Source organism: Zingiber officinale, chromosome 2B (assembly GCF_018446385.1).
Source record: "Zingiber officinale cultivar Zhangliang chromosome 2B, Zo_v1.1, whole genome shotgun sequence".
Classification (NCBI taxonomy): Eukaryota; Viridiplantae; Streptophyta; class Magnoliopsida; order Zingiberales; family Zingiberaceae; genus Zingiber; species Zingiber officinale.
In genome coordinates, this window is record NC_055989.1 from 127,697,263 (window position 1) to 127,769,351 (window position 72,089).

The following is a 72,089-nucleotide window of genomic DNA, read 5'->3' on the forward strand; positions in this document are numbered from 1 at the left end:
GGAGAGAAAGCTAGCATCTCTTGGAGCTTGGTTAGTATTTTGATTTTCTTCTTTGGTAAAGTTCTTCCTTTGTGGCCGAACCTGCTTGGAGAAGAAGAAGGTGGTTGGTGGTTTCTCATCTTGGTAGATCGTTGCCCACACAACGTCCGAGGTTAGAAGAGGAATACGGTAGAAGATCAAGAGGTTTTCTACAAGGTATAACTAGTAATTTCTATTTCCGCATCATGCTAGTTATTTATGGAAATAATACCAAATACAAGAGGCTTACGTTCTAGTATTTCAATATATTTTTCGAAGTTGTGTTCTTTTGTTTCTTTCTTTTCCTTGTGATTTGATTGTTCTCTTTGGTTAACCTAAAGTTATTTTAGGAAATTAAATATTAGCTTTCTATTAAAGGTTTTGTCTAGTCGGTGGTGGTTGCTCCTATATCCAAGAAGGCCATGTGCCTCGCCACGTCAGTACTGGGAACCTTTTATGGAAATTAATATTTAATGGAATTAATAACTTAAGGAGACTTGGGTCGAACGTGTTAAGTTCCGCAGGAGATCCAAGTCAAAACCTAAAAGAACAAATAGATTAAGTTTTGGATCAAACGTGTTAAGTTCCACAGGAGATCCAAAATTTAATTTAAAAGAACACATGGTAGCTAGGAAAAGGTTCAGATCTTTGTACAAAATTTTTGTACAGTGGAACCTATAGGCTTTCCGAGTAGCAACCAACATTCACTCAACGTCTCTTGCATTGTCGAAGGGGCTCGCCGGAGGTGGCTGACTCTGAGGCGACCGCGATAGGGACCATCGACGGCCGAGCAGGCGGAAGGTCCATTATTGCAGCCACTGTGTCACTCGTAGCTGTCTGACTTCTTCCAACTCCACTCCCTAGCACTTGTGTTCCTTCGTCGCCAAGCGGATCCTCGTTGGAGTCGACTAGTTACAAACCGCAGCTCTCCAGCTTGGCTATGGGCGCAACATTGATCTCCTCATCCACAAGCTTGCACTTGTTGGTCAAGCGCACACACAACATGATTTGAGCTGCATAAAAGGAGGAAAAATCAGTTAGATTCAAAAGTTGGGAAAGAAAGAGCATACTTAGGCTGGGCGGGAGCTTTGTACGGATCGGGCTCAGACCGAACATGTAGAGGACACCCTCCAATAGCAACTTGTGGATATGGTACTTCTAGCCGCCCAAGTTCGAAGCTGCATGGAGGTAGTCCGATCAGCCTTTGTACTTCTTGAGCTCCAGAGGGTTTGACACTTCTAGCTGGCAGCTGGTTGGGAAATCTAGCTGCTTGGAAAGGTAAACGAAGAATAAGTAGTCTCTCCAATGCTTGTTGGAGGACGATATCTTATCAAATAAAATTAAGCTCACTCGGGCTTGGAAGAGAAAAATCCTTAGCTCGGACAATTTTGGATAATAGAAATAATGAAAAAGTTGAGGGGTCAGAGAAATGCTGTGTAGGCGGAACAAGATGATGACCCCGCACAACAGTTGAAAGGAGTTCGACATTAATTGATGGAAAAAATGAGAAAATATTTACAAACGGACGAAAAAAGGGGTGGATCGGGAACCGCAAATCGGCGGTGAATTGGTCTCTAAAGAAACATAAAAAAGCCTGGCGGCGGTTCATGCGACCGGTCGAAAGCAGAAGGAAGAACGATTTGGTAACAGGGTAAAACTCATAGGTGGATTGCAGCCTCTCAACATCACCCCCGTTGAACCAAGACTCGACTACCAGAGCCTAGGGATGGAGGCAGGGGTTTGTGAGGAGCTTGCCATCGAAAACGAGGGGGACGACGAAGAACAACGAAAATATTTGTGCGAAAGAATGAAGAGGCTTACAGAAAGGATCGCCGGAGAAGAAGCAGCAGCGAAGTGTCGTCAGGAAGCTAGAAGACGAAGGAATGAAGTGAAGAAGACAGCAATGCACGCGGGTTTATAAACCTCACGGTCAATCGACCTGAGACATCCGATCTAGGCTTGCGAAAAACTAGGAGGAGATATGGCCATTGAATTCAAAAAGGTACCTGTCACATCACCAGCGGATATTCGTCTGTCATGTCAAACATGCAACGATAGAAAGTGGAACACGTGGTGCTCAGCCATCGGACGATTTAATGAGGATTTGCACGATCTTCGAGAAATCTGGATGATGTCAGGGTGTTCGGCCGAGGAACACAAGAAAAACTTTCGCCAAATGTTATCGTTCATTGTTCGAGTGGCACGGATATGTGGGTGTCCTATAGCCAAACGGTCGAGGCACATTTGGCTTTGAGAGGTCTGGGCCGAACGACATTTACATGACCAGTCGGGTTATATGAAGCCGAACGGTGAAGGCATGGGAGCCACCGAAGACTACTGGTCAAGTTAGTCGGACTTGTAGTCTCCTTCAACTAGACTTGAGGGGGAGGCTTGTAATGCGGTGATGGAGGGAGGCCTACCTGTCACGGGGGTCAACTGCCAGGATGGAAGTCAAAGTCAAGGTGGTCAGCACCCGGGTGTCAAAGGGCCAAATGGAGAATAATGGAAATTGGTCGGTCGGGCAGTCAGGCCCGACTGGCAAGAGATGGGTCCGAGCCTGCCCCTATTCGACTCGGGGTGATGCGTAAGACAATCGACGCTCAACACGGATTGGCAGGACGTCGAGGGAGACTGAGTAGCATGTTCGAACGAGAGGAGGGCAGGTCTACAAAACCATCGCATAAGCTACTAAGATCGACGAAGTGGAGGGGTCTTGGCCGAGCGGCTACCCCGCTCGACCAAGCAGCGGGATCTGTCCACGGACGGAACGGAGTCCCGGCCAAGCAACTACCCCACTCGGGCCAACAATGAGACCACTATAGTATCTCTCGACATCCTTTTGGGAGATGATGTTGGAGTAATCTGGGTACCCTAGGTTTTGATGTTTGGGCAAATGTTTAAATTATGTTTATTGTTGTATTTGATATGCATTGTGAGTGTGTAGGATACAAGTACAACAAGGAAAGTCTAAGTGTGATCTTGGCAAAGGAGGAAAGTCCAAGGATGAGTCTTGGCAGTGTAAGTCCAAACATGTAGTCTTGGCAACGTAAGTCCAAGTGTGACTTGGCAATGGAAGAAGTTTCGGAGGTGTGACCTCTTGGCGTAGGAAGACTCGACAACAATGACAAGGTCAATGGAAGCTCCAGAAGGCAAGACGTGAAGGATGGGGAGGCATCCAAGGGACGCAAGTCTGATGGAAGAGGCTAGAAGGCTAGGTCTAGGTTGGTTGGGCGAGGACGAGTGCTGAGTGAATGTACTCGAGAGTAAAATTCTAGAATTAGGGTTTTACTGTAGCGTTACTGCAGCAGTAATGCAGTGTTATAATAGTAGTACTGTAGCAGTCGACTAGTGGTTTCATCAGTTGACTGGTGTAGTCGACTGGGCAGTCGACTGGGAGCGAACAGAATGCTTCTGTTCGCTCGGCCAGTGTGGAGCAGTCGACTGGTACTTTTACTAGTTGACTGGTATTGAGCCGTTTGGATGTAACGATCGAATTTCTACAAGAGGACAGTCGACTAATGGTTTTGGCAGTCGACTGGTAGGTAGAATTTTTCAACCCGTGGTCTATATAACCAAGCCTTGGGAGCTTGGTTGAGGTTAACGAAATAGAGGTGGTTAACCCCTATTAGTAGTCTACCTATGCCCTAGCATTTCAAGTGTTCTTGTGAGAGTTGTGGTGAGGTTTCTCCACCCACAAAGAGCTATGTGAACTAACCGGAGTTTGCTGGGGAGTCGTCCACCGATGGATCGGGATCGTCCACCTTACGGATAGCCGTGGAGTAGGAGCCCTGATCTCCGAACCACGTTAAATGATCGTGTAGTTTGGTTTGCATTTCTTGTCTTGTATTTAGATTAGCTTTCTACTTATTTGTTAGTATCTCCGCTGCACACTAACCATTGTAGGAAGCGACATTTTGGGTGAGACGCTATTCACCCCCCCCTCTAGCGGATGTCAAAGTCCCAACAGATGGTGCCGCTGACATGAGGCATGAGCGATAGGCAGATCTTACGGTTGAAGCTTCTATTGTCGCGTTAGGGATATGTTGCCCTATTAAGGTATAGTGATAGGGGTACTTTCCTGACAAGGCTATTTCATGGGACACATGGGAGAACGTGTCTATGCCTCGAGAGGCGCACATGCTGCCCACCATGCTCTATATAAAGGGGGGGTCTATCACCTGTGGAGGTAGGCGTTATTCTTGAGTTCTATTGTTGATATTGTTGCTCCACTTTTCTCCACATTCCGATGACTGACTTGAGCGTCGGAGAACCAATACTAGGGACCTCTTCCCTGGCCCGATACTGACGCCATTTATTTTACAGAGCGGAACGAAGTCCACGTCCACTCAGCGAAGCCGCCACCTCCCAACTAATTAACTATTTCCTTTTCCATATTGATCTCTTAAAAGTGTGCTCCCTTATAGTCATCGATAATCTCATATCCTTTATCTTTCTTGTCGATGTTCTATGCTCTGTTTTCTTCTTAGTCAGTAATTACATATATTTCCCTTCCCTCAGCGATAATTCTCTCAAAGGACGTTATTCTTTTCTTTTATTGATGATTTTTTTTTTCACTCTTTCCTCTTCTTCCTCCATAAGAATAATAAATAGAACTTCCTAATACATTAAACAACTAAAATATAATACTAATATTTTTAATGATTATAAAGAATAAGATTGTGTGGTGGAACTTTAACATAATTTTTAAAAAAATAATTATCTTACTATTTTATTAAAAATCTCCCCTCTTTGCTAACTAACTTTGGTGAAGCTTAAAATGAATTTACGTTAATATCATTTTTTTTATTCACACTAAAAATAATTCCAAGGTTTATTAGTAATTCCACAAGCGAAACAATCAATGATCTAGAGTTCGAGACTTGACTGCGGCATATTATTATGAATTTTTTTCATCATTAATTTTTTCTGGTTGTTTTATATAAAAAAAATATAGTTCTCTTTAGTCCAATATCTTAGAATTGACAACACTATGATCAAAGAAGTTTCTATAAATATTTTAGACAAACAATGTTAAAAAATATACTTAAAATATACTTTTCTTAGTTTTTTTTACTAAGATAAGTATAATATTAAATAAAATTAATTTTTTTCATAGGGAATTTATAAGGGTGATACTTGAAAATTCAAACAATTCGAATTTTCAAAGATCCAAATAATTCAAAATTTCAAAAGTCAGGTACTTTACCCTAACGACTTTACTTTAGTATTTTAATACTTTAGTATTTTAATGTTAAAATATTTTAATTAATATAGTATTATATCACGTGTGCATGATCACTAGTTTTAATTATATGATATGTTATATGAATAATATGATATTGATGGTTTGGATTTATTTTAAATTAAAAATTTAAAAATAATAGTAAATTCAAATTTAAAATAACACTTAAATGTTGAACTTTATAAAATATAGGAAGATAATTTTAAATTTTTTATATAATATAGAAAAGTTAAAATTTGGTCAATAATGATTTTTGAAAAGAAAATATTTGAATCTTTAAAGTTTTTTTTAGCACTTATATAATATTAATGGTTTAAATTTATCTTTAGAATTAATTTTTTAAAAAGAATTACTAATATTTGAAATATTAAATTTTATAAACAAAATTAAATTCTTTTCCCGATGAAGAGCTTATAAATACTATTTACAATATCTGTTATATTCAATAATATCTCAATAAATATTAAATAATTTAATAATAATTTTATTAATTGAAAAAAATTATTATTAAAACTTAAATATACAAATTTAATTAGTAATTTTGCATCAAGCAAACTAAATGTTATTTAAAAATATTTTTTAAAAATTAATATTAATATTTTATTTTTTATTTAAAAAACTGTAAATATGTGATATTTTTTAAAAATATTCGTCCATGATGAAAAAAAAAAAGATAAAGGTGAATATTTTTTTTTTTAAAAAAAATATAAAACTCTTTCCCCATAGGGACTGATAGATCATTAAGACTGCTTGCGATGTATATATAGTATTCATGTGATAGTTATTATGTGTAATAGTTATTTGTTATAACAATAACATCACCATATATTAATTTCGAGCAATTTAAGTATAACTATTTGAATAAAACAAGTAGTCAAATGTTAAAATAAATTAAATAAATTTCATAGAACTCACTGGAGGTAACATTAATACTATTTGAATATGATCTATAGTAGCTACCTGCTACAATAATATTATAAATTTTAATAAAAAAATTTAATGCTAAAATAAATAAATTAGATTCCATAGGATCCAACGGATGTAAATTAACATCATCTAGATAGTGTGACAAAAAATGAATATGTTCGTTCTCAGTGTTCCTGTCAATTCATCTCAGTACTAATACGGAAGAGGTAAATCACGGATGACTACTAACCTTTGGAATAATGACTAGTACATAAAGGAGATATTTATTTCGATTTTACCGAGATTCGAACCCCAAAATTCATTATGGTAATATCATCACCTAAATATTATGGCAAAAGACGAATACGTTTTCCCCCAGTACGCCCGTCAATCCGTCCCAGGGCCAATACGGAGGAGGTAAATCATGGACGACTACTAGCCTTTGGAATAGTGACTAACACGTAAAGAAGATATTTACTCAGTTTTATCAAAATTTAAACCCTAAATTTCATTATGATAATCTTAGATATAATCACCTAAATTTGAATGACTATGTAATAACTAACAAATAGTTACTGCAACATATGATAATTGACTGTGATCTAAATCTTCAATTTTAAAATGGTGTGTATAAAAAGAATATCAGGATTCTTTAAAATTAAATTCAGGTTTTTTTATTTTTATCCATAACTCGTCAATCTAATGCACGCATCCAGATCACGCATTGCCCTTTGCCAGTGTTGACCAATCGATCCTGGAATCCTGATCACGGGGTTTCATTCAGTTCGATCAGGAGTTTTGCTGAATCCTGTCCGCATCGCCACACAGAACCAAAGCTCTAAAAAGTGAAAAACAGTATATGTCGATTGTATGAGATCAAGTCATTCCTACCATAATCTTCCAAAAACAGAGTCCATCATTTTCCTCATTCCTAAAAAAAAATAAAAAATAAAAATGCAAAATTATTCATATTCGAAACGATAATCACGCCCACGCGTGGAATAATATGCTCGTCGACCTAATGCATGCATCCAGGTCATGCATTGTCCTCGGCGAGTGTTGACAAATCGAACCTGATCCCAGTTTCCATCAGGAGCTCTTACTGAATCCTGTCCGAATCACCTCAGCGGATCCTAGGACAAAGGCGTGAAGGCCAAGGCGTTACGAAACAATGCGACGTCGTCGGTGGGGCCAGCCCATGCGTGATCTATTTTTTTTTATATATTTATATTAAATAAATATATTCCACCTATTAATTCGTGCGCCAAGTTAATGCGATTATTTACGTTCGCCTGAGAAAGATTGAAAGAGAGAACTAGGACGTGTTCCATCACCATTACTGCTACTATTGCACTAGATTTGGATGGCATCTCACGTAGAATCACGTCCACGTTCTTTCTCTTAAAAGTAGGGGGGCGAGATCCGCCGCCCAGTTGTAGATTTTGCAGATCTCAGCCGTCGGCACGCTCCGGTCGCACCGCAGATCAGTATGCGGACGCACGGACAGAGCGAGCGCCGCTCCCCCCGATAGGCTCGGCGAAAGCGACGAGGACAGCGAGCAGCGTGTCTGATGCAGATTAATATTACATCTATCCACGCTGAGAGGCGCAGAAAACCAACCACCCTCTTCCGCGTCTCTTCACCCACCGGTAAGCGTTACTAAACAAATTCTTTAATTTTTTATTTGTATATTTTATAAAATGCAAAAATCGAAAGAACGCCTGAAATTAAGTAAATCATAAAAAAACACATTAAAAAAAATCAATTGTATGTTCCATCAAATATTTTATTCCGAGAATACATTCCAATGATATAATACTATGATAGTATTGTAACATATATTTAGTACGGGATAGCTACTATAATTATTTTTTAATGATTTTAATTAATTTAAAATAATTTTAATAAAATAATTTATTTTTCATATTATAATAATTATTGAATATTTTCTATACGTATGTTGTAGCAACAACTAAATAACCTTTACATATTATAGCTAAATCCTATATTTTAAAATTTTGACTAAGATAATTGATTTTTTTTATTATATTAATTATCAAGTAATTTTTATATATTGTAATAACTATTAAGTATTTTTTTACATGTCATGACTATTATTATATTAAAATACTTTATTAAAATTATTTTAAATTAATTAAAATTATTTTAAAATAATTGTAATAACAATTCAAGTTAACTTTTATATCTGGTAACAGGTTTAATTGGTATAATAACTTCAGAAGTAAACCACGTGTACCAATTTTTTTTTCCTTTTATTTTACTTTTAGGCCGTAGCCGAGCTGATAATTATACGACTGAAGCAATGATAGAATGCTAATAAAAACATGAAAAATACCCTCCCTTTCCATCAAAATGGGGACACATTCGGTAGTCGATTTACTATCTCGTGGGCCAGTCGTGAGTCCTTTTTATTTTTGTTTTTGTTTTTTAAAAACGTCAATTTATATAATTTAAGACATCCATTTGATTTTTTTGTTTTTTTTTTTATAAATAAAAAATTTAGATAATAAATTCATCGAATTGGCACTTCGGGCGGTGAACGTATCTCAAACGGGAAGGCAGGCAAGGTCGGAGGAAACCAAGCAAAGCCGCAGTGTAGTGTTGACGTGCGAGGGAGGCGGTCGTGATTCGAGACGGCGAGGCGACGACGCCACCGAGACTCGCTCGATTCGTCGTCATCTCCCCTCCCACGACGCAAGACACCCACCCACCATTTCTCTTTTATGCGTATACATATAAATATTCATCACACGCATCTCTTCAGGAAACGTACGCCGACCTTTTTGTTCCTGCTCCTCCCTCGATCCCTTCTGCAAACCCTCGTCCCTGTCCATGGTTCCGAATTCGATCTCATCGCCTACTCCCGCTGCTTCGATCTGATCTCTCCCCTCGCTCCTCTCCTTCTGCTGCTCCCCATGTCGTCTTCCTCGTCGGCGGCGGCCGTTGCGAGGGTCTGCTTCAACTTCCAATGCAAGGAGCCGCTGCCCGACCCGCCGCCCGCCAGGAGGAAGGGCTGGCGCCTCCGCTCCGGCGAGATCGCCGATCTCTGCGAGCGATGCTCGTACGCCCTCTTCGCTTCTGGCTTTACACGTCGGAGTGGTTCTGGGATTGGATCTCTGACCCCGCTCGGTCGTGTTTGATCTGCTTTCCGGATTTTTCGAGGGGCCTACTGAGAAAAAAGGCGGTTCTGCTCCGCCCTTCTGTTTCACTTCGTCTTTAGTTTTTTGAATTCGTGTTTCGTGGTTGTTAGTAGGAACCGTTGGTTGATTGTTGCGAGCGGTGTCAGTAGTTTTGGGCAGTTATTATTATCTAAAATTTCGACCGTAAAACGCGGAAATTGCTTTGCTTTCAGCTTTCATTGATCTCTTCGGATTCACAAAACTTTGACTTTTTTCCCTCGCTGGTGAACTGAGTTTGAATGCAATATCGAGTATTGAGGTGTTCGAGTTAAGATATTCGTAATTGTCTAATGTCTTTTTGTTTGCTTTTAGCTGCACATTCGAGCAGGGTAATTTCTGCGAAACGTATCACTCCGATGACGAGGGTTGGAGGAACTGCGAAACATGCGGAAAGGTTTGGAATTAAGTTGAATGTTTTATCTCTCAGTGATTAGTCTACTATTGTGGTTCACTCAGGAGTGTTCGTTCACAAGAGTGATTTTTGTTGATCCGTGGAACATATAAACTGATTCAGCTGTTTTCTTCTCTTTTTTCCTCAGAGAATGCACTGTGGATGTATCGTTTCAGTCACTACTTATGTGCTTCTTGATGCCGGCAGTATTGATTGTGTTGCATGTGCAAGGAAGCCTTCTGTCATGGTGAGTAGGAAAAAAGATGGTCTTTCTGTTTCCTCTTGATATTATGAAGTGTGTCTACTCCTTCAATAATGAACTTTCCAATTTGCAAATGTTTATGGTTATAAGTTTACGGTTCATACAAATATGTTTGAATTTTTGACCATTTTAGTTAAATTCTATTCTCAGTTCATATATACACCATGCAAAGAGAGAAGCATATTTAGAAATTTTTTTGTTTGTTTATTCGGGGATGCTTATTTCTCTGTGTAAATCGGTGGTTGTGATTGGATGTGTCAATTGAGGGTTCTATTTGATACGTGCCTTGATAAGTTCATGTGACATGGCCTTAGACAATTGAATCATGTCATTTCATTTTGTTATATATATATTTTTAACCTCAGTGGGGTATATAGTTGTCAACATATAATTCATGTGATCATTTTCACTAGTGCAGTTATAGACACTTGAAGCAGAACACTCATGTCCCTATTTAAGTAGTAATCTCTGATTTGATTCATAGTGTCCATTTCTTGTTTTATCAGGCTCCTAACCAGATGATATCATCTCCTATGCTTATGCACCCGCAAGTATCTGAGAGGAGGGAATTTCCTGCTAAAAGCTGGAAACCTGTGAGTGGCCCGATTTTTGGACAGTGGCGGCAAGCATCACATATGTGGAATATGACAAGTGCACAGTCAGACTTACAACAACGGTTGTCATATGAATTTGATAGGCCAAATACTATAGAGAAACTTAGTTCTGGCGGGCGTTTCTCTGTTTTGGCTCATGAGAAAAAAATTGAAAATATATCTGACAGACAAATGACTAGCAGCCTTAGTAATATCATAAGAGAAAGATTTACCAATGTGAAAGTAAGTTTAGATGGAACCTCTAGTTTTGCTACGTTTCGAGAAAGCAATACTGATGGAATACACGATTGTCACCTTGTTGGAGATAATGGTCCTGTCACTGCAAGAAAAAAAGTGAATGCAGATTGTTCCACCATCCCTCCTGGTGCCAACTTAGAAGTCCATCCAAATTCGTGCATCATCTCATTGCCATCATCTAATGTAAAAGAAGAACCTTCCTCCCTTAGCTTAGTTGCTTCTATCCCATCAGCGAATGGCTCAAAGGAACAACATAAATTTTCAACAAAACAATCACAGCCCCAAGCTGGCACTCCTTTATCGAAGCAGTTTTATCCTCAAAGTGTACACGATGCTGAACGACAAACTCAAATGCACAACGAAAAACCTCGAATAGATAGTCGGGTGCGACCTCAATTACTTCCTCGATATTGGCCTAGAATAACAGATCAAGAGCTACAACAAATATCTGGAAAGTATCCTTTTTGGGTGCATTTCATAATGTTCTTTTGTTTTTCTCTTCTCAATACTGTCTCATGACTTTTTATCCAAGCAAAGAATGGATATGATGCTATGATCAATTTATAATTCATAATTCAATGAAGCTTTGCCTGACCTGTTAGCAGTTCAAATGTTGTTATTACTCCATTGTTCGAGAAGATGTTGAGTGCTAGTGACGCTGGTCGTATTGGACGTCTGGTGCTGCCAAAAAAATGTGCTGAGGTCATTTCTTGAACTTTCCTACATTTGGAACTGAAATTATTTAATGATTACTATCTTGTCTGAGCATTAGTGTATTAAGTCCTTTTTCAGTTCCTCTTTTGGTTGTCCTATGTCTATCGCAGTCATGTGGCCTAGATGCGCTGGTGTGTGTACTACATTGTTTGTTTTGTTATCATATTATCATATATCCTTCATGAGTTAAACTACTAAGTCTCTAGCATTTTGTAGTGATTTTATTTCTTAAGCTCCTCAACTAAAATTCCAGTGCCTATAGAAAAAACCTCTCTAGTCTAAACTGAACATTTATTTATTTTTCCTTTTCGAGAAGGGGAGCCCTGGTGTAGTGGTAATGTTATCATAGTATCATATATGACATCCATCGTGAGTTAAACTACTAAGTCTCTAGCATTTTATAGTGATTCTATTTCTTAAGCTCCTCAACTAAAATTTCAGTGCCTATAGAAAAAACCTCTCTAGTCTAAACTGAACATTTATTTATTTTTCCTTTTTGAGAAGGGGAGCCCTGGTGCAGTGGTAATGTTATCATAGTATCATATATGACATCCGTCGTGAGTTAAACTATTTAGTCTCTAGCATTTTGTAGTGATTCTATTTATTAAGCTCCTCAACTAAAATTCCAGTGCCTATAGAAAAAACCTTTCTAGTCTAAACTGAACATTTATTTATTTTTCCTTTTTGAGAAGGGGAGCCTTGGTGCAATGGTAATGTTATTGCCGTGTTAACGAGGAAGATAGATATCAAAGAAAACTTGGTTAACAGAAAATAAAAAAGGATTAAATTGGTTTAAATATAAATGATGATATATTAGGGGATTGAGCCTAATGACGTAGGAGATCTATATAGCTGACTCCATTTAGTAGATAAAGGCTTTGTTGTTGTCGTTATGATTTATTTTTTCCTTTTTATTATTTTTTATTTTTGCTAGGAAGCCAACCAAGATTGAGATCAATTTGGCCTTGAGGTAGTATACCTATCTTGTTCCTGCCACAGAAAAAATATCCTTGTATCATCTATATCAGGTGATAAAATGCATCCATCTCAACTTTACATTGTGAAGAAGAAGAAGAAGAATTCTGATTTTGTGATGTATAGGATCCACTGTCTCGTGAAGTACTCAAATATATCAGAAAAGAAACACTCTTATCAATGAATAATCATATTTACTTCCTTTAGGTCTGTTCAAATTTATTTGTGAATATAACCTGATTGGATCTCCCTAATGTTGTGTAACAATCCTTACGCTTGCATTAAGTAACTATAATGTTACTTGAATTCCTTATTAATTATTCTATGTTATTGGAAAATAAGAAATGGCAAATAACTAAAAAGCAGAGTACTAGGTGGCCTATTGTGGAGATGGTAGAAATAAGTTATTAAAGCAATGACTAGATGTTGGAAAGTAAATATCCTATTGCAGGACAGTGTTGTCCCATATTGTGTGTCGATGTTGGTTGACACGAAATCATACTGTTTCTGTATGAGATCAAAACTGGTATCAAAATTCTAATCCTTTGTGTAGATTTAGTTCTTTCATTAGCTTAAGCCTTTAGATAAGTCATAACTATTTAAGTTGCATGTTGGGCTTGGGCCAAATCCAATATCCCAACCTTGATACAACGGTGTGGGGAAAATAAATATTGAAGCGAAAACTTAGCTCTTACTATAAGTTTAAGCTCTTAAAGTTATCACCCAACCAAACTTGGCATGATTTCTAAGTGGGGCTTAAATTTTGGAAGTCAAATTACACCATCTTGATGAATTATAGTATTATAAGTAACACCTTATATTTTTTCTTTGTGCTTATCAAATTACACTATAACTGGAGTGTTCATCTGATGTGGCAATAACCTTGTCAGATCATGCCTCTTAAGTATTAGAATTATGTCCATTAACTCGATGCCTGACTGCTTGAAGTTGTTATTTATTGTACCATTTCTTCATTTCACCATCCAGCTAGTAATCGTACTGCCTTATCTTCATCTTATGAGGTCAGAAACTTGTTCATTTGTCATGGTGTGTTGCTATGTGATAAATAACAAACTATAAACAGGATAGCTACAAAGTTTATTTTCTTTTTCTTGGTTGCTGTACAGATCTTCTTTTTTAGTTTCTTTCCTTGAAGAACCTGATAAACTGCTGCTCAAGATGTGGTTCTTTTTTTAGCTTGATTGAAAACTCAGTATTGTATTGTGTCTAGGAAGCATGTGACATCTGTAAGATTATATTCAAGTTGACAGTGTATTTGAGCGAGGACCACTACATTTTTTCCCTTCAGCATGTGAGCTGACCTTTTTTGTTGGTGAAATGTCAGAGTGCCTGCTGTTCTATATTTTAAAATACAATTTAATGATTTACTGTGGGTGACCTGTTAGCCTCTAAGTCTCTTTCCTTGTGTCATTCAACATGTTTGTTTGTTTATTCTCTTGCAAGTTCTCTATTTGCATGCTACTTCAACCTACTAAATTGTATGCTGTCAACATAACTATTAGAAATGGATGACAGAAATGAAGTGTAGAAATGCTTTTCTTTAGCCCATAAATAGTTCTAACTTGAAGAACAGGAATTGCAAGTGCTTTGATTGCCAATTTATGTGCGCAGATTGGTCATGTAGTGGGGCTTTTTTAGAGTTAGGAAGATGCATGAAATCTGTAATAGTCAAACTTCGAAAGAGTTGTCATTCAAAATTTTATGTGCAAAACACTCACTTATGCTATATCTACAGGGAGGAAGAGGGGAAAAAGCAAAGTAGATTGTTGAGGGAGGGAAGAGAGGAAGGAAGAGAGGAGCGAGGGATATCCTTTGTTTTCTCTACTTGAGAGAAAAGAAGAGGAATTGAGTGAAAATGATAACTTCCACTTTTGATTTTATCATTCCAAGACATGCAAGGTTAATCTAGTCATTTCAATGATTTCCCACTTTCTCTCCCCTCTTTCATTTACTTTTGGAAGTAACCAAAAGCCAGGAAAGGAGAGTCAAATTGTTTCTTTCTTTTCCATTACTTTTTATTTTTTTTTTCACCTAAATGGACAAGGGAAATGATTGATTCCCCTCTTCCCTCCCTCTATTTCACTTTCCTCTCTAGTAGACTCACATTAGAGAACTATAAAACAAGTTCTCATTACTATCTGACATGGTTTATGTTAATGCTTTGTAATGAGTTTTTTTAGAGGCTCTAGTTTTTTGTTTATAGGTTTAACTTGACACAATTACCATGCTAACAAGGTTAGCATAATTTGATGACTTTTAGATGCTGTACCATTTGTTATTTTACTCAATTGATCACATGCTTTTCTTTGTTGTATGCATATAATTTGATTAATCGTCAATGAGCGGTTGAAAGTTTATGTTTTTAAAGAAAAAAATTGCATTTACTTTCAGTATTGTGAATGATTGTCACAATACAGGCCTACTTCCCTGCAATTTCTCAGCCTGAAGGGCTTCCACTGAAAGTTAAGGATGCAAATGGGAAGGACTGGGTGTTTCAATTTCGTTTCTGGCCAAATAATAACAGTAGAATGTATGTTTTGGAGGGAGTTACACCTTGCATTCAGGCAATGCAATTGCAAGCTGGTGACACAGGTATGGATTACATTTTCATGAAGAATTGTATAGCCTGTAACGTCCTCCAGGATTGAAACTATGTCATAGATGTGATACTTGTTTTGGGTCTTTTTTAGTTCTATTATATAAAACTAAATCTTTTCTTGGACATCTGAATCCTTGGAAATCCAAAACCTCGGATGGCCATATAATTTTCAGAATAGATTTACTTTTTCCTCTATAGTTTTTGATGGCCGTAGTTTTTGATGTGTGATCATCTATCTTAATAAGATTGGTTATCTACCACTTTTATTTGATCAGTGTTGACCTCCTTTTGGGGAATTTTAATTGATGCCTATCCTATGACATCTATATGCAGAGTCAAAATTGAATGTTGCATATACTTTTCTCTGTTGCTCTTTGTTTTGCTTTTTCTCCCAGGTAAAATTATTTTTTAATATGCAGCAGCATATTAGGATTTCTAAATTATGTCACTTCTACTAGTATATGGCAATGTTCTTCTATTTCTTTATGATCTGATCACATCACAGATGTGTGTATAGATGTGCATAAGGATTAATATATATGGACATTTGTATACATGACACTATCTTGTTGCAACATACTTATTATAGAGTCTCTGCAGTGACATTCAGTCGCATGGATCCAGAAGGGACACTGATTATGGGATTCAGGAAGGCATCTGGTGCCTCTAATGAACAGGTCCGTCAGGGAAAGATTGCTCAGAAACATAGAAGTATTTTGATAAATTTATCATAGTGCTTGGATCTCCCATTGCCCTTTAGAGACTTAAAAGTATTAATCTTATTTATCTTGCATGCTTTCTCAAGCATTTCATCTTCACTTTTTCTTTCACAACTTCTGTTGTTACGATATAACTCCTCTAAGCATACATTCTATGAATCACCCATTAGTTGCACGAAGGTGTTATTTTACTTTAAATTGCTAGAATTGTGTTTATTTGTAGTTAATACTTGTTGAAATGAAGAAAGTGAGCAACCTCATTTTCTTGAATATATATGATTAGTAAACAGTGAAGGACCAGGACAGATGTCTTATTCTGCCGTTGTATGCCTTTTTTCCTGTTTATTTACCTACGGCTTTTTACAATGTTATTTTTTTCGAATTCATTGACAGGACTTGCAAACACTTAAATCTGGCAATGGCTTTTCAGCACCTCCAGAGGTTGACTGCAAAGTCACTGCTAAAGATCTCAAAGGCAGTATAAAAACAAGGAACTTGGTCAGTACAGTAGAGCAGAGGAGCTGTTCTACGTTTGCAAATGATGGTCTGCTGCAAAAAGATGGGCTAAGTGCTAGGTCGCCACAGGGCACCAGTAGAAGGAAAGGTGGCAATCTTGGGTCCAAGAGTAAACGTCTAAGAATTGACAATGAAGACTCCATGGAATTGAAACTAACATGGGAAGAGGCTCAGCAGTTGCTCCGCCCATCTCCCAACTGTGTTCCTAGCATTGTTTTGGTTGAAGGTCATGAGTTTGAAGAGTATGAGGTATGATACTTTGCATGCTCCTGCAACTTTTCTATTGACTTGCATCATTTCTGTGATTCTTGTCAGTAGTTTGTAAAATATCTTTAGTTATTTTTTTATTTAAAAAAAAAACGGAGTGAAGTTTAAGAATTTTCATACTATTGTGAACTTTGTCTTTTCTCTTTGCTGTTGCAATATAATCATTGTACTGGATTCTCATGCAAAGATTTTCTGAAAGGAAGATTTCTCTTAGTCACATATTCTACATTACTTGGGACTTGGGTATTATATTCTAGCATGGGTGCATGTCTAGGTTCCCAACATAACTGGTTCTAACTTACTTTGGTTTCAAAACTGCTGTGGTTAAACAAACCATTGGATGTTGAATTATTCATTTCTGTATTGGTATTTTGACTTTAGTTCAATGCCAGTCATCCACTCTTGGTCATTTCAGGAATATGGATAACATTTGTCAGATAAGTAATTCTTTCGATCTGCATTGAAATCCTGCACAGTGGTCTTGTTCTTCTATATAACTAGCGCATTGCAATGTTTGAACATCATACATTGCAGAAGACTTTCCTATTGTTTAATTGACTTACATCAATCATGTATTATATACTTTCTTTAGTTGACGCAACGGATACTATTGGTTCCATTGATTGGCGCATGAATATTGGAATCGATACTTCTAGTCCCTGAAGGGAAAACTCATTGTTCCATGAAGGAGACTGCGGCTAAAAATAGTATTTAACTACAACTGTCTCAAAACATTAAATAGGACGCTTAAATAGACCAAATACCCTAATTGCAAGATAACAATACCAAAAATGATCTAAAAAGAAGGCGGTGCGTGAAGCTCCCGTCATGCGAGGTCCCAGGGAAAGATCCATTGTATGCAGTCTTATCCTATTTTTTACAAGAGGTTATCGTTGTGCCAAAGCTCCCCTTCATACAAAAAATGATCTAAATACTCAAAATACGCAACTTACTAAAAATAGTAAAACGATCCTAAGTTAAAATTATCCACACAAAATCCCTTACATCAAACTCAAGTGCCGACGCTTTTGGTCTGCAATGTATTTATACTTTGAATTAGAGATGGACTAACGATCGTGTACCATTTTATGGATCTCCTGCAAACAATCCACGAAGTCAACTACCCTACTATGTACTGGACCCGTACTAAGCAGTTTCAACAAATCCAGTGGACCACGAGGCTAAGCTGAGTAAACCACCTCAAATGGACTGAAACCTTTGATTCATGGCATGATTGTGAGCAAATTTCGTTAAACAAGGCTTTTGATCCCAACTCGTCACATGCTCTCCCACTAAACAACGCAATAAATTTCCAAGTGATCGATTCACAACCTTTGTCCATATGTTTGAGGATGATAAAAAAAAAGGGCAGCCCAGTGCACGAAGCTCCCGCTATGCGGAGTACCGGGGAAGGATCACGCAGCCTTACCCTGCTTTTTACAAGAGGCTGTTTTCAGGATTCGAACTCGTGACCTTTTGGTCACAAAGCAACAACTTTATCGTTGCCCCAAGGCTCCCCTTTTTTGAGGATGATAAACACTACTAAAATTTAATTGTGTATTGACTATCTTCCACAATGATGCGGTGATAAGGAGGGGCCCACCCCGCGGGGGATAGTTGCCACGATGGAGGTCAAAGTCAAGGCGGTCAACGTTCGGGTATCATATGGTCGGACGAACGATAAGTGTATCGGCTGGTCGGGCGATCAGGTCCCGACCGGGAGGAGAAGGTGCCCGATCCGATCCTACCTTTGACTCGGGGGGATGCGTCGAATAGCCGACGATTAAGGAGGCGTTCGACGCTAGGAGGATACGGTATCCTGTTCGAGCAGCTACCCCGCTTGGCCTGGCAGCATGACTTAGCGGTCACAGCAGAGTGTCGGCCAGACACGCCACAGTCGTGGCAGGTTTCCAGCGGACGGGACGCAGGCACAACAATGTTCTGGTCGAGCGGCTAACCAGCTCGGCCTAGCAGCGGATCCACTGTTCTCTCGATATCCTTTTGGGAGTGGGTGCCGCTGACACCCGACATAGTCGACAGGAAGATTGTACGACGGAACTTCCACTGTCACATCAGAGATATGCTCGGCTTGTTAAGGTATTGTGTCAGGGACACTTTACCGACAAGTCTTTTTAGGGGAAATTTTGAGAAGCGTGCCCGTCTGGGGAAGCGTGCACGCGCGCTATAGGAGCTCTATATAAAGTGGGGTCCAAGTATCGGCGGAGGTACGTGAGACACACTATTTACTCTACAATGCTCATTCTTGTTACTCCGTCTTCTACATTATCGTCGGTGACTGACTTGAGTGTCGGAGGACCAACGCCGGGGATTCCTTCCCTGCTCGGTATTGACATCATCTGTTTTGCAGGACGAATCGGAGTCCACGTGCCGTCAGCGGTAGCGCCACATCCCCAGCTTTCCGTCTCATCGACTTTTGGACAAGATCACACAAGTTGCATCAAAAATGACTAAGGAAACGAATGTCCTTATCTGAAACAATGGACGTTGGAAGGCCATGAAGACGATAAACATCTCGAAAGAACATCTACGCCACATTAATAGCATCAATAGTCTTTGCAAGGAAAAAAGTGAACTATCTTAGAAAATCTATCAACGACAATAAAGATGGAGTCACTACCTTGCTTGGGCACGTGACAAGCCTAGCATAAAATCCAAACTGATATCAACCCAAGGTCGAGAAGGGATCGACAAAGGCATGTATATACTCGCATTAGTGGCTGCCCCCTTAGAGACTTGACAAATTTTGCACCTCTGCACATATTTCTCTACTTCTCGTTGCAATGTAGGCCAAAAGTAGGAAGTTTGAACCAAATGAAATATTCGGTTCGACCAACATGACCTCTCAATTCCTTGATTATCTGCAAGTGAAGACTACAAGTTGGAATGCATAACTGATTACCTCTAAATAAAAATCCATCATGCAATAAAAAATCTATTTTCTTCCCAGGCCATACGTCTTGCAATATCACCGAGAAATAAGGATCGGTATCAAGCAAATCACGAAGAGAGTCAAACCCTGGAACCTCAACCCGCATAGTAATTAGAAAGCTACTCCTACGACTCAAAGCATCTGCCACCCAATTAGCGATCCCTGCTTTAAGTTTAACCGCATAAGTGAATTGCTCCAAATAAGTGGCCCATCTCACATGGTAGGGTGACACCTTGCCTTGCTGCTGTAGGTGGTTCAATGAGTCATGATTTGTAAATAAAACAAGTTCTATGTGAAACAAATAGTGACGCCAATACCTCATTGCCTGCACAACGACATAAATAAGTTTTGCTCTAGGGAGTTTTTCGTTGAAAAATGCCACGGGTTTGCCGTCCTGATCGAGTACCGCACCATACCAACTTTAGAAGCATCTGTGTAAATTAAAAGGTTGAGAAAAGTTTGGAAGTATTAAGATGGGCGCCTTTGTGAGTCATTCTTTAATCAATTGAAAGGCCGACTCTATAGTCTCAGTCCACTCAAACCTACTACCCTTCAAACAATTTGTTATTGGAGTCATAATGCTATTGAAAGAAGTAATGAAATGCCTGTGGAACGAGGTTAACTTGTGGAAACTTCTTACTTCAGTTAAGGTCGTCGATGTAGGCTAGTCCTACACTGCTTGTATCTTGGTTTTGTCAACTTCTAAACTCTCTCTTGAAATTATATACCTCAAAACACCACCTTGGGGGGGCAAAAAACACCCAGTTCTTCATAGCAACATAGAATTTTTCCCTGCGCAACACACTAAAAACCTCCCTTATATTGTAGATGTTGCTATGAAGTCGCACTATATATTAGAATATCATCAAAATACACCACAACAAATCTACCAATGAATGATCGCAATAACTGATTCATCACACGCATGAAGGTACTAGGGGCATTGGATAAATCAAAAGGAATCACAAGCCACTCATACAACCCCTCCCTAGTCTTAAAAGTTGTTTTCCATTTATCCTCCGGCCTAATGCGAATTTGATAATACCCACTCTTCAAATCCAATTTGGTGAACACTGCTGATCCACTAATCTGGTCAAGTAAATCATCTAGACGAGGAATGGGAAAGCAGTACCTAATAGTGATTTTATTGATGGCCTTGATGTCCACACACATACACCAAGATCCATCCTTTTTTGACACCAAAAGAGCAGGTACAACACAAGGACTCATGTTTTCCCTTACACGACCCTTAACCAGCAAATTTTCAACCCGTCGTCGCAATTCGTCAGGCTCACGCGGGCTCATCCAGTAATGCAATCTGTGCGGTAGAGATGCCCTCGACTCCAAATCAATATGATGCTGAATATCTCGTTGAGGTAACTCGTCGGGTAGCTCTTCAGGAAAGATATCACCAAAGTCTGCAATTAATGGAGCGACTAAATCTGGAATAGTACTAGGTTCAGACACTTCCTTGCCCATCAATATAAACCCCCTTTCTGCTTTCTGCAATTCCTCATCTAACTGAGCCATGGATAATAAAGCCGACACTTCATTTGTAGGCTTTGGTTGCTCCACCATTTGTCAACCAAGTAGTAGAATAATCTTTGTTCCCTCAAACACAAAACTATAAGTTTTAGCTTGTCCATCAGACTGCCAAGGTCTGCCTAACAATAGGTGACCAACATCCATGCTACCACATCACACCAAATAGTATCTCTATATTTCAGACCAATAGAAAAGAAATAAGAGCTCTTTGTGACATTGATACTTCACCTCCCTTCTTAAGCCATACTAATTTATACGTTTGGGATGATTTCGTCTGAATATTTAACTTTTGAGCAGCTTCAGGAATATGATATTTTCGCAATTTCCAGCATCGATTACAAAACGACAAACTCTGTCCAGGACAGTACATCCGTAATCAGTCACCGTCTACTGATTTCGGCGTTAAACAAGAACGCCAAGCCACCAAATCACCAAGGCTGTCCCGACATCTCCTTCCAACAACACTTCGTTTGCGACCGCCTTGTCATACTGGGGTCTCTAGAGAATTCTGCTACGCCATCTTCACAATCTTCATTCTCTACGAATAGTGCTTTATTTGCTGCACCCTTCTTACACTCCGATTGTCTGTACCCAAACTCTCCACAATTGAAACACTTTATTCCGTCGCGATTGCTGCCACTTCCTCTATTAATTTGTCTGACACCTCTGTTTCCAACCCCAACAGTCACTCCACTTGGCCCTCTGCTCGTAGTGGTTGCAGGAAAAAAACCACTACTATGACATGCATGTTTTTTTACCACCAATGCCCTCTAGTGTGCAATAGATACAGAAATGGAGTCAAACATATTAACTATGTTTTGAATCTGATACTTCAACCCACCGATATATCGTGCCATCAACTGGTCTTCCGTCTCGTGTATTTCATTTCTCGCAATTAGTTGAAAAAATTAAGAGGTATATTCATACACTGACCGGATGCCTTGTTTAAGATTCTGCAACCTTTAATACAATAGTCGCTAGAAATTGTACGGGTTTCCCGCATGACCTTCTTCATCTTCTCCCAGTGGGTAATTTTTGCGTTACCTACTAGTTCCGGGTCAACTTCAGTTGTTGCCACCATGCTGTAACTCTTTCATGCAATCTAGTTGCAACCAAGGGCGCACGTTTGTTTTCAGATACTTTAAAATCAAAGATTTTTTCTATCAAGGCCAACCAATCAGGAACTCCTCAGGTTGTAGGCTACCATGAAATTTAGGAATTTTAGTTCTCATACCTGACTTCCAACACTTGCGATCGTTTTCTACTATTGCTTGGCGTCGCTTGTGGGGGGCCTCCGCTTCATAGGCAACCTTGTCACCTGTTCCCACATCCGAGTTCGCTTGGTAATGACGATGGACCAGATTTTTTCCACTTTGGTTCTCGAACATCGTCGCCATCCTGTCAGCAAGTCGATCCATGACCCCCTCAATCTACCCCACCCGTTCATCCAACATCTCTCGAAATTGTTGTTCGAAATCACGTTCGTACAGGTTGTGGACGTATCAGTGCGTTGTTGTCTTCTCGGCAGCATGATCTCGCAAGATCAGTTCGTCTCTGATACCAACTCGATAAAAATAATAAAAATATTAAAATTGTTTTCTCGATTTGTTCTTTTGTCCACATAATTAAAATTGCTTTCTCGATTTGCTTTTATGTCCGCATCATAAGTTGATGTATTTTTTCAGCTAATTCAAAGTAGAACCTTCTTGTTTTCTTATATTCATTTATTTGACTTAATATATCAATTCCTTCAGGGTATGTAACAGTCCAATGTTTTTTTTTGCTGATATGGCTGTTCATGACAGGAAGCACCAGTATTTGGAAAGTGCACATACGTTGCTGCTAATCAAGCTGGGTAACCTACTTTCTATATGCTTCTCTAAGAATGCTTTGATTCATCATTTTTAGATTTATTGATCATGAACTAACGTAGGGCTCTCACTTGTATTTTAGTTCACTTCTTGTTGATGTACGGATAGCAAAATTGATGAAGATTGCTTGCCATTTTCAACTAAACTGAAGCTAGCTAACTCTCTATTTGAAAGACATATAAGATTCATCGTGTGGAAACAATGACTTTACAGTTTTTAGGGTAAAATACAGACATGAAGATATGCAAATTTGCAAATCTCTCATAGCTGGTGTGATGGGACAGGATTGCCATGTTGTGGTTTTATTTGCTGTATTCTTCATCCCTTGTTTTTGTTCTTCTCCCTCTATTATCTCCAATGAGCATCACCTTAGGGTTCTCTGAGCTTCATTTTTTGCCATGTTTTTTTTGTTGCTTTTTCTCTTATTATCATCTCTTTCTTAAAAGAAGTTCTTATGAATGAAAAAGGTGCTTAAGTACTTGAAAACTTTGTTATATTGGCATAGTTCCTTAGTCATCCCTTTATCTGTCTTAACTAACCTAAATTTGAAAATAAAGAAGTGTGAACTCATTCAAAGTTGAAAAAAAAGCCAATAAAAAAAATAATTCTACTCAGTAGCATCTAGCTGTTGCTCTTTAAGTAAGGAAAAAATAGATTAAAGTGGTACTGAACACATTCAAAGATAGACTAATAAATTCTATACTTAGCAACTCGAATTAATTATAGCTGAAGGTATGATGGGTTTTGAAAGACTAAAGGAAATTCCAATTAACATTATTAAAATTAAAAGTGACTCAAAAGATTGTAGAATTATTGATGGTATAATCTTACATAATGTTCATTGGCGGATAAAATCTGTCTAGTCAGCTTGAATTTGTTTTGACTCGCTGTTTCTTTACTATGGTTACAACAGTGAGAACTCTCAATGGGCTCAATGTGAAGATTGCTCAAAATGGCGCCGACTGCCTGTGGATGCATTCCTTCCATTTAGATGGACCTGTTCTAAGAATACATGGGATCCTGAAAGGTGATCTAGGATATTCTAGTACCCAAACTAATAGTTCTGTCACTTTGTTTATGATGTTTGAAAGCTGGACTTGTTGCTATAGTATTTATATCATTCCCTACTAATTGGAGAAATTATTACAGGATGATAATTTATGCAGGAATGTGTTATTATTGATTCTTCGGCTGTCTGTGTGACCATTTCAAATTGGTATTTCTGGTGCATTTGCATTATTTGTTTGCACAAAGATATGTATTGTCAATTGAATGTATTTACAGAAGAACTATCAATTGAAAATCTCAATCTTCTAGTGCTGCAACCAGCAAGATCAGTGGTCTCAATGACATATCTACCCATGTCAAAACTATGAGATGTCAATTTAACCTCTCAATAGGAGCCTGCAGTTTTGCTTCCCAACTTGATTTGACCCAACCAGCTATTGTGTCTTGTTAATGCAAGGGGAATGGAATAGTTTTGATCTGCCAGTCAGGGAGGATAGAGTTAGTGTTTCACCTCTCTGCACAACACCATATTCACTCATCTTTCCTTCTCTATGAAAGTGACATTTTATGTTTGTTTACTTTATCTATATAAATGACTGAGCATGCTATGACAATTTAATCCTCTACTATAATGTGCCTCCAGTGAGTAAGTTCTTCATGTTATATGTTTTGCACACTAAAGGAATCAGATCATTTTAAAACTCTCTTTTTTTGGACATATTGGAATTCTGCTACCCCATACAGTAGATTCTTTCCCTGAAGTCTGGTAGGTATCCAAATTCCAAAATGCTATATTTGAAAATACATAGTCTATCTTCACTTTTCTACACAGAAGTACATCATCAAGCTGTATATGTCTCAACTCTTTGAGGTGTTCTATGTGTAAGTATAATTCCTAAAAATTCAACAAATGGAATTATTGAAAGCCCTTGGAGATTCTATTCTAGATCAAACAGGTAATTAACAAAGTTGAATTACGGTGCTTACATAGATACTAGAATATGCATTCATGATGAGTCTAATTATTTTATTTCAAATTATTCTGAAGGAGGTATATTATCTACTGTGTGACATAATATTGTTTGGAAAGTGTCAATGTTCCCTTTTCTGTTTCAAAATATTGATTGATGTGCATCTTATTTTTTTCGATTTGTAGGTCTTCATGCTCAGCTGCTCAAGAGCTGAGTTTGGAGCAGTTGGCAGAATTAATCCCATGTAAAACAGGTACAAATATCTTCGTATTAAATTTTTTAATACCAGAATTTATTGGTGAGTCAATCTGTTAATGTAAGTAATCCTAACTAGGACTAATATTTATCTTTAGGTCACTAGTCTAACGTGATGTTTTACCTTCCTACCATGCCCATTGACTTGCAGTATTGTAAAACAGAAATATGAGATAGAGAAACTAATAGCCTCATTTGATATGGGAGTGAAAAAGGATCCGTTGACTTGCAGTAGTGTGAAACAGAAATGAGATATGCCAAGTAACTATTGACCTCATTTGGTACAGGAGTTCCTTTTTCCCCCATTTGATTTGACAGAAATCACAAGAAACATTTTTTGGCTACCTTCATTCTAGGATTTCAAGGATTTAACAAGATTTGTAGTTTCTTTTTTTTTGGGGATTACAAAACCTTTCTATCAGATAACATTTGTTAACTGCCCCCATTCTAGATGTTCAATATTCCAATTTGTTGGTCTTAAAGTTATTTAAAATTATATTACATTTCAATGGTTCTAACAATAACAAGAGTAAAGTAGAGAAAAATCCCCAATCACAACTTGAATTTTACATGCAATCCCCTCATAAAAAACTTTGTTTCCACTCCCTGCATGCAGAGTTTTATTTGCTTCAACTCCCTCATGCAAATATTGTGACCTAATTGCCCCTTAGATTTTTTAGGTACAAAAAGTCCAAAAATGAGTATAATTCCTCTTAAATTCAACACTTTACACTAGAATCGAGTATATTTTCTATTAAATTGAGCATATTTTTTTTTCCTGTTTTAATATAATTTCTCCTAAATTCAATACTATTTAAAGAAAATCTAGTATATTTTCTATCCAATTAAGTATCATTTAAAGGAAATCTAGTATATTTTCTATCCAATTGAGTATCATTTAAAGAAAATCTAGTATATTCGAGTATATTTTCTATTAAAATTGCCTTTCATATTTTTTAGGTATAAATAGTCTAAAAATGAGTAATATTTCTATTAAATTCAGCATTTTAAATTAGAATTGAGTATATTTTCTATTAAATTGAGTATGACTTTTTTCCTATTTAATATAATTCCTCCTAAATTCAGCACCATTTGAAGAAAATCTAGTATATTTTCCATTCAATTGAGTATCATTTAAAGAAAATCTAGTATATTTTCCTTCCAATTGAGTACCATTTAAAGAAAATCTAGTATATTTTTCATCCAATTGAGGTGGAAAAAGAATCGTACTCAATTTGATAGAAAATATACTAGATTCTAGTTTAATGTAATTTAAGAGGAATTATACTCATTTTTAGACTTTTTATACTTAAAATATCAAGGGCAATTAGGTAAGTATATTTGACTAGGGAGTGGAAACAAAGATTTGTTCCAATGAGAACTGCATGCAAAATTGTGTTTGCCAATGGGGGCTGCATGCAAATTTTCCCTTCTAACAACTAATAAATATTTAAGGTTTATGCGATTGGTCCTTTTGACTGATTTATATAAATTTTAATATTTTCCCTAAATTAGTGTTTTATGCCATTTTGGTGATATGTCTAATGCAAAAGTATGATATGCTAAAAAAATTATAATATCATAATTTATTATTTTTAAAATTCACTTTCTCATGTATTCCAAAAACCTCTAGGTTTACTTTTCTAGGAATAAGTTATCTTGTAATTCCTCTCGAATCTAAAATGATACCTTAGATATTACACTCAGATACAAGCAATTCCTCAGAGCTTATGGCTTACTGTCAGATAAAAGATTAAGGTCACTTCAAAATCTGGCCAGCACAATTTTGCTAGCATCTCTGCCAACTTTTTATTGATAGAGTTGCTATTAGGAGCGGTTCTTGTAATGCACAATTGATCACAGATCTTAAAATTTCAGATCATAGAATCTGGTTCAGTGTTTCTTTGCTGTATGGTGAGTGTAAGTTCTTGTCCTGTGCCCAAACCATGATTTTGAAATTTCATGTCATGCAGGTGGTAATATGGTAATACGAAAATATAATGTTTTGGCAAATTATCAGAATTAGTTATTGGTTGGCATGGGTAATCTTTCTTATGTTGCTTGTGTTGTGGTCACTTGTGTTGCTCTGTCATGGAGTATAGGTCATAATTTGTGAAGATGAATTATTTTTTATATTTTCAGTTTTCATTCCTAATTTTTGTTCTTTGTATTCATTTATTTGTTCCTGTTTATGTTGTTCCATCGAGTAGAGATATTTCCAGTAACGACTGTTCATGTTTGCGCGAGGCAGGTTCATCTAAGAGATCCAGAGTCAAAGCTGAAACAGACATGGAAGTTTCAGATGGGCTGGATACACTTGCCAATCTTGCCATTCTTGGAGAAGGAGAAAATCTCCCCCCTCCTCAGCAACCTACAACCAAGCATCCACGGCATAGACCTGGGTGCACATGCATTGTTTGTATTCAGCCTCCAAGTGGCAAGGGCCCAAAGCACATGCAGACTTGTACATGCAATGTATGCCTCACCGTCAAGCGAAGGTTCAGGACACTCATGCTAAGGCGCGAGAAGCGCCAGTCAGAGAAGGAAGCTGAATCCTCAATGAAGCAACAGAAACAACATCCCAACCCATCGCCGGAGAAAACCCAAGTAGGAAATGAACAACAAACAAACACTCTAGTTGTGAATAATTCCCCTACCAAACCAATTATAAATGATGAGGGGCCTAGTGATGAAGCACCTGAGAGCAGAAGAGTATCACTATCTCCTCTGAGAGCTCCTCAGATTGATCTAAACATTCAACCTGAGCGGGAGGAAGAACCATCGCCAAAATTTGAGAATGGCAACATGATGAGGCTTACACCTGATGCGACAGCCTAAACAAGCACCTTCAGATTTCAGAAGGGTTAACGAGAGGGTGAACATTGAGTCTTAACAGAACCTGGTCATTTTTGCAGAAGACTAGGTCCTGATGGCACAGATTTGCAGTGCATATATAGCTACACACCTATCCTAAATCTATTACCAGTATATACCTTCAAGATGAGCCAGGAAGTTATATTCCAGCTCAGTGCCGGCGTGCATTCCATGTTGTGGTAATAATTGTTGGAATAAAATCTCACAATTGCTTAGTCTTCGATTTTTGTTTTTTGGGTTTCTTGTGGGGAGTGTGTGCTCGAGCATTCGTAATTTTTACTGCAACTATTCCTAAGCAACAAGGGGAGTTAGCTGTTGTAAGAAGGCAATATTTTATGCAGATGTAGAATTTATACACATTAATAGTGGAACTTGTTACAACAACTACAATGGCTTCAACATTTGAGTTTATTGTACGGATTATTTGTGCTAAATGTTCCACTTCTCTTTGTCCTATGATTCCATGTTGCAATGAATCAAATTAATAATCCTTGCCTTAAGTTCCAATTAAATCTGGTTCGTTCAATTTTGTCAATACAAATAACTCTTTTTTTGTTAAAAGTATAATCATATGATAAAAAAGATAATTCGAATTCGCTCGCCCCCAATCCTCCACCTAACCCATTCCTGATATGTCGAGTTTTGATCCCAAGATTTCATGTGGTAACACCTTATATCTTAATCATCACATCACCCCGTGTGGTAATATCTTATGCCTTAACCACCACATCGTCCCGATAGGACATTAAAAGTATAATTATGATGACAAAAGACGAATACGTTCGTCCCAAGCGCCTCCGTCAATCCGTCCTAAGGTCAACACGGAGAAAGATTAAAAGTAATTATAAGATAAGATCATGTATAATAGAATTGGATCCTTTCACGATATTCTATATTGATTGAACCTTCATGTACCACTATTTTATTCTCTCATTTTTTTTCCTTCTTTATTTACTTAACCCACCTAACTAAATAATTCATTAAAATAAATTAATCTTGTTGATATTTTTTTAAATAAAAAATCATCATAGAATTTTTTTTTTATTTTTTTAAAGCCATTTAAGATTTTGACTTTTATATTTAGGGATTAAATTATAGTATTAAGTAAGATGTGCGGGATAATATATATATATATATATATATATATATATATATATATATATATATATATATATATATATATATATATATATATAGATGAAGAGAATATTTTGATACTTATTTATCTTATAGTACTATCTTGTGAGTACTAAGTGTATATTTTTTTTAACTTTAATATTATAACACAAATAACAAACCCTAAAGGGTAAATATCAAATTCTAAACTAAGCTCTAAAATAAAGAACAAATATATGCCAGAGAAGAGAGAAAAAAAAAAACAAAATCTAGTTCAAAGTTGGGCAATCCAACAAAATTGAGTTCCAAGTTGGTAGAGAAAACAAGTGAAGATAATTTCGTAGCCACGAACTCGATATTTTCAAAATTCAACAAATATACAAGAACAATACAATTATTAATTATCAACCTCTGACACACGCAAGGACGATTGGGATTAGCTTTTAAACGTAACTTTTATCAGATTCCAGTAATTCCTTTCTCACCAAAAACAACATCATGAAGCACGAACAATTATATCTCATTGAAATCCATTCTGATTTATTTATTTTCTTGACAAAGATACTGACACATCCCTGTGGTTACACGAAAGTCAACTCTGATTTGGTCTCTTTTGCTTCTCGCTTGTACTTGTCGATTCATGCAGTTTCCTTTTTCCCGTGGATTGATTAATCCGAAGTTCTTTGATTTCAACGGAAGATTGTCTCATCAAATATTATCTCATTTTCAAATTCTTACTTTACTTACGCAAGTGAACAAAATCATTCACACTTTTTATAAAATTTATCCGCCTCGTCAAAACGCAGAGCGCGTGCACTGCGCGTCTGCGAAGAAAGCAAACCAAAAAAGGCAATTAGTCGGAAAGAAGAGGAAGTTGTGAACAAGTCGACCACGTTTTGTGAGTCGTCGTCGTCTTCGTCTTCGTCGTCTCATCTTGCTTCCTCTCCATCTGATTATTTTGAACTCAATCTGTGTGTCGAAAGGGAGGCATCGGAAGAGAGGCAGCGGACGGCGGGTACTGGTCGATTACTCGTGGGATTTTGGGAACCACAATGAACGAGAAGGCATCCGTCTCCAAAGAGCTTAGTGCCAAGCACAAGAGGGTTGGTGTATTTCTTCAATTTATGCTTTTTTTTTAAAAAAAAATAATAACTTGTTCTCAGTTAGTTTTGTGTGTATTTGGCTTGCAAAGGTGTGATTTTCTTCCTGAAAACAAATTTGAATCAGTTTCTTTCTCGTCCTGATTATTCTGGGGAAAGGAACTCGACATGCTTTGTTTATTTGCGTAGTCATAGGGTTGAAGGTAGCGAAGAAAGCAACAAATCTCTTTCTATTTCTCTCTGTCGCTTCTCTTCCAATGCAACATTCGGATGGTCGTTATGTTTAGGGTGTCTCATTGAAATCCATTTTACTTTGCAAAAGAATATCTTGTGATTTAATAATCTAGTTGATATTGCCAGTGTGACTGTGTGAGTTGCAATCACATACAATACTTGCTGCAAGGGACAAACTTTTTCTTTCTGTTCTCTCCTTCCATTGTCTTACAATTTCTTGTAAGCAAGTGTTCAGTAGTTTCTTAGCCTTCACTAAGGTATCGCCCTTATTTCAGATACTTGAGGGGCTCATGAAGTTACCGGAAAACAAGGAATGCGCTGATTGTAAAGCCAAGTAAGTAATCAAATGTCCTGAACCAGAAGTAAGAATGTTATTTGTAGAAGGATTCATGTAAACATTTTGATACACGAATCGTTTTGTGATTATTCTGTTGTTGGTAGTGATAGAAAAATCCTGAAATCTGTCCATGTCTCTGTCAGATTCATATTCCTTCATAAGAATGAAAAATGCCACTTAGTCACTAGCATAGCTCTTCAGCAGTAGCAACCTAGCACTTGGCTTTACATGTCGCTATTTTTATCGAAATTGTAGAACTTTTTGACTTTGTATTCCTTGTTTTGTAATCACTGTCTCAAAAATTTTCCAACAATTCTTTACCCACCTTCTCCAATTCATCTTTCTCCTAACTCTATTGATGTACATCTAATATGCATATTCAGGTTAAATCAGCAAATAGGAATTTCTTGAGAACTGTTTTATCCTGTCCAGTTTTGCAAGCTATACGCTTGATAAAACCTACAAAAGAAAATTTGTTGATTCAAAATGACAGTCGATAATGTCTCACCCTATAGTTACATATATTTGTTGAAATTGCTATCCAGTGTGCTTCTTTTCAGATTCTTCTGTTGAGTCTAATTTTCGTTCGTTATGTTGCAGAGGTCCGAGATGGGCTAGTGTTAATCTTGGAATCTTTATATGCATGCCTTGTTCAGGAATCCATAGAAGTTTGGGGGTACACATATCGAAGGTCTAAACAGTTTCTTTTCACAGTTTCTTTCTTTCAATTATTTTGGTTTTCTATCTAGTTTTTAACACTGCTAATTAGTTCTTGATTACGGGTATTTCTTCCAGGTGAGGTCTGCTACACTAGATACATGGCTTCCAGATCAGGTTTCATTTATTCAATGTAATTATTGTTTCAATCATATCTTATCGGTTATTTACTTAGCTTTGCTGCTGAAAGCCAAAACACATTCTTTGTATGTATGTGCTGATTTCTCCACTTCCATCCTTTTTAGCTATGGGAAACGAGAAGTCGAACCAGTACTGGGAAGCAGAACTGTTCACAAACTATGATAGAGTCAGGATCGAAAATTTTATTCGTGCCAAGTATGAGATTTTATGTTGTTAATTTCTTCTTTTTTGTTCTCTTATTAGCTAAAAAACAGGATGTTCTTACTGTCAGATATGTAGATAAGAGATGGATACCTAGGAATTTTATGTTGTTAATTTCTTTTTTATTATTCTCTTATTAGCTAAAAAATAAGATGTTCTTACTGTCAGATATGTAGATAAGAGATGGATACCTAGGAATGGGTCATTAAGATCATTGAGATCGCCTTCGAATGCACAAGAGAGGACGACTAAATCGCCACTGAGGCACTTTGCTAGTGACTTGAGTAATAAAGAGGAGCAAAAGAACCATGCAAATTTGAATGCAAAAAAGACGATACCATTGACATCTAAGCTACCTGGTCAGGTGATTTAATCTGAACTGTTGGTTTTGTTATGCAAGCTTTCTGTTCAAGTATGTTACTTTATTTGGTTGTCAAGGATAGCAAGATGTTTCATCAGGAGAATGATGGATTGATGATTTATCTGTTCATAGAGAGTTTGAGTCAGAGAAATATATTTCTGGGAAAAGTTTTCATTCATCGACAATAACTTATTGATCTTGAACTATGCATCCTACAAAATAAATAAACTCTCCCGGATTTAGATCAAAAAATATATTCTAGTGTATGACATCTTCCATTTACAAGTGGGAATTCAGCCTATCTTGTGAGAAATTGGTTTCATCCTCTCTTTTCCAATTTACTTTGATTATTCAATTAATTGATTTCCATCGAGTTCACCAGGTCTTTATTTTTTTTGGCTTTTTTTTTTGTGTTCCCTCTCTGACTTATTATCAGGTATCCAATAATTTGGACAAAATCAGATCAGCGTCGACTCAATTCAACTCAGTCCAATTCAAATGAAAATCAACTATGTTTTCATATCATGATCCAGATTCAGATGAGCCTTTTGTGTTCTGCAGATGGCTTAACAACTGAAAATTTTATTTTATAAAAATAAGGAGAATGCACTTCCTGAATTGTTGAGAACATATAATATTTGACAGTTCCTTTGACCAATAGTTTCTTTCTTATTCTAAAATTTTAAGAACTCCATTGCGTGCCTGAAGGGGTTGAATGGAATTTATTTCTCACCCGAACAAGAGATTAATTGTTTGGATCTTGGTTGGGGAGGAGACTCATTACTACTTTTCCATTTCTCTAGCTTTTTTGTTCTTCAATGTGTTTCTATTTGAATCTTATCTTTTTCTATCTGCTTGTTACTTGTAACTTCCAAGTGATAATTGTTCTAATGCATTATTCCTTCCTTCTATGTTGCGTTCTCTGTATCAGAAATTTGTCTCAAATTATCTTTGTTTGTTTGTTAGTATTGCCTGTTATATACAACTTGCAGGGAGCTACCTAACAAACACTTGGATTGACATGGTTTGATGGAGAAACAGGTACCTTCTGTAACAAAAAGAGAGCCGGTTATGCCCAAGGTTGGTTCTTCACAATCTTCAGAGTCAATGCTCTCTAAGGAAGATGTTCAAACTAAAGTTGCTACACCTGGTCCACCACCAAAAATCGATATCCCTGTGCCACCTCCAAAATCTGACTATGTAGCTGTTCTTCTTAACATGCTTACAGTTGAGATGCCGACTACAAATGACTTAAAGTCATCTTCGACATCTTCGAAAGATGATCATTCATGGGTACAATTCCAGTGTAAGTGTGCAATTTTTAATAGGTTGACAGGAAACTTTGTGCTGTTTAAGCATGCAAAACAGCTAACTCTTTACTGCTATTCATATTAGCTTGATCACTTCGATATATAGTGCCTTAAGTTTATGTTTTCTTCATGGTGTTAATGTACACATAATGAATGCTGCAGCTGCAGAGATGACAACTGCTGCACTCCAAAAAGCTAGCACAAAACCGGTGGAAACTAAGCATGCATCAGGAATTGAGGACTTGATCAAAGACTCTCCGAATTTGACGCTATCTTCAAGTCAAGCGAAGACTCAGACAAATGTAAGAGTGCTATTACGAGCATCTTTGAGAAGGTTTAATGTGTTTATTAGTACATTGTTATCAAATGCTTTTCATCTGTCTTCATAGATAACGCACTATCATCTCCTGCTTCTCGGCTAGCATAAATTAACTAAAGAACTTGCTAGCCTTTCTAATTAATGCATGTATAGATAAGTTCCAACACAGAGCTCAATTGGATGCTGGACTGCCTACAAATCCTTTTCTGGCACAGCACAGGACTCTTGTTCTTTGTCAATAAAATTGTAGTAGCTTTACATGTGTGCATACTAGATATTTAAGCAATACTTGTAGAATATTTGGAAAATAAAAATGGAAATTTAGCTACACCAAAGGCTTTTTTCTTTGTCATAGTTGATTTCCTCATTCTACCATTGAACCTAATTGTCTTGACAACTATTATTATTGCATTCACCAGCCACAGCTTGCATATCTATCCCAGCAACAAGTTCAAGCTGCCGCTAGCACTCCTCGTCCTGTGTTATCTGCAAATTCTAACCAACCAGTTATGACTGGTTTGAATGCACCTCGACCAAATGTCCTATCCCAAAATTGGTCAAATGTGCATTATCAAACCCCAGGGATAGTCCCACACAACAGTCAGAAAGGTTTCAACAATTTCAATCAGGTAGTGCTCCGATTCAGAATTGCTAATCCGACCAGTAATTGGTAGTAAGTGTTTCATTCTTCCTGTATAGCAGGTTGGAAGTGTGGCACAGAGATATCCTTCATGGAATTACAATTACTATCAAACACCAAGGTAATTTAACTGCCCTAACACATGCTATTTTTTAACTTTCATTCTTCAGTGTACTTGACCAGATCATATTGGATGTTTTAGCAATTATACGATGAGCGTTCTGTTTCTGTCTGAATTTTGGGCTTTTCATTGGCTTACAATGTCGAAGTAGGTTATATTGCTGGTGTTAATTGTACCATTATCATAGTAAAACAAGATAAGATAGAAGATTGAATTCTTTGGTCATTAGCAAAAGCTTGCTTGAGTTGCATTCAGTGTTGATGAGAGTTTATTCCGACCTCAGGATATACCCTACTGGTTCTTCAGTGATAAATGGAGTAACAATTAGAGGGGGCAATGCTGCTGTTGCTTCTCCGTCTGCTGCTGTGAGCAACATATCTGGTTACGAGTACAATTTTTCATCGCCAACCCAAGGGATGTTCTTCAAACATTGACAACAGAAGTGTGGCATTCTTTGTAGCGCAGTCCAGTCACTGTCCCTTAGTGTAGTTGACTCTGCCAAATTAGTGAACATATGAGAATAAGGAAAATTGTATTGAAAATTAGTGAACTTGACCTTTTCAGTAAGTAAATTGTAAAATTTATGTTGAAATCAGTATGATTTCTAAGAGCCGTTGTTTTCTTGCATTCTCTGCCTTTAAACTAATGTTCCTTGATGATTATTTTTCATATATATAGATATGTGTGTATATATATATACACACACAAGAATACTACCTAACTTCTTTTATGGCGCTCATGTTATGAGCACCTAGTATATATTTTTTCTTTTTTAGAGCTTAGGTTTAGTCTTTAAGTTTAGTTATAGTAAATTAATATTCCTTGATAATTATTTTTCATATATATATATATCATTTAATCATTTTTAAAAATATCGTAATTAAGCAGCTTTGCATTTATATTAGATTACTTATATTATTTTATAATGTTAGTAACTGCCATTAATACAATGAGAGATAATTAATAATTATATATATTAGCTTTACGTAATACATTGTGTAAACCTATGAAAAATGGTTTTAATTGTTAAGGATTGATCCTACTGTTATGTTTTTAGTGGGATAATACTTTAATATTTACTTATAAAAAATTGAGATGGGGCAACTGCCGGCTCTAAGTTACATGTGTAATATAATACATGAACACAGGTAACTGTCGGCTCTAACCCTGGTTGCGAGTTTAATATAATACATAAATGCATATGCAATAGTGCAATGTTAAGGTAATGCTCAAGCATCCCAACAGCAAACTATTAGAATAGACTTCCCCTTATAAAATTTAATTTAATTTAATATCATACTTGATCTTAATCAAAAAATCAAGAAAAGTATACTTTCTAACATACCGGCCTAAGGTATTTATAGAAGTTTCTCTGCTCGTAGTATTGTCAATTTTAAGATGTGGAATTAAAGAAAATTCTAAATTTCTAATTGATTAATGAGAAAAATTCTCAATAATACTCCATTGATTAATGAGAAATTTTTTTAATAATACGCTTCAGCTGAGTCTCGAACTCTAGATCACTGATTGATACGTTTGTAGAAATTATTAATAAATCTGAGAATTATTTTCGATATGAATAAAAAAAGACATGAATGTAAATTTATTTTAATATATATATATATATATATATATATATATATATATATATATATATATATATATATATATATATATATATATATATGCTTTTCTCCTAAATTTAAAATTTTATTTTATTGTTAGAAAAAATATCCAAGATAAAAATATGCTAAAAAAATAATAATAAATTACAGGAAGTAATTACTCGGAGATCCAACCACTACTCTGCGCCAACAGGGAGAGGAAACCTGCAGACAGGGCAAGAATTGCTCCGCGCCAGCCACTCCTTCAAGCACACCTCATGAAATCGATGGCGGCAAGGCATCGCCAGAAGTTGAATCGCCGCATCGAAGTCATTTAGGCAGATCGAGCACAAGCCTGGCCCTTCCGGGGTCACCGTCTGGAGAGCCTCCACGGCCGTTGCGGACGCCGACCTGCAGGGCCCTCCACCGGACTCCGATCCGTCCCCATGCCAACGTCGTCTCCGAACACTGAATGCAGATATTGATAGCCTTCCATAGGCAGAAACACGCGAAGGTCGGTGGAGGAAGTGGAAGGAGCGGCGGGGACTTTGATGACGGCGGAGATGTCCACCGCGACGAGCTCCGCGATCGAGAGCCGGTCGAGTATGACGAAGGTGTACTGCGAGGAGCTCGAGGTCGGCGGGGCGCACGTGGTTCGCAGCTACGAACGAAAGAGAGCATCCGCCGCGTCTCCTCCTCTCATGTGTGCTGATGGACGAGGCGGTCGAAGTACCGGCGGCCAGTGAAATGGGCGTCCTCAGAATTAGGAGCCACGAGGCGTGAGAAGTGGCAGGTCAATTGGGGCCGCGCGCCGCCCGACGCACGGCAGCGCCTTATCGCCACCTGCCCCTCGATGCGGAGGTCAACGCCACCTGAGTCGGCTTCCCACGCCGGAATCTCCACGGACGACACACCGCCGTCATCGGCGCCGCTCCTGTGCGTCGGAGAGTCGTCCATCGCGAAGAATTCAACTGGTGACTGGTGGGCGAGGCGAGAACAACGCTGCGGAGGTCCTTATATAGCGCTCCCCTACTAGATCGGATATTCATTAGTGGGATGAATGACCCCCCCTACTTGTAAAATAGATGAAGATATCTATCCTCACCAATGAATATAAAGGGACTATTTTCTAAACCGCAAAACGTCTGAATCAAAACTCAATATAATACAAGTGGTAGTCTTTCTACAATACTACCAGAATAAATAAGATTATTGATAAAAAAATTCTATCATAATTTTATCAATTTTATCGGTATAAACGTTTAGTGATAAATTATGATAAAAAATAATTTATCAGGAGATAATTTGTTATAAGAGTTTACCGACGAAATTATATTTTCCATTGATGATTTCCAACAAAATTAATTTCTATAATTATTATTTCCCGATGAAAAATGAATTTCCATAGCAAATAATATCGACGAAATCACCAATTCCATTAGTAAATCTACTAACAAAATTAGTAATTCCATCAGTAATTACTGATATAATCACCAATTTCATTGATAATTCATAATAAGATTTGCCGACGGAATCACCAATTTCATCAATAATTACCAACAGAATCGATGATTTTGTCTATATTACATAATAGGATTTACCGATGGAATTACTGATTCTGTCAGTAATCCATTTCGATATTATTGATTGAATAACCGATTCCGTCGATATTCGATTGGTATTAAAAAAAATATATAGCAAACAGTTTTTATGTAAGCTCTAACCTGTTTACAATTTTCACATATAAAAAAAATTATCACAAATAATAACATTTCATACATACAAATAATTTAAAATGTTTCACAATCCACACAATCACATTTCACATTCATCTATACAATCCATATGATCACATTTCACAACCACACATACAAACACATTTTTATACATTTCATACAATCCATAAAATCACTAACACAAATAAACAAATAAACAAATAAACTAATAGAAAGTATCTAAATATCCATAATAGAAACAATCACAATCATCTAAAACAAATAACATCTAAACATTCATACAAACAAACATCGATACAAACAAACTAATAGAAAAAAACAACATTATCCATGCATATTCATAATCCAAATAGTACATCCATATATAAAATAATAATAGAAAATCCCATAAAGTCAAATACAATAGATTTATATTATATTTATGTATAAATAAAAATGTTATATATGTATAACCAATTTTGATACCTGGATAGAAGAAATGAGCAAACGATAATCATCAATGTCAAAAGATTTGAACTCCTGAAACATATAGTAATACAATATTTAGAAATTAGCATATTATATTATAAAAACAAAATAAATATATTTTGCATGATTTATGTATGATAAAAAATTTTGAGTTTTAGTTAAACAAACATTAGAAAAGCTAATTATCGAGATCTAATAAATCCTTAGTCTCCTATGAATTAAAATGCAATGGAACTAGTGGTGGAGGCAAATTAGCTATGAACGCTCGCATATGAGTCATGAGAGCATTATGATCCTCAGCTCGCTTCTTATCCTCATCGGCTCGCCTTCAATCGTCCTCGGCTCGCCTCCGATCATTCTCGGCTCGCCTCTGATCATTCTCGGCTCGCCTCCGATCATCCTCAACTTGTCTCTGCTCCTCAACAGTCATCTGTTGATTCATCCTCTGATCTATTGAGGCAATTTGAGTGCATAGTTCTTGATTTTTCCGTCTTAGAGACCACATCTCAATAGAAGAAGAGGAAGAGGAACCATCACGACCCCTAGGAGTCCTTGAACGATCAAAGGACGTAGAGGGTGGTGTTTTTTTGTCTGTCCACCGACAATATCATAGTATATCTCATTTAGTGCATCGATGAATAGATGTTGTGACTCTCCGCTGCTAGTGACTGAGTTGTCTGAGCCACTCTATCTGTCATTTGATCCTGGAAAAATAAAATATGAATATTATTCAATTGGATCATAATTACTAAAGTTAATCAAGATAGAAACGATTAAATGCAATAAAGTGAATAATTTTAAGTGTATCACCTTCAATCTAGTATCGACAAATGTGTCATTATTTTTCTTGTGGGTCTTAAGAAAGACCTCCATATAAGTAGGTTGATAAGCTAGTTCACGTTCTGCATACACAAATAATTTAGGATAAAATTATACAAATTTAATAATAAATACAAAATTTACTTATTTAACTTTAAATTAAACTCACCAGATCCATGACATGTTCAACAATATATCTGGATCCTGACGTATGTCGAGCCGTTATGATGCTCAGACCACTTGACTTTGTATTTTGCAGTGCAAGCTAAACTCATTTGATCAGTCCGAGCTAATTCATCGTAAATCATTGCAACTACATCTTACCACTTAATGGAAAGAGGAAGGAAGTAATACCAGAGCTGACATTGCCTGGCTTTAGCTCCGAGGATGGTATTCATGATCATGCGTTGGTTAATGATTGGTATTTTGTGAGTTGGATTGATGTTGAACTGGGATGGACCATGGAGAACTCTGGCAGAGATGACGGTGTGCTGACATTGGATGGTCATATACTATGGACCATCATTGCGGCTAGGTTCATGCATTTTGACATCGGGTATGGCAAATAGCTCAAATATGAATGATGAAGTACAGACATCGGACATGGCAAAGAGCTCAGACACTGAATGGTTACATGGATTCATACCTCTGTGGTGTCGTGCATGGATTGTTCAGAGGCTCTAGCTTTGGATATTGACAGTGCCAGGGTGTTCGCTGCTTGCAGTTGGATGATACCGATATGACAGTCTACTAAATTGGGATGGTATTTATGATCATGTGTTCCACAGTGAGTGGTGTTTTATGAGGATAGTACCCATGAGGGTACACGTGCATGTATGTGATTTCACACCTTAGACAACCATTTGGATCAGAGACTTCATTAGATACGAATAACTTTCTTGGGCCACATGTTCTGTTGTACCATTTTCTTAATGATATATATTTACTGAAGGAAGAACAGGATTCAGTATTATCTGGGATCAGGTTGTTCCATGGACAGGAGTAAGCAAAGGCCTATTTGAGAAGAAGGCCTCTAAATTTTCCATTGCCAGTTCAACAAGGTCGTTACTTGACTCGATTGTAAGCACGGCCTGGTGACTGGACAGCACTACATTGTCCATACGAAATAGTTCCTCCGGAACAGCAGGCTCATGTTCGAACACATCGAGACCAGCACCTCCTATCTTCCCTTGAATCAAGTGTTTCACTAACTCTGCCTCATCGACGAGAGGCCCTCTTCCTACATTTATAATTATGCCATCTTTCCCTAATGCCAACATAACGTCCTTGTCGATGATGTGGTGGGTTTCCTCTGTGAGAGCACAAGCAATGACCAACACATCACTTTCGGCTGCAAGATCACAAACCGTGGGGAAGTAGGTGTAAGGAAATAATGGCTTTTTGTTTCTTGAGAAGTATGAGATTGAGCAACCAAAAGCTTCGAGTCTTTTCGCAATTTCAGATCCAATACTCCCGAGTCCAACAATGCCAACCCGTTTGCCTCCTAACTGCAATACAGATGGTAAACGTTTAGTTTATTCCTTGACATACACTAACCAAATTTAGCAGAAAAATGAGATGGTTATGAGTTTGCAAAAAGATACTTGCATATGAAACACAAAACGGTTAGTTGAATTAAACTGGAATACATGAACCAAGTGAAACATAAATCTTGTATTTCATGTATCTAGATAAAATAAGTCTAATTAATGATGTATGGCCTAGGAGTTTCTATTGAGTAGTATAAATACTCATGTAATATGAAGTTGTAAGATAAGTATTTTATTTTTCAATACAAAGTTATTATACTACAATTCTTTTTCCCTTTCTAGAAAGCTTTTGAGAGTCCATCACCTTCTAACAAAGAGGTATCAAAGCTAATGACATCAAAATCCTTTTCTTCCCAATACCCTCAACTTACCAAACTCAACTATGAGAATTGGTCACTTAGAATGAAGGTTATTCTTAGATCTCAAGGAGTGTGGGATATCGTTGAAAAGAGTTTTGAAGAGCCCTTAGATGTGACAACTCTACCTCAAAACCAAAAGGATGCTTTGGAGAAAGGAAGAAAGAGAGATCAAGATGCTCTTACTATCCATTAAGGTTTGGATGAAGACATGATCAAGAAAATAGTCAATGAGACAACAAAGAAAGTTTAGAAGACGCTTCACAACTCTATTATGGGAGTAGACAAGGTGAAGAATGTGCGACTTCAAACTCTAAGGGCTAAGTTTGAATCACTCTTTATGAAGGAGAGTGAATATATCTCTGACTACTTTACAAGAGTTTTTGCTTGTTGTCAATCAAATGAAGAGACTTGGAGAAACCATGTTTGAGGTAATTAAGAAGGTACTACGCTCTCTTAGCACAAAATTAATCATGTTGTTGTTGCAATTGAAGAGTCCAAAGATTTGGAGATCATGATCGTTGCTGAATTAAACAGATCATTACGGGCTCATGAAGAAAGGATGAACCGTGGAAAGCAAGAACAATTAGAACATGTATTACAAGCAAAGACCAATTTGAAGACTAAAGGAGGTGGTTATAGTAGAGGTGAGGCCAAGGATGAGGCAGAAGCCGAGGTTCAGTACATGACCATGGTCAAGGTAGAGATGAGCAACCTTCTCAGTTTGATAAAAGAAATCAAACATTTTCAAGAGGTCATGGAAGAGGTAACTATGTGAGGTATGATGATAGAAGAAATAAATCTCAAACTGAATGCTATTCTTATCACAAATTTGGGCATTATGCTTGGAAGTGTCAATCAAATATGGAAGAAGAAGAGGTAAATCTAATGGAGAACCAAGGAAGATTATGTAGAGCAATCCTTGTTTCTTGCACTTAAGGAAGACACTATTGGAAAAGCAAACATATGGTACCTTGATAATGGAGCTAGCAATCATATGACGAGTGATAAAAGTAAATTTGTGGAGCTTGATACAAACAAGAAAGACTTTGTAAGCTTAAGAGACAACACAAAGGTGAAAATTGAAGGCAAAAATACAATTCTTCTTGAAACAAAGAATGGTGGTCATAAAGTACTTTGTGATGTTTATTATGTTCCAAAATTGACTAGCAATATCTTAAGTATTAGTCAACTTGTGGAAAGAAATTACAAGATTCATATGAATGATCGTATGCTTTGGTTACGAGATCAAGATTCTAACCTTGTTGCTAAGGTGCCTATGACTAAGAACAGGATGTTCTTATTGTGCTTGAAAAATTGTGGATCTTTGTGCTTGAAGACTTATATCCAGGATCCACCATGGATTTGACATATGAGGTTTGACCATTTGAATTTTGATGGACTCAAAACTTTGGGAGATCATAAGATGGTGAAAGGGATTCCAAAAATTGATCACCCTGATCAAATTTGTGAAACATGCTTACTAGCCAAGCATTCAAGAAAGAGCTTTCCAAAGCAATCTGTTTCAAGAGTAGCCAAACCACTCCAACTTGTCCATGTTGATGTTTGTGGTCCTATAAAGCCCAAATCTCTCAATAAAAGCTATTACTTTGTGTTTTTATTGATGATTCCGATAGAAAGACATGAGTTTATTTTTTGAAACAAAAAATATGAGGTATTTGGTACATTCACAAATTTCAAAGCTCTTGTTGAAAAAGAAAGTAGATATCAAATTCAAGCATTAAGAACCGATAGGGATGGTAAATTTACATCTAATGAATTTAACAGCTTTTGTGAGTTGCATGGAATTCGTCGTCTTTTGACAGTTCCAAGATCACCCCAGCAAAACGGAGATGCTGAAAGGAGGAACATGACAATAATTAATATGGCAAGGAGTATGTTAAAGTCTAAAGACATGTCTAAGGAGTTTTGGACTAAAGCTGTGACATGTGTTGTGTATCTTTCAAATCGATCTCCAACAAAGAGCTTGAAGAATGTAACACCTCAAGAAGCATAGAGTGGATGGAAGTCAGGTGTATCACATCTACGAGTATTTGAATTCATTGCATTTGCACATGTCCTTGAATAAGAAAGATCCAAGTTAAATGATCAAAGTCATAAACTTATTTTCATTGGATATGATAAAAATTCCAAGGGGTCCAGTTTATACAATCCACATAAAGGAAGAGTTGTATTCAATAGAGATGTAGAATTTAATGAAGATACATTATGAGATTGGAGCTCCAAGGAAGAAGAAGGGTCTTATGATTTCCTTCCTTACTTTCATGTGGAATAGGAAGTCCAATAGAAATCTACTCCACTAACAACTGGGTTATCAATAACACTGGGATCATCTTCGGGAGAAAATACTCCAAAATATCGAAGTCTTGATGACATCTACAATGAGACTTATGCTATTGATGAAATGAGTTTGTTTTGTTTACTTGCAGATATTGAACCTTTGAGCTTTGAAGAAGCAAAAGATGATGAGAAATGGAGATGAACCATCGATGAAGAAATGCAAACCATTGTGAAGAATGATACTTGGGAGTTAGTATCACTTCCAAAAGACCATGAGACTATTGGAGTTAAATGAGTATATAAGACAAAGAAAAATGTCAATGGAGAAGTAGAAAGGTATAAAACATGACTTGTTGCTAAAGGCTACAAGCAAAAACAAGGTATTGATTATGACGAGGTATTTGCTTCGGCAGCTTGATTGGAGACAATTCACTTGTTGATATCTTTTATCGTTCAAAATCATTAGAGGATTTATCAATTATATGTTAAATTTGCCTTTCTTAATGGTTATCTTAACAAAGATGTTTACATTGAGAAACCTATTGAATATATGGTTAAGGTGCATGAAGACAAGGTCTCGAAGCTAAAGAAGACATATTATGGTCATAAACAGACGCTAAGAGCTTGGAACAATTGACTTGACAAGTATTTACAATAAAATGATTTCTTGAGTTGCATCCATGAGCATGCACTCTATATGAAAGAAGAAGGTCAAAGTTTCTTACTTGTTTGCATTAGGTGGATGATCTCATATTTACAGGAAATAATCAAAAAATGATTAAAGAATTTAAGATAGTCGTGAGTCATGAATTTGAGATGACTGACATGAGACTCATGACTTATTTCTTAGAAATCCAAGTAAAGCAAATGGAGGATGAAATTTATATTTCATAAGAAAGTTATGCAACAAAGGTTCTTAAGAAGTTCAACATGTTCAATTGCAAACCTGTTAATACCCTATGCAATTTGGAGCACAACTCTCCAAAGTGAAGAAAGGAGAAAGTGAAGATTGATCCAATTGCTTTTAAAAGTCTTATTGGGAGCTTGAGATACTTAACTTGAACAAGACCTGATATTCTTTTGCAGTTGGAGTTGTGAGTCAATTTATGGAGAATTCAACTGAGTCTCACATGTTGGTAGCTAAAAGGATATTTCGTTATATTAAAGGTACTCTTGATTATGATATTCTTTATTCATCTTCTAGCAATTACAAGTTGACGAGCTATTGTGATAGTGATTTTGCGGGAGACATTGATGATAAAAAAACAACTGGTTTTATATTCTTTCTTGAAAATAATGCAATTTCTTGGATTTCAAAAAAGCAAGCTATTGTGACACTTTCCAGTTGTGAAGCTGAGTATGTTGCAACTACTTCTTGCACTTGTCACGCTATATGGTTGAGAATATTGAACTTCATTTGGAGCAAGAAGATGCTACAAGGATCATGATTAATAATAAGTCAGCTCAAAATTTGGCTAAGAATTCGATGTTTCATGAACGTAACAAGCATATTGACATTGTAGGATCAGTGTGGTCAAGAGGAGGGGGTGTAAATCTCGACTTGTCGCTTTCGATTTCGTCCGTTCTTTCTATCAAAGTCGTTAGTAGCAGCGAAATATAAAATAAAGTATAGGAAAAATAATATTCACGGGATTTACTTGGTTCCCAACCCCCTAGGGTCAGTACATCCAAGGCCTACGCACTCAAGTAGGAGTCCACTAGTGGTCTCCTTTCTGGAAACTTTCCGGAGGCGAAGAAACCCGTCTTAAAGTTTAGCAAATACAAGCATAAAAGAATGATAAAGTAAATACAGCTTGTAATAAAAGAAATACAAACAAAAACTTTGTTGAGCTGATCCGGAAGTCTTGAGCGCAGCGTACCCTTCCTAGAGTTTCCCCAGTCGCAAAGCTTCGCCTAGTAGCCTTCCTTTTGAGTACACGGAATATGAGTAGTAGAAGAAGCGATGTGTTGAACGTAGAGCCTTCATCTCCTTTTATAGAATTGGATCAACTCTTATCTGGATGAAGTTATATCTAGATGAAGCATATTTGGATAAAGCAATATATGGATCAAGTCTTATCTCTATCCACTTTATCTGGCTTATCCTTATCTTAATCCAAATCATAAAGATAAACCAGATCTTTTACCACATTATCTTCCATATCAGCGTTTCACAACTCAGTAATTTGGACCAAGCCCAGTCGATCTACCAAACTGCTGGTTCGGTTTATTGAACCGGTTTGGGTCCAGTTCGACCGAAGTCAAGTCCGGTTCACCCATTTGTGTTTGTCTTCTCTCTGTTTTGTTTTTAGCTCCAGGTTCTTACAAAACAACCAAACATACACAAACAAGCAACCTTACTCTTAATCTTGTAAATCTACTTGACCTACTAGGCTTACCTATTGCTTAGAGGTTCCTCCTCCAAGTCGACCACCTAAGGGTCAATCCCTTAGGATCAAGCTGTACTCCTGTAAGTCTACCCGACCTATTAGGCTTACCTTGTGCTTAGAGATCTCTCCTCCAAGTCTACCACCTAAGGGTTAATCGCCCCCTTAGGATCAAGCCGTACTCCTGTAAGTCTACCCGACTTATTAAGCTTCATGATTGGACTGTATCCAAGACTTTACCATTACCTAGAGTTACCTCCCCCTAAGATTTTCACTGTCTAGCTTTACTCACTAGGACTTCCACCATCTAAGGTTACCTTCCCCTAGGATTTTTATCACCTAGCTTCACTCACTAGGGCCTAGCTTCACTCACTAGGACTTCCACCACCTACAGTTACCTCCCCTTAGGATTTTCACCACCTAGTTTCACTTACTAGGGCCTAACTTCACTCACTAGGGCCTAGCTTCACTCACTAAGACTTCCACCACCTAAGGTTACCTCCCCCTAGGATTTCCACTAGCTTCACTCATTAGGACTTACCCTTGCCTAACTAAGTTAGGACTTTTGCTAGTCATTTAGTTCAGACTAGACTTCTTTCTTCCAAACATTAAGTCTTGTTTGGATAAACTCTTGGTCAAACTAACCAAACTTAGGTATATTGTCAAACATCAAAACTCTTGAGGTTGATTGCACCAACAGACACAAGATATCATTTTATTCGAGAATACATTGCAAAGAAAAAAGTTGAACTTGAGTATGTGAAGACTACGAATCAAGTTGCTGATATTTTTACAAAGCCACTCAAATTTGATGATTTTCAAAGATTAAGGTTCATGCTTGGAGTAAGGAAGATTCAAGTTTGAGGGGGAGTGCTAGAAATTGAATTAAACTTGAATACATTAACCATAAATGTTTTATGTATATGAACCAAGTGAAACATGACTCTTGTAATTCATGTATCTAGATAGAATAAGTCCATGTATCTAATTAATGATGTATGGTCTAGGAGTTTCTATTGAGTAGTATAAATACTCATGTAATGTGAAGTTGCAATATATGTATTTTTTTTCCAATGCCAAATCATTATTACTACAATTCTTTTTCCCTTCCTAGAAAGCTTTTGAGAGTCCACCACCTTCCAACAAAAACCTACTTAAGCAATTGGCTGGTGCCAACCAATCACTCGCCATAAGATGATTGTCATCGCTCAGGATCAGTCCGTCATGTAACTACATAGATTTCTATTAGGTTCCAAACTAGCAACTCAAAGAGCAAATCATGCTTACGTTTCAGCATACAAGACAATCTTAGAGGAGAAGAGGAAACATACTCACGGTCATTATCATCAAATCATATTTGTCTCAGACTATTAAGAACAGCTACATGAATCCAATCTATTCATTGAACTCTTTAAAAAAGCATATCATCAATATTATTCAATCAATAGAATGAATTTTATTACATCGACTTAGTGTTTTCTTTAATAACCCTCTCCCTCGTTCAAGTGAGTTTCAATTGGCCAAGGGGCTATACTCTAAATCTAAGCGGAGTTGGTCCATGCCCTGCCAAGGATAATTTCTGCCCCAGGTCTGCATCACTCACACCCATTCCTAAAGAAAAATGACCTTTCTTTCATTGGTGTCAAACCTAAAGGGAAACCCTCAACATTCTGTTCCAACTCCCTTTCAAGTTTCTAAGTAAATCTTACCGTGAGTTTTCTATGACTCGCAATGTTTCAAAAGAAAAGATATGAACACAATGATAATATTATCCAAAGATGAGTAATGGGATCTTGGAACAAAAGTATTAGCATTTTGATTTATACTTTTGAACTTCAGATTCAGATCTAATTTCCGCAGATTTGGATCGAGATTAAAACAATGAATGGAGCAAAGGAATGTTTAACAGAAATCGTACTTTACGTCCGGGAGGGAAGTCTCCGGCGATGGGCCACAATCCCCGGCGGATGTACCGGTCGGATGCCGACACGCGGAGGAGGACATCAACAAGGAGGCCGAGGGCGTAGTCGGCAACATCACGCGAGAAGATGGTGCCGGCGTTGGCGACGGCGATGCCTCGGCGCGCGCACTCGGCGAGGTCGATGTGGTCGACGCCGACGCTGGTGGTGAAGACGAAGCCAAGGGAGGGGAGAGCGTGGATCAGGGGTGCGTCGACGGAGGCCAGGGGTTGGAAATCACAGCGCGGACGGCTGCGGCGTGGGCGGCGAGGAAGCGGTCGAGTGGCATCGTTGACTCCCACGGCTTGAGGAGGCGGAAGCGAGCGGAGAGGGCTCGCGCCAAACTTTGCTTCGGGCTGAGAATGAGCACCTGCGGAAGCCGCTCCGGGTCGGCTGCCATGAGGGACGCAGTAACGAGGATAAGGATGTAACAGGGTAAGCAGGAAAAAAAAGAGAGCAAAAAGAAGGAAATAAATAACGCAATTTCATATTGCAAAAGTTCGTTACTCATTTTCTTGAATGAAAATGTAAAGTATCTTATTCCTATTTTATAAATATAATTTTTTGAACAATTGAGTTTTCATAATACAGAAGGAAATTTTATTTTTAAGTTGAATTGCTCCAGACCTATTTCCGCTATGCTTTTCTAACCAACGACTACAAGTAAACAGAAATTTTCTGATAACTTTTCTCCCTTCCTACCAACAAGTTCCAGTCGTTAGTAGTCTGCTGCCTTTTTTTTACAACAGTTAGATTCCAACGACTTCCTTACTGATATGCGAAGCCTCACCATCGCATTCCTCTAAAGCCGCTTTTCTTCTATTCTTACCTGAGTTATCTCAAACCTTCTGCCACCGCATAACCGCTTCTTTTCTCTCTTTCTTTTATGTTTTTCTCTCATGCACACATCAACATAATCCTTTCTTTAGCCGCATCCGCCACCTCACTCTTATTTGTTTTTTTTTCTTCTTTTATTTTTTATTTTTTTTAAAAAAAAATCCTTCCTCATTTCCTCTTTTTCACTACATAATGATTTTCTCATTTTATCTCCCTCTTTCTTCTTGCTTTCCGTTTAGGCAAGAATTTTTTATTAGCATATTTCTTCCTCTTAATCTTTCTCTCCCACAATCATCAATGAGTTACTCTAAATCTCCTATCTCTTAATATCCTATTTTCTTCTTCTTCTTACCTTTTTTCTTCTTTCAAGAAATCCAACAATAACGAGATTCCTCTTATTTTTTCTGTAACAAAGGCAATATCATTTTTTTTTTAATTTCAAGGACATCAAGTTTCGTCCCTCTTTTTATCTTCCTTTCTCTTTCTTCTCCTTTTCTTCAACAATAACTACATTGTAGTAGTCTTTCCTCAAGTGTTGCCTTGTTTAGCCATCTTCTTATAGGCCAAATAGCAAGCTTTTTTTAGGGTTTGCTTAGCATATAATAGAAGATTTTCTTCATTTGCTCTAAGTATATACAGTCATCAAAATGCAGTCTTCTTTCTTTGTTGCTCTTATTTCGGCGACATATCATATTCCAACCTTCAAGCAATAACTCTCTATCTCCTTTTAATTGTTGTCTTCTTTTATCAAAGGCAAAGTTTAACAGATTTGTTGAATGGTTGGTCGTACTGATAGTTTGGCTCTAAAATATTTGATTGGTTATTGTCAATTAAACTCAACGTTCAATATCTCCCATTGAGTTTGTCGAGTAATGACGACAAAGATAGGTTCAAGAGATTCAGAGATTAATTTCAATTATTGATAATTTATCATATCTGGATTGTAATCCAAACTATATTTATCATTATTTATATATTTCTTATTACCATAATTATCGTAATCTGTTACCATATTTATCTTAATATTTTTCTATATATTATTTTGACCATATGTATAAATAAGTTTGTTAGCCTATCATAATTAATTATTAATAATAAAAAAGTAATTGTATTATATTTGTTCATCTCTCTATTCTTTCCTATGTTTATATGTTTTCGCATTATGTGATTCAACATCTTTTCTTGACTCGGAGATCCATTTGGGATTGACTCGGCATTGACTCCCTGAGCACTTGTAGTCAGCGGTCGGACGACTTTGTTGATAGTTCTAAAGCATGAAAAATATAGAAATATAAAATCTGTAAAACTCACAGTGATCTCCCGTAGTAGATCTTGATCTTCCTTTGTCGTCAGAAAAATGATCACGAACCACTTGTCGTCGGAAGAACGATCATGAACGAATCGAAAAGTTCTTCATGGTTCACAAACCAAATCCATACCTCAAATGTTCTTCTTCTCTGCAAGACATATAGTCTCGACAGAATTCTGACAGCACTTCTGATGTGCTTCGGTCCCATCTGCGTACACAACGCAACAACCTTTCTTGATGCATGCACCCCTCTTGCTCCCTTTTCCTCATTGCACTAATTGCCTTGGACGTTTTTTTATAGAGGAAGATGACTCTTCATTTTCCTCTACCTCCATTAATGGAGGAATGAGAAAAGGTTGGAAGGTGAAGGGGAAGAGGCACCCTTTCACCTTCTTAACACCAATATTTTCCACTCATCTAAGTCAATCCTTAAAGGTTAACTGGTTATAAAGATTATATAAGTCACATAAACTATATTATAATCAAGTCACAAAGACTAGATAAGAACTAGTTAGTCACACAGACTAAATAAGAACATCCATTCCATATATTAGGGAAAATGATTCGTGCGACAGCAAACACACTGAGCAATTATTGCTAAGAAGATTGTTACACTTTACATAACTGCTCTTTGAGTGATCAATGCTAACAAAGTTGTTACACTTTACTTAACTGCTCTTCCAAATGAATTAGAGACACTCTCATTATAACACATAGCCTCTCTCCTAGCGGAGCATATCCGTTACCCAGGAAATATCCAATCTCTTAGTGGCACACAACTATTATCTAGGAGATATCCATGTCTTGCTATTTACCCAGATTAAATAATCTTCATCTACATCAATATGAACATCTCTAATCCCTCATAATGACTATTATGTCAAGAGCATGTTTTATATTCAATATTCACAATCATTTCTATACATAACAGAAATGGGTCGACCAGTAATAACATCAAAAGATACAAATCTATTTAATCTTCCATTTTAGATAGAATCTATTCATTTTAATCACTCGCTTTCCTTGTTATGCTCCATAGATCGAATCATCCATAGTCGATATGAAACATGCTAAAGTAGCAGACACTGATTATAACTTCAAATAGATAGCTAAATATTCACTGAGGGTAAAATTGAGATTAACTTATAATCTCAAGGGTCTCACATAGTAGAGAAGCAGGGATCTATTCTCCCACTACCCTTCTTGTCGCCATAGCACATGTGGTATGAATCACATGCTACGATGTTATTCTCTTTACTAAAAAGAGCGTATGTTTTTCTTAAATTTTAACATCGTACAGATTTCGATCTAGACATACCTAATGTCTAATCCTGAATTCAACATATGAATTTCAATTTGGCCTTTAAATAGATTCAGTAAATGGTGGGTACATTTACTCCGGTCATTACATAAATGATCTCATCTTGATACAATTATCAAGATGACCCTAACTTATAGGTATGTCTATATTAATAGCTATATAAGCTTGCCCATAAGTAACGGTCTTACCTCTATTTATACTTAACAAATAGAGATGATTGTCCATATGAGTGGATCAATCTCAATCTGCCAACATGCTCATCGAGATTTTAATCCAAAATGTAACAATTTATACACTGAATAGATTATGATATTTTACAACGTGTTACTTTTTATGAAGTCATAAAGACTTCCCATTCTTTGAAATGACTCTTTAGTCAATGGCTTATTAAAAAGATCTGCAAGCATAGTACGTGTAAGGATATACTCAAGAATTATCATTTTCTTGTCCACAATATCCTTTACAAAATTATGCTTAATTCTATATACTTGCTTTTGTTGTGATATTTGGGATCCTCAGCTTGACCGTTACAGTACACTGTAACAGGACTCCCACTATCCTCAACAATCTTCAAATGCTTCAGGAACCTTTTTAATCAGACAGATTGTTGCACAACTGATGCGCAAGCCACATAGCTTCTATTGTTGACAAAGGCTACACAAGCCTAGCCATATAGCTTCTATTGTCAACAAAGCTACACAAGCCAATCCACACAGCTTCCATTGCCAACACGGCTACATAAACCCGTTTCTTGCTATTCCATGAGATGGTGCCACCATTTAGCAAGAAGGTATAGTCAGATGTGGATTTTTTGTCATCAAGGTCTCCTGTCCAATCTGCATCTGTATAGCCACTCAAACTCATCTTAGATCCTTGAAAATAGATACATAATCTGTTGTCCTTCTGAGATATTTTAATATCCCTCTTCACCACTTTCCAATGTCTCGATCTTGGGTTTAATTGGAAACGACTAACTAAGCCAACATCATAACTTATATCATGATAAGTACACAACATAATGCACATCAAACAACCAATAGCACCGACATATAGTTTTTTTTCATTTCGGCTATTTCTTCAGGAGTCTTGGGATACAATGTTGCAATTAAGTGTTGTAGCATCTTAGTGATATAAGCCTCTTGAGACAAACTCAAAAGCCTTTTTGATCGATCTTACATGATCTTCACTCCTAAGATGTACTTAGCTTATCTTCAAAAATAATACCCTCCATTTGGGTATATCCTTTTGCAACTAAGTCGAACTTTGTATTGATTAATCCATCCATTACTTTCCTCTTGATTTTGAGAATCAATTTATTCCTAATAGCGCTTCGGCCCAGAGGAAGATCAACTAAATCCTAAACTTGATTCTTTCTCATTGAATCCATTTCCTCATCTATTGCAACATACCCCCCCTTTTTTTTCTCTAACGGAGCATCTTAATGCTTCCTCTCCCGTTCTAGGTTCATTGCGTCAACTGAGAGTGTTATTAATGCCTTATTCTTAATATCAAACCATTTCTTCGTAAGTTGGGTTGTTGAGAAGTCAACTTATGACTTGACAAATCACTTCCACTAGGTTGACTAGACTTAGGCATCTCTTTTGACACATATCTTATTGATAATATCTCATCCCCTAAAAGAGGAACACTTTTATCAATATCACCTCTGGTTGGGAACTCGGTTCCGAGAAAAATTACATCTCTTGAATATATTTCAGAGATGATTCCATCTAGTTGTTCACCTATGAAAACATAACCTTTGGAGATCTCATGATATCTAATAAAGATACATTTTTTACCCTTAGATCCCAGTTTCTATACTTGTGAGAATTATCATGAATATAAGTAGCTGACCCCCAAAGTCTCAGATTACTTAAATCTAATTTTCTGTCTGTCCAATGTTCATATGGGGTAGATGGAACTGACTTTAAAGGCACTTTGTTAAGTATATAGGCCGCAACTAATAATACATCCTAGCAGATTACTCTGCGCTATCATAGACCTAACTATATCTAGAAGAGTTCTATTTCTTCTTTCAGCAAACTCATTTTGCTGTGGAGTTCCTGGGATTGTTAGCTATCTAATAATCCCTCTATCATTACATATTGTCTTGAATATATTAGACAAATATTTCCCTCCATGGTCAGTGCATAAAATCTTAACTTTACATTCCGTTTGATTCTCAACTTCGTTCATTTAACGAATAAAGCAATCTAATGCTTCAGACTTATGAGAAATCAAATACACATGACCAAAACAAGAGAAATCATCAATAAATGTAATGAAATAGGAAGTTCCATATCTAGCCTTCACATTCATTAGACCACAAATATCTGAATGAATTAATTATAATGATGATTCAGTGCTTATAGCCTTACCAAATGATTTCCAAGTTGCTTTTCCATTAAGATAATACTCACATATAGACAAGTGAATCTTAGCCTGAGTGCCCAATAGACCCTCTCTAGCTAACCGATTCATACGTTCTTGTCCTATGTGTCCTAATCTAACATGCCAAATCTCATTAGTTATATCTACATCACTAGTTAGAGCAATGTTTGAAAAATAACCCTCAATAGCACAATTGATATCTGATTCTACATCAAGAACCATAAAATCATTTGATAAAAAACCATATCCGACTGACATTGAGTCAATCTTAAGTTCAACACTCTGGCTATAAAAATTAATACAATATCCTAAATTAAGAAGATCTATAATGAAAATAAGATTTCGTCAAATTTCAGGAGCATGCAGGACATCGTGTAGAAACAAAACACTACCACCACGGAGGTTGAGTTAGTAAGTGTTGACTCCTTTGATTTCAACTCTTGCATTGTTTCTTATATAGATCCATTTATTGCCAGCTGGTACCCGTCAGTACTCTATAAATGTAACTCACTCTTGAGTTATATGGTTGGTTACTCCCGAATCTATAATTCATAAAGGATAAGAATCAGCTAATAATACTGAACTAGCAACAAAATACTCAAGAAAAGAAGACACACTTGCATTGTTGCAATATGGTCTTTTTTCCTTTCTTCTTGATTGAGTCTTATCCCATAACAACAACTTCTTTTATCTTTCCCTTCCCCTTCTTGAACCATTTTGATGTGCGTAGATTATATACACTTATTTAGCATATTTTGACGTGCATTCACATATTTTATGCATGCTTTATCTATGACTTTCATACTCTTTGTCTTACTTTCAGCATAAATACTCTTTTTTGTTCAGAGATCTGCTCTTGTGTATTTTCTGTCTTCAGGAGTCAAATTTGGAGAAGAAATGATATTCGTGGTTGATCCAACCAACAAGCAAAGGAAGACAACCCTCGTAATCTGAGCCACACGACCATGCCAAAGGAGCGGGGAGGAAAATGACCTTGGCTGTGTGGAGCAGGCAGGCTGTGTAGCTTCAGTAGAGGAGGAGCTTGACATGGATGTGTGGATCCACACGGCCGTGTCACCCTAGCAGGACGACGCTGTGTAGATCTACATGGCCCAAGCAACATATCCACATGGCCGTGTAACATTTTTAGAGAAGAGGCAAGCCCGGGCTGTGTGTGCCACACGACCGTGCAAGGTTTCCAGAGACCAAGATTTGCCAGGCCGTGTGAGCCACACGATCGTGTGAGCCAGCCAGTGGCAGAGCAGTGCACGTCCGTGTGAAGGCCACACGGCCGTGTGACCTTGGCCGAGAGCAAAGTAGTTGGGGCCGTGTGTGCTACACGGCCGTGGCACGTGCCGTGTGATTCCCGTGCCCTGCCCTATATAAGGGGTTCTTCCTCTTTGAGAAGAGGGGGAAAGGCTCTCCCTTTTGGGGAGATCAAGTTTGGGGCCAACCTTCACCTTCTCCAGCCTTGATCCTGCGTTCCAAAGCAATTTCCATCTCTGATTCAACTCCAGAAGCTAGGGATTGGTTCCAAAGATCACTCATCATAACTAGGGAATCACCTTGAAAGGTGAAGCTAGTCTCTATAAGGAGGTGAAATATTTGAGTGCATTTATCCTCTATGCCTTTTTGTGGATTGAATGGTGATGTGTTTCTATGTTGTATGACCATGGGGCGTTGGCGATAGACTACCCCGCTAACAGACTTCATAGGGATCATGACTATTAAATTACTAGAGGTATAGATAAAAGTTCCTTGCTGGTTGACTTCTGTAGGAGAAAACCGGCAACTTCCTGCAAATGCATGACAATTGAGGATAAGAATTGGTAGATCACCTTACATTGAAAAATATCATAATGAAACTGAACTTCTAGAACTCTCATAAAACCCAAGTTCTTACATTTGCTTTTCTATTTCTATTTCGAGTCGCTACTTAGTATATTCACTTCCTTTGTCGATTGTTTAGTTAATTCATTGTGAGACATCTCTAGTGCTTATAACCAGTCCCTATGAGATCGATAATCTTTTTATTATTGACGATGAAACTGTGCACTTGCGGTTGCGTACCAAGTTTTTGGCATCGTTACCGGGGACTGCGTCCATAACATTAGAGATAATCATTTGAGTTAGACTCGACTTTTCTTTTCTTTTCTTTTCTATTACATAGTTGTAACTAGTCTTAGAATTCTATTTTCTCAATCTTATCTTTTATTTCTGATTACTTTTTCTGTAATTTTTCTTGTTACAATTCAAATTCTGCATTTTATATTTTCAGAATTTCAGTTCAGTTTTTCCTTGCTTTTCAAGTAAAGAGAAAATTTTGTTTCTTATGATCTTGTTCTTTGCATGCAAAGATCTAACCTTGCAGGAGATTTGTTACCTTTTGATCCTGAATTGATAGAACATTTCATAAAAGAAAAAAACCTCCCAAAGACATCTAGAAGAATAAGAACACTCAAATATGGTATTCAAACCATTGAAAGATTATAGAGCTCCAAGGTTTGCCCAAGAATTAGGGCCCATTGTTCAGCCAGAGATTCAAGTAAGGAATTTTATGCTTAGACCATCTTTTATCTCAAATATTCAGCATAATCAGTTTGGGGGATTATAGTTGGAGAATCCTTATTCACATCTCATGGAATTCCATAGATATTGTAATGCACTGAAATATGAGGGGGTTCCATATGATGTTATACGACTATTGGTTTTCCCTTTCAGTCTTAAGGATGCCGCAAAGAGGTGGTTTAATACCTTGCAACCTAAAAGTATTAGAACTTGGGATGAGATAGAGAAAAGATATCTGAACAAATATTTTCCTCCACAAAAAATCATACATTTGAGAAATCAGATTTTGAATTTTAAGCAATTTGTCGGAGAGGAATTATATCAAGCTTGGGAAAGATATTCATCTCTTCTACATTCATGTCCGCACCATGGTATCGAGAAATGGTTGATTGTACACTTATTCTATATTGAGCTTTCTTTTCAAAATAAGAATCAGTTAGATTTGGCATCGGAGGATCTTTCATGAGGAAAAGTCTTGATGAGGCATATGAAATAATCTACTGGATAACATCAAATCTTAATGCTTGGTAAGGAAAAAATTTATTGACTTTCTCATCAAGTGCATTAGAGGACAAAGAAAAAGGAAATGGTGAGGGAAATAAACAAGAAATTGTAGATGATGAAATTTGGAATGGTTCCGAGGAAGACATTACTTCGAATCAAAAGAATTTCCAAGATTTATTCCCTTGGTGTTGTAAGTTCAAAAATGTTTGGAGAAAGGATTTCTTTGAATAAGCTTGTTGAAAAGGAGGAATGCTCCAATGTTTTTTATGCAAAAAATAACTTTGATTATGAAGAAGATGAAGAGATGGCATCGGAAGCCGAGGAAAATTTAGGGAAAGAATCTTCGAAGGACGAAATAAAGTTGTTGGAGTAGGATCCAATTTTTCCAGAAATTATGCCGCCTCAACTAGAGTTAAAGACATTGCCACCCAATCTTAAATATGCATTCCTTGGCCTGAATTCCATCTTTCCAGTGATAATCAATGCAGATTTAACTAAATCGGAAACACAAAGATTGATCAATGAGTTAAAATTGCATAGAAAGACGATTGGGTATACCATTGATGATATTAAAGGAATTAGTCTCTCTCTTTGTATGCATAGAATTTTACTTGAAGAAGGATATAAAAATTTAATTAAACATCAAAGGAGATTGAACCAAAATTTGAAAGAGGTGGTAAAGAAAGAAGTGCTTAAGGGATTATTTATCCTATTTCAGATAGTGAATGGATGAGTCCAGTGTATGTGGTTCCAAAAAAAAGGAGGAATGACTGTAATCAGAAATGAGAATAATGAATTAGTTCCAACGAGAATAGTCACGGGGTGGCGGATGTGTATTGATTATAGGAAGCTAAATAAAGAAACTAGAAAAGATCATTTTCCTCTATCATTTATTGATGAGATGCTTGAAAAGCTGGCAAAACACTCATATTTCTGCTATTTGGATGGCTATTTGAGATTCTTTCAGATTCCAATTCACCCTCAAGATCAAGAGAAGACTACTTTTACATGTCCCTACGGAACCTTCGCCTATCGACGTATGTCATTTGAACTTTGTAATGCCCTAGCTATATTTCAAAGGTGCATGATGATAATTTTTTTTCAAATCTGATAGAGAAAATCATGGAGGTATTTATGGATGCTTTTTCAGTTTATAGAAATGACTTCAACACTTGTTTACTAAATATTTCTACGGTTCTTCAACAGTACGAAGATGTAAACTTGGTGTTAAATTGGGAAAAATGTTACTTCATGGTAAAAGAAGGGATTATTTTGGAACACAAGATATCAGAACGTGGGATTGAGGTAGATTAGGCCAAGGTAGAAGTAATAGAGAAGTTACCCCTGCCAATTAATATAAAAGGAGTAAGGAGTTTCTTGGGGCATGCTGGATTCTACAGGCATTTTATCAAGGATTTTTCAAAAATCTCTAAGCCACTAACTAATTTGATGATTAAAGATGTCGAATTCTGTTTTGATGATGACTGCATGGAGGCTTTCAAAAATATTAAAAGTGCCCTTACTTCAGCTCCAATAATCCAAGCCCTAAATTGGGAGCTCCCATTTGAAATTATGTGTGATGCCAGTGATTTTGCCGTAGGAGCAGTTCTGGGGCAAAGAAAGAACAAGATTTTACATGCAATCCACTTTGCAAGTAAGACACTAGATGCAACCCAAGTAAACTATTCCACTACAGAAAAAGAATTTCTAGCAGTAGTCTTTGCATTTGACAAGTTCAGATCCTGCCTAGTGAGTTTAAAAGTGATAGTATATACTGATCATGCTGCCATCCAATATTTACTGGGCAAGAAAGATGTCAAACCACGACTTATTAGGTGGATCTTACTTCTTCAGGAATTCAATTTAGAGATCAGAGACAAAAAAGAGGCAGAAAATATAGTGGCAGATTATTTATCTCGAGTGTAGCAAAATGGGAAAAAGGATGCAGGATTTGAGGCACCTATTGATGATGTTTTTCCAGATGAACACCTTTTGGCATTAGCATTTGTGAAGATGCCTTGGTATGCAGATTTTGTTAATTATCTGGCAAGTGGAGTTCTACCCCCAAATTTCTCTAGGCAACAAAAGAAAAAATTTCTTTCGGATGTCAAGAACTATATTTGGGATGAACCACTTCTTTACAAGAAATGCTGCGATGTAATTATCGAAGATGTGTGCCCGAGGAAGAAGTTAAGGACATTTTGTTCCATTATCATTCTTTATCTTACGGTGGGCATATGGGATATTTGAAAACAATTGCAAAAATCTTACAGGCAGGATTTTATTGGCCAAACTTATTTAAAGATACACAAGAATTTGTACAATCCTGTGATCAATGCCAAAGGACTGGAAGTATAACCAAGAGAAATGAAATACCACTAAACTACATCATTGAAGTTGAGTTATTTGATGCGTGGGGAATAGATTTTATGGGACCATTTCCTTTCTCATGTGGAAACAAGTTTATTTTGGTGGCGGTGGACTATGTGTCAAAATGGGTGGAGGCCATAACTTCTCCTACAAGTGATGCAAAGACAATCATCAAATTGTTTAAAAAGATAATTTTTCCATGGTTTAGCATTCCTAAAGCGGTTATTAGTGATGGAGGGTCACATTTTATAGAAAAACAATTTGAAAACTTACTTAATAAATATGGAGTAAATCATAAAGTGGCAACACCATCATCCACAAACCAATGGGCAAGTTGAAATATCTAATCGAGAAATTAAGGCCATACTAGAGAAAACGGTCTCTACTTCATGAAAGGACTGGTCATTGAAGCTAGATGATGCTTTATGTGCATATCATACAGCTTACAAAACTCCCATTGGTATGACCCCATTCTGGCTAGTCTATGGAAAGTCATGCCATCTCCCAGTTGAATTGGAACATAAATCTTACTGGGCAATTACAAAACTTAATATGGATCTCAGGGCAGCAGGAGAAAAAAAGGAAGCTCCAGTTAAATGAATTTGATGAATTAAGGCTGGATGCTTACGAACATGCCAAATCTTATAAGAAAAGGACAAAGAAATGACATGATCAACACATACTACGTAGGGATTTTAAAGGAGACCTAGTCTTATTATTTAATTCAAAGTTAAAAGTTTTTCCAGAAAGGCTAAAATCATGATGGATAGGTCCGTTCAAAGTTAAAAAAGGTTTATCCCTTCGAAGCAGTGGACATTTGGAAGGAAGAGCTCAGAGTTATTAAGGTGAATGGTTAACGTTTAAAAGGGTATATCCATGGTATGTAGTTAGGGGAGAAACAAATACTTCACTGAACCTCGTCCCCCAGAATGATCTCACACCGGTCGAGCTAATGACCTTAAACAAACGCTTCTTGGGAGGCAACCCAAGGGTTCCTTTAGTTAGATTCAATTTTAGCATTCTTTTTCATTAGTTAATGTTTTTAAATTATTGTTATTTTTGTTTTCAGGTTGTACACTGCTTCCATGAGCTGACCATGATTATTTCATAGGCATGGAGGCATTAGAGAAGTCGGGAAGGAAGGAAATTCAACAATCCTGTACCAAATAGAGCCCGACCGTGTGACATACATGGTCGTGTGACACTTACAGAGGTGGAGGAGCACAAGGCCGTGTGACTCACACTGGTCATGTGAGTTCACTCGAGAAGAAGAAGGATAAGGTCGTGTGATTTCACATGGTCGTGTGAAATTTCCAGAGGAGAAGAGGAAGGAGGGCGTGTGACACACACGACCGTGTGAGCTCAGCTGAGAAGAAGGTAACACTACCCGTGCCATTTGGCACGACCATGTGGAAAAGGCCAAGAAGGAGAAGAAGTAGGCCATGTCTCAAACACGACCGTGTGAAGGGAAAAGGAGTATGGCCGTATGGCAACTCACACGGTCCAACTCAGGTTTTAAAAGTTAGGGCACGAGGGTGTGAGAGCCACATAGTCGTGCCCGCCGCTTGCTCCCTTCTTCTCTCCTCTTCCTCATCTCTTCTTCTTCCCAAAGTCCATAAACCACCCCCTTCCAATTTCTTCATCTATTTCCCTTAAAGTTCAACCTCTCTAGATCCTACAATGTCAAATCTAATTAAGGAAACAATTAGTGCGGAAAGTATTCGACGATTGAACCTGAGTTTTGATAATGACAAAGGATTTAAAGTTAAGGTTATTTGTGATCTAATGTGTTTAAATGAGTTTATAGGAAAAGTCCTAAGGTATCTTAGGCAAAAATCCTAGCTGCGGTTAGGCAGGCAGAAAATCCTAGGGGGTGGTAACCCTAGGTCTTAAGAAGTAGTAACCCTACACTACAAGAAAAAAGTTAATAGACAACGCTTTTAAAGCTTTGTCTTTGTGCCTGAAAAAGCGTTGTTAAAGGCACTGTTGTTAAAAGTCTGCTCAACGACAACGCTTTTAAAGCGTTGTCGTTTGTAGCAAAGACAACGCTTTTGCAACACCTTAAAAGCGTAGTCATATTTTGCAAAGACAACACTATTACAACACTTTAAAAGCGTTGTTGTTTTTTTATAAAGACAATGCTTTTTACAACGCTTTAAAAGCGTTGTCGTTTCAAAGGAAAAAAAATAAAAAAAATTATTTAAAAATCCTTATTTTTATATTTACGAAACTATTATTTTTCTTTTACCATGTCTAGATTCGAATTTTTACATATAATCAACTCAGCTAATGATTTCAAACTCATACCAAAATAATAGAATTCTGAAATTGAAGTAATATTAGTATTTAATTACATGAGAAGCTAGTAAATATCAAAATTAACACTAATTCTGTTTCAAAGTAGATAGTGATATTCACATATAAAACAAAAGAGCACAAACTAATTAGCCGACCTCGAAGCCAACAATCTGTTTACTTCTACTAGCTACACTAAAAAATTATTATCGGCTTGAGAATGGGATACAGTACAGTAATTACTACCACAATACTGAAGAAGTAGCTTGTCTTTCTCAATCTATTACAAGAATAAGCAATTGAATTTTGTCTAGGATCTTTGTGAGCTTTGAACAGATTGAACATGGCCTGAAATATAAACAAAAAATTACAGTCAATAGTTTGAACCAAAAAATTACTTCTACTAGCTATTTTCTATAAATGAACCAAAACTCAATACTCAGAAATGAAATGCTTGCAGAAAGAAAGAAAGAAAGCTTGCAGAAATACAACGTTTCTTCAAACTGCAGAAAGAAAGCTTGCAGAAATGAAACGTTTCTTCACTCTTTCTTCTATCTGTTGAATGTTTAGTCTAGGTTAGTCATTATACTAAGATCCTCTTAAACTTGTCTTGTTAGATTTGTGTGTGCACATACAGAAATGTTCGAAGCTTTAAAATAATTCGAGTTTTGTCATAATTGCATTATTGCATATGTATTGATTCTATACAAACAGGACATGGTGCATGAGATGCATTTCAGAAGGTATAGAGTAGTCAGTTTCCGTGCTAACCAAATATGAAAGTGTCCAAGCTTTTATTTGTCATGAACTCATAGATCAGGATTCTTTCCTCATCCTCGATGCAGTAACCCAGTAGACGAACAAGATTTCGGTGTTGTAGTTTGGCAATGATCGAAACCTCAGTCTTGAACTCATCTGTACCTTGTTCAGAAGCTTTGGACAATCTTTTCACAGCAACCTCTTGTCCATCTGCTAATTTACCCTGATATCTTAGAGAGTGAATGTTAGTTGTCAAAAATAATGTTAAGTGCATATATTAACTTACAAATAAAAAAAAATGTACCATCTTCACCTTGTAAATAAAGCCAAATCCACCCATTCCAACTATATTGTCTCTTGAAAATTCATTTGTGGCAGCTCTTATCGAAACCATACTATATAACGGCAAGTCGAGCTCTGTTTCTTTGGGAGTGGAGGGATCTACTATGTCTGGTTTAACTATTAAAAAATGAACAAGTTATACAAGGTAATAGCTTTTAGATATCACAAGCAACCATTGTTTAATTTCTGTTGCTCGTATGAACAATGAATAGTAGCAAACATACCGAGCTTGCTTCTTCGCTCCAACCATAAAAATGAACCAACACATAGTAACAATAGAAAGCTCAGCACTAGAACAGAAACTTTTATCACTAATGATTTCTGCTTTCCTGAACTCCTTATTGAATCTGCACATGAAGTTGATTTTAGTTCTGCTACATTTTAGTTCATAAAACTAGAAACTGAAAGCTGAATGCATAGTTCTGCACAGGAAGTTGTTACCTAATTCAGAAGCTGCAAGCCGAACGTATAGATCATTGCCGCCTTGTGCAAAAACCCTAATATCCATCAGGTCAGCAGGCCAAGATAGGCACATGTCTCTGATCATAGAAAATGCCACGCAAGAACAGTTCGTCCAGCACAAACTTTGGCACTCTTCCAGGGTCATGTTGCTCAGTGCACTGGCGTTGCTAGTGGTTCCTAAATAGATTTAAACCCCTATAATTAATTTAACAACAACATGGAAATATATATATATATATATATATATATATATATATATATATATATATATATATATATATATATATATATATATATATATATATATATATATATATATATATTAAGAAAGAAATTATGACTTAACAGTGTGTCTATGAGAGAATTTAAGGATGCTAATTAAGTACATGAAACATACTTTATTAGATTGAGCATGTAGCTAATTGAGCTTTCGATTGATTGGTTTCACCTTGTTGAGCTATGTACCTCTTCGATGTGGTTCGCCATTTACCACATATATAGAAGTAAAAAAGAAATAAATATAGTTTTTTTCTCCCTACTTATTTGGGATCAACTACAAGGAAAACTAAAAGCAGAGTGCTAATATGATTGAAGACATAAAAAGACTCCTATTCTTTGCTATAACCATACCTCTATAGAGTTCATTGTTGGCATCAATGAAATAGCATATTTCTTCATCTCAGGAACACTTGTCTGCAAGTAGCTAACAACCATCTGCCAAGCTATCAATCCCCAATCTGCTGCCCTAGCTCTAAACTCAAACAAAGACGGATCAATCTTAGACTCATGCTCTGCGATAAAAGGCGCCAGGAATGTCTCATAGACAAATGTTGCTCCCTAAAATGATTTAGATTTGTAATACTAGTTAGACCAAGTTGTAAGGTAGACATGAAAAAGCTAGTCTAGATAGGAAAAATATAAAAACACTTATTACTTTCAGTATCACTGGATATATCCAACTGAGATTACCCACTTTACATAACTCCAATCATTATTCATTGTTAAGCTAGTTAAATGAAGTATTGTTTAAAAAAAGAAATTTCACAAAATGAACCACAAACAAATTCTGACAATACAAAAGTTCTTAGAATTAGTTAAGTTGTAGAAAGGAGTATCATACTTTTGTCCGGGGATGCCACAAATACAGGAAGGCGCCAAGCTTTGCTCCATAATAGAATGGTAACCTACATGGAGAAAAGGAAAATGATAAGAGGTGTAGATATTGCAACAATTATAAAAAGAAAAAAATTCCATGCTCACCATGAGAAGAGAATATCAGCAAATACTCCCAATTCTCTCAACAATCCAAATAGAATCCTAAAAAGGGAACAAATAATTCATCATGTTTGTTTATGAGAACATATAGACGAATTTTGCTTGACTGACCAATATTGGCACCAGAAACGCAACTAATCAATCTCTTGCTTATTCAATTCTAGGGTCTTGTAACACTCGTAAGATGGATAAGCATAAACAAAAATCAGTCTGTAAAGTATAATCAACACACCAGTTTCTCACTGTAAACATCGCCCAGTCCAAAGCAACAAAGTTTTTTGGTGTCTTACATCAAAACCCTAAAAATGAATGAAGTTAGCATGATCACTCCACCGAGAACCTAATAACAAGATAAACACAAGTTAATCCAGAAGGCTACAGTCTAGTAGCCCTAGAGAGAGAGAGAGAAAAGATGAAACATTTCTATCCCCAAATGTCGGATTCTGAAAACTAAATAGTTAGAGACAAAAGGTTGCCCATTTACATACTGGAACTTCTAATTCAGAACTGAGATCAAATGTTTCGTCGTGAATCGACACAAAAGGTTCAAGAAGAAAGCAAGGGAGAGGGAAAAAAAATGTAACCTAGAGATGACCTCGTCGTTCTTCCATGGACAAGCAAAGCAGATCGCTTACCTTTACGCTGGTAATCGAAGGAAGGGTGAGGCGCCTGAAAGCGGAATAAACTCCGAGAGAAAGAGAGAGAGAGAGAGAGGACGAAGGAGGCTTACTCCTTACTTTCTCCTTCGCTCGACTGGAAAGGGGTTAAGCTCGGGAGCTGGAGTCGCGGTTGAGCTGCCGTCGCAAGGTCTTCGATGACCTGGGAGCTCGACCAGTTCCGGGATCTGCCGCTTGAATAAGGTGTGGTCAAAGAGATTGGGCAGTGTGAAGGAAGCGTGAATGAGGCGACGGAGGCGAAGAGATTAATCCCGTGGTCTTGACGGAGAGGAGTTCGGAGGAGTGGTTCGCGGAGAGAGGTTCACCAAAGAGGGGTTTGCCGGAGAGGAGTTGGATGGAGAAGGCCGCGTGAGATAGTTGGGAGAAGGGTTCGGGATAAAAAACGATCGGAAGATAGGAGTTGGGAGGGGCAGGGATCTCCTGGTCCGCAATTTGCGGACCAGGGGATGGTCCACTGATCTGGACCTTTGATTTGAATGGACCCCATCTTTAATAAGTGGGGTTCATTCAAATCAAAGGTCCACATGTAGTGGACCATCCCCTGGTCCGCAATTTTGTGGACCAGGAGATCTGCTCTCAGTTGGGAGAAGGGTTTGAGTTTTCTACTCCTTACTTAGATCCAACGGTTTGTATTAATCAAGATTTAGATGAGAACTTCACAATAGACAACACTTTTTTAAAAACGTTGTCGTAGACACTAAAAAAAATGCTAATAGACAATGCTTTTTACGAAGCGTTGTCTTTGACCCGTAAAAATCACTAATAGACAACGATTTTTAGAAAAGCGTTGTCTATTAATAATAAAATAATGAAATAGACAACGCTTTTCACTAAAAGCGTTGTTAAAAAAAAATAGACAACGCTTTTTATAAAAAGCGTTGTCGTTTAAGTGTTGTAGAATCCTAATTTTCTTGTAGTGCTAGGCGGAAAGTCTTGGTGGGTCGAAGTCTTCGGGCAAAAGTCTTAGAGTCGGAAACTCTAGGTGAAAATCCTGGTGTCGCGGATTGGGTGGAAAGTCTGGGCGGGTCGTGAAGCGAATGTCCAGCGAAAAAACCTGAAGACTCGGGCGCTGAGAAAAAGTCCAATTGATCTGGAGGTGTTGGAGTGTATACTAAAAGTCTAGCTTTTGTAAACATTTATTTTTAAATAAAAGAATCACATTGGTCAATATCTACATTTATTTGTTAAATGTAATTATTCAATTAATTTATATAGTAGACAACATGGTGTGTGGTGTCACACACAGAAGATCATGTTGACGGTTCTTTATAAATTGTAAACAGTTGCTCACGACTAAGATGGAAAGGAACAAACCATCGGAATAGTCATAGTGTAATTAAGTATTAGTTTATCTTGATTAATAAATTACACTGGTACACTCTAAGTGTATTGAGTATGACCATTTTAGGTAAGTTCTTTTTGTACTGACTTAATAAAAGAACTAGACCTTAGTTATTATGGAAGTGTGTGCTCTTAATCCTAATATAATAACAAACACATATATTTAATATTTATTTCTTTGACTTATCAAAGGGTGAGGTTTAGCTCGATAAATCAATATGCCCGATAAGTTGGGAAATGATATTACTTATAGTGTGTGTTGTTGATTATAGAAGGAATCTGTGTCCTAATTATCTAGGTTGGGAATGCCCCCAAGAGGAGCTCATAAGGATTGCCATGTTAAACCCTGCAGGTGGACTTAGTCTGACATGACAATGAAGTTGAGTGATACTACTCTTGGAGCTAGATATTAATTAAGTGAGTTGTCAGTAACTTACTTAATTAGTGGATATTTGTTATCTTAAACATAGGAAGACTAGCACACTTATGATAAGAAGGAGCCCATAATGTAATTTGGGATTGGTGCGGTAGTGCGATAATAACTCTCTAGTGGAATGAGTTATTATCGATGAACTTGAGTTGTGTGTTCGGGGCGAGCACGGGATACTCAAGCTCATCGGAAGGCCAAAACCAATTTCTCATCTAGGTCCCTGTCGTAGCCTCATTATAGCCTCAAGTACATCCAAATGTAAGACTCTTCTTGGTGTCCAAGAAGGGGGCTGGTCCAATGCTTGGTGACCAAGCAAGGGCCGACCACATCCTCCTCTATAGGGGCCGACCCTTTACTTGGTGACCAAACATGTAGGGGCGGACCATAATAATTCAAACAAGGAAGGGTGTTTTTGAATTTTTAAAATCTTCTCTTCGTAGAAAACTATAAGTTTTAAAAGAGAGATTTTAATTCCAAAAACTTTCCTTATTTGAAATAGGCCACATGTGTTAAAAGAAAGTTTAAAAGATTTTAAAACCTTCCTTTTTTAACCATCCTCATGGTTTAAGGAAAAAAGGAAGATAAGTTTTAAAATTTAAATTTTCTATCACCATGTTAAAAAAGAAAATTTTATAAGAGAAGTTTTAAATTTTAAAACATGGTTTTAATTTTTAGAACTTTCCTTTTTTTAACTCCTACTTTAGGAAAGAGAGCTTGTACAATTTTATAAGAGTTTTTCTTCTTGTAAAATTTTATAAAAAAATTATTTCCTTCCTCTTATAGGGGCCGACCACCCTTGCTTGGTGCCCAAGCAATGTGGCCGGCCAAAAAAAAATAAAAATAAAATCATCATCAATTAATTTTGGTGATTGATTCAATCAAGAGGAAAGAAAAGGAAAAATTAAAAGGGTAAAGAAAAATTAGAGGAAGATTTTAATTTTTGTAAAAATTCTTCCCTTATTTGTCTTGGGCAACTAATATAAAAGAAGGGGTGAGGGGGCTTCATGAGACAATTCTTATTCTCTTGCTTGGAGAACCTCAAGTGGCCGGCCCCTCTCTTCCTTCTCTTTTCCCTTTTGCTCTCTTATCCTTGGTGGTGGTGGTGGCCGGATTTTAGAAGAAGAAGAAGAAGCTTTTGGGTGGTGTTCATCTTGGAGGATCGTCGCCCACACGACGTCCAAGGCGAGGCGAGGAATACGACAGAAGATCTTGAGGTCATTAGCTTACAAAGAGAAGGTATAACTAGTAGTTTTCTTCCGCATCATATTAGTTATTTTCTTTGTAAGAATTCTAAATACAAGAGACAATTAGATCTAGTTTTTCGAATTTATTTTTCGAGTTTGTGTTTTCTTCTTTTTCGAATTTGTGATTCAATTGTTCTTTTTGGTTAACCTAGAGTTATTTAAGGAAATTAAATATTAGCTTTCCTTAAAAGGCTTTGCCTAGGCGGTGGTGGTTGCTCTCATATCCAAGAAGGCCATGTGCCTCGCCATGCAGTCCTGGAAGCCAATTTTAGAAATTAATATTTAATAAAATTAATAACTTAGGTAGATTTGAATCAATAGTGTTAAGTTCCGCTTGCGATTCAAATCTAAACCATTAAGAACAGATAAGTTAAATTTGGAATCAATGATGTTAAGTTACGTTTGCGATTCCTAATTTAACTTCTAAAGAACACAATAGGTTATTTAAGAAAAGGTTCGACACTTGTACAAAAATTTTTGTACAGTGAAATCGGTACGTTTTCCTAGGACTAACCAACAGAAGGATCAAACTGGCAACAGGTATACTCTCCTGAGTGGAGTAGGTGAGGACCCGTTCTCCGCTGAGGGAACAGTAGGCGTTAGTTCGACCTAGGATTTTTAGACGGAAATCTAAAGTCAGAACTGGACAGTCCGATAACTGTCAGACATTTATGTTTATGTTATTATTATGTGCTAACTTTGTGTTGCAGGGTATGCTTGGTATTTTGGGACTAACATATCTTGTAGGGACAAAAGAGCAAGTTTTACCTCAGATGAACAATACCCGAGGTGCCCTCCATGGAGCTTGGAGGTGCCTCGGGTGCAAGGGCTGAGGAGTCTACGTAGCGGAGTTGGAGGCGTCCTCCAAAGGAGCTGGAGGTGCCTCAGACGACCTTGGAGGCGCCCTCAAGGGCATTGGAGGCGCCATCAAGAGGATAAGCTGTGGGAGTTGCGGATCTTATCCACGCTGTGGATCCGAGCCTTCGGAGGCGCCCTCAAGGGCCTTGAAAGCGCCCTCAATGACTTATATCAACCAGTCTCGACCAGCAACTTGATACAACACTTTCCAAGCAATCTTTCTTCAATGCACTGCTAATGAGATGATCCGGCTGAGCTATAACAAGACACCAACGACCAGAAGCTTCTGTTTTACGATTCGCTTGTGTTAGTATAATTTTCAATACAGATTAATTGTAATATTCATTTGTAACCTTTTGAGAGATTATAGTTGTTGCCCAAACTAAATGCTCAACGAGTGTGTGCCTTTAAGTAGGAGTTGCCCCAAGCTTCGAACCAAGTAAACCTTGGTGTTTGGTGAGCTATTCACCCTCCCCTAGCACTTTTCGATCCAACAATTGGTATCAGAGTGAGGTCGCTTCGATTTGGTGTAACTACCAATCAAGCATTTTTTTAGTGATTCTCAATTTTTCGGAGTCGATCGGAATCGATATTATCGTCGCCTTCTGATCTAGTTTTTTCGTAATCAAATTTTTCCTCAAAGTTGGTGTAACACCACTAGAGTTCGCGTGTTTATTTTTTTTAACCCGCACTACTAAATCCAAGACCTAGTCTTGGAATCCTTGTTGTTTATTTTTCAATGTGCGAGATTCATTTCTCAAATGGCCCATCAAGAAGGCTACAACACAGCCCACCCTCCACTCTTCACTGGTGAGGACTTCAGCTACTGGAAGGGTTGAATGGAGTCGTACCTTCAGACTCATTTCGAGGTGTGGATGATCGTTAAAACCGGCCTTGAACTCCCAATTGACGACACCAGCAAACTAATATCGTGCGAGAACTGGGATGCAACTCCGATAAAGAAGGTAGAAGCAAACGCTAAAGCAACCTGTACACTTCAGTGCGGTCTAACCAAGGAAGAGCTAAATCGAGTCGGCCCCTTCTCAAGTTCAAAAGAGTTGTGGTAAAAATGGATCGAGCTACACGAGGGTACATCAAACACGAAGGTAAGTAAGAGGGATCTCATTTTTAAAAAATTATATAATATAAAGTTGCAGGAGGGTGAAACGACAAGCTAATTGCATGCACACATCCAAGATCTCCTCAAAGGTCTCCATGTAATCGGACAAAAGGTGGAAAATAGAGACATAATAAGGTATTCAATCAATGCTTTTCCGAGGAATACCTTGTGGGCATCCATGGTAGATGCTTACAAGGTATCCAAGGATCTCTCTTCAATCAAATTAGATGAATTATTTTCAGAATTCGAATTGCACGAACAGATTAATACAAGTCCGACCGAGAAGGGTATAGCTTTGATTGCAGATACAAACAGAGCACGCGAATCAAAAGCAAGACGCAGAACCAAATTGGAGTCAGAAGAAGAACCAGACTCAGACAATGACGACGACGAGATCACAGCCGAACTCATCAACTTGGTAAGAAAGCTCTATAAAAAGAAGAAGGACTTCAACAAGAAGGACATCAAGAAGGTGATCCAGTCCAAGGAGGTTCAACCAAGTTCAAAGGTGAAGTTCAAAGTAACCTGCTGCAGCTGTAACCAAAAAGGATATATCAAAGCCAACTGTCTGAATCAAAAGGATGCAAAGAAGCAAAGAAAGAAGAAAGCTCTGAAGGCAACTTGGGATGAGTCCTCATCAAAAGAGTCGATGAAGAGCTCGAACAGATGAGCTTCCTTGCACTGACGACCCGGGACCAAATCAACGAATTCGAAAGCGAGAATGAATTGGAAGAAAAATTAGAGAGAAGCCACGAATCCGTATCCGTTTCCTAAGGGTCTAACCCCGCTGTAAGTATTTCTCAGTTGCATAACCTAGTCAATTATCTTATGCGTAAATTAGCTAGATCTAACGTTCGGATCAAATCACTTCTAAAGGAGATAGCAACCCTTAAACAAGTGACTAACTCCGAGTCCTTGAATGACCCTATTCAGACTGAAACCTCAACTCAAGTCCAAAATCTTGAGGAGGAGAATTCCATCATGAAAACTCAAGTCAAGGATTTGAAGATCATGTTGGAACGGTTTACACTAGGTTCCAAGAATCTTAATTTGATTATTAGAAAAAAAAGGCCATATACAATCGATCCGGACTAGGATTTAGGACAAAAAAGAAATACCGTTCATATCTATCTCTTGTTAATAGAATAAACAAGAAACTAGTCCAAGCATGAGTCCCCAAGTCAAACTTGGTTAATCAAGTTGGACTTGGCCAATATTGGATCCCCAAGGATCAAGTTCATTATCTTGATAGAACATATCAAAGCTATGATCCAGGGGGAGCCAATAGGAAGACCATTTTTAGAATTGTTTGATGATTGTTGCTTACTGCTTTTACTACACATGCTTAGATTATGCTAGATAAGGACCTAGGCGTAATTTACACTTGACTAGTTAGACCTAGGGATTTCAAAAGGAAAATTAAATACCCAATTTCTTTGAGCGACTTTATCTAGAAGTGGTGGATGATCTCATACCCAAGAAGTGTTGGTTGCTACTCGGAAAACCTATAGGTTCCACTGTACAAAATTTTTGTACAAAGGTCTGAACCTTTTCCTAGCTACCATGTGTTCTTTTAAATTAAATTTTGGATCGCCTGCGGAACTTTACACGTTTGATCCAAAACTTAATCTATTTGTTCTTTTAGGTTTTGACTTGGATCTCCTGCGGAACTTAACACGTTTGACCCAAGTCTCCTTAAGTTATTAATTCCATTAAATATTAATTTCCATAAAAGGTTCCCAGTACTGACGTGGCGAGGCACACGGCCTTCTTGGATATGGGAGCAACCACCACCGACTAGACAAAACCTTTAATAGAAAGCTAATATTTAATTTCCTAAAATAACTTTAGGTTAACCAAAGAGAACAATCAAATCACAAGGAAAAGAAAGAAACAAAAGAACACAACTTCGAAAAACCATATTCGAAACACTAGAACGTAAGCCTCTTGTATTTGGTATTATTTCCATAAATAACTAGCATGATGCGGAAATAGAAATTACTAGTTATACCTTGTAGAAAAACCTCTTGATCTTCTACCGTATTCCTCTTCTTA

At 37.2% G+C, this 72,089-nt stretch overlaps 4 protein-coding genes and 1 pseudogene across 8 annotated transcripts; 2 read left to right on the plus strand and 3 right to left on the minus strand.

The window, feature by feature from the left end:
* Window positions 1-8,722: 8,722 nt before the first annotated feature.
* LOC122047092 (B3 domain-containing protein Os07g0563300-like) lies at window positions 8,723-28,568 on the plus strand. 2 transcript variants are annotated; one of them, XM_042608136.1, is made up of 12 exons: window positions 8,723-9,248; window positions 9,679-9,760; window positions 9,906-10,004; window positions 10,526-11,325; window positions 11,473-11,572; window positions 14,998-15,172; window positions 15,780-15,856; window positions 16,292-16,663; window positions 22,982-23,031; window positions 23,961-24,074; window positions 25,212-25,279; window positions 27,533-28,568. In XM_042608136.1, exons 1-12 carry the CDS (start codon window positions 8,911-8,913, stop codon window positions 28,117-28,119), a joined length of 2,862 nt encoding a protein of 953 aa, XP_042464070.1. In that variant the 5' UTR covers window positions 8,723-8,910; the 3' UTR covers window positions 28,120-28,568. The 2 variants fall into 2 exon arrangements, with proteins under 2 accessions (XP_042464070.1, XP_042464071.1); XM_042608137.1 differs by having other exon boundaries at window positions 11,476-11,572.
* A 1,458-nt stretch (window positions 28,569-30,026) lies between these two features.
* Window positions 30,027-35,379, plus strand: LOC122047093 (ADP-ribosylation factor GTPase-activating protein AGD5-like). Of its 4 annotated transcripts, XM_042608139.1 has the most exons (12): window positions 30,027-30,169; window positions 30,255-30,374; window positions 30,881-30,939; window positions 31,543-31,633; window positions 31,738-31,792; window positions 31,905-31,995; window positions 32,170-32,365; window positions 33,404-33,668; window positions 33,835-33,974; window positions 34,411-34,620; window positions 34,691-34,752; window positions 35,036-35,379. In XM_042608139.1, exons 2-12 carry the CDS (start codon window positions 30,324-30,326, stop codon window positions 35,184-35,186), a joined length of 1,371 nt encoding a protein of 456 aa, XP_042464073.1. In that variant the 5' UTR covers window positions 30,027-30,169; window positions 30,255-30,323; the 3' UTR covers window positions 35,187-35,379. The 4 variants fall into 4 exon arrangements, with proteins under 4 accessions (XP_042464073.1, XP_042464072.1, XP_042464074.1 ...); XM_042608138.1 differs by having other exon boundaries at window positions 30,120-30,374; XM_042608140.1 differs by having other exon boundaries at window positions 30,121-30,374; window positions 34,694-34,752.
* A 1,174-nt stretch (window positions 35,380-36,553) lies between these two features.
* LOC122048680 (RING-H2 finger protein ATL39-like) lies at window positions 36,554-37,313 on the minus strand. The gene is made up of 2 exons (XM_042610214.1): window positions 37,090-37,313; window positions 36,554-36,824 (listed from the first exon to the last, which is right to left on the minus strand). Exons 1-2 carry the CDS (start codon window positions 37,311-37,313, stop codon window positions 36,554-36,556), a joined length of 495 nt encoding a protein of 164 aa, XP_042466148.1.
* A 1,249-nt stretch (window positions 37,314-38,562) lies between these two features.
* LOC122047094 lies at window positions 38,563-48,363 on the minus strand (annotated as a pseudogene).
* A 13,473-nt stretch (window positions 48,364-61,836) lies between these two features.
* Window positions 61,837-65,066, minus strand: LOC122048681 (G-type lectin S-receptor-like serine/threonine-protein kinase At1g61400). The gene is made up of 9 exons (XM_042610215.1): window positions 64,949-65,066; window positions 64,597-64,704; window positions 64,350-64,406; window positions 64,210-64,273; window positions 63,069-63,266; window positions 62,852-62,974; window positions 62,599-62,744; window positions 62,298-62,508; window positions 61,837-61,874 (listed from the first exon to the last, which is right to left on the minus strand). The coding sequence occupies exons 3-9, from the start codon at window positions 64,350-64,352 to the stop codon at window positions 61,837-61,839; spliced, it is 783 nt and encodes a 260-aa protein (XP_042466149.1). The 5' UTR covers window positions 64,353-64,406; window positions 64,597-64,704; window positions 64,949-65,066.
* Window positions 65,067-72,089: the final 7,023 nt, after the last annotated feature.

Bases quoted from the DNA above. Each gene is read 5' to 3' on its own strand.
- LOC122048680 (XM_042610214.1), bottom strand. From the start codon at position 37,313: ATGGACGACTCTCCGACGCACAGGAGCGGCGCCGATGACGGCGGTGTG. The intron at 36,825-37,089 runs GTACTTCGACCG...ATCTGCATTCAG, and splicing joins GCCCATTTCACTGGCCGCCG to TGTTCGGAGACGACGTTGGC.
- LOC122047093 (XM_042608139.1), top strand. From the start codon at position 30,324: ATGAACGAGAAGGCATCCGTCTCCAAAGAGCTTAGTGCCAAGCACAAG. The intron at 30,375-30,880 runs GTTGGTGTATTT...CCCTTATTTCAG, and splicing joins TTAGTGCCAAGCACAAGAGG to ATACTTGAGGGGCTCATGAA. The intron at 33,669-33,834 runs GTAAGTGTGCAA...TGAATGCTGCAG, and splicing joins TTCATGGGTACAATTCCAGT to CTGCAGAGATGACAACTGCT.
- LOC122048681 (XM_042610215.1), bottom strand. The intron at 63,267-64,209 runs GTATGATACTCC...AAATCTATTTAG, and splicing joins TGTGGCATCCCCGGACAAAA to GAACCACTAGCAACGCCAGT. The intron at 62,745-62,851 runs GTATGTTTGCTA...ATTTTTTAATAG, and splicing joins GGAGCGAAGAAGCAAGCTCG to TTAAACCAGACATAGTAGAT.
- LOC122047092 (XM_042608136.1), top strand. From the start codon at position 8,911: ATGCGTATACATATAAATATTCATCACACGCATCTCTTCAGGAAACGT. The intron at 9,249-9,678 runs GTACGCCCTCTT...GTTTGCTTTTAG, and splicing joins GATCTCTGCGAGCGATGCTC to CTGCACATTCGAGCAGGGTA. The intron at 11,326-11,472 runs GTATCCTTTTTG...CTGACCTGTTAG, and splicing joins CTACAACAAATATCTGGAAA to CAGTTCAAATGTTGTTATTA.